We start from the raw sequence: 72,089 nt of genomic DNA on the forward strand, positions 1-72,089 counted from the left end.
ATTTCAGTCCCTGGTCACTTGCCCCCTATTGCTCTGTGCCTGAAGAAACACAGTGCACCACACCAGCATGTGTGGAGTTCTGTTGTCTCCGAGTGTATGGGCAGTACAGCAGGAGCAGAAGGCAGGCGCATGCATGCCCTCAATGGCCTAACTTCCTTCCACTAGCCCCACCTCCTTCAGTGTTGTTTTGGATATTTGACATGCCGGAGAGGAAATCCAGGGCCCTGTGCATGTTAGGCAGGTGCTCCACCACTGAGTTATCACCCATAATAAACTCCCTAACGCTTTCACCATCTCCCATCAGCACCATAAAGCTGACAACCAAACCTCTAGTCTATGGGCCTCTGGGAGCACATTCTAGAACCAGCCTGGCAATCCAAGGTTTCTCTGATGCTCAGATTTGGACTGTTGAGAACTTGAGTCTGTGTGTATTATGAGAACATGCTCAAACACAACATAATCCCTGTTGTTTTGAAAAGACTTGCAAAGTGTAGACATTTTCATTTCTTCTCGTTTCATCCTGCCTTAGACTACGCTTCTTCCAATCCAGAGTTTCCATCTCATTGTTGCTCATTGTTGAGCATTGCAAAGTCAAGTCTCATGACTCAAAATGCAAGCCATGCTTGCACGCACATGGCACATGTGCGCATGCACACACACACACACACACACATCTACATAAGTGACTGAACTGGTTAAGGCATCTCACTCTGCCAGACTGCACTGTTTTCTCTCTCGCTTGTCAAGCACTGTGGTGTGTGACCCAATAGTATTCATCTGAGGCATTGAACAGGACAGACCAAGGATGCTTTTTGTCTAACTCTCACTGTTTTCCAGTTTCCACACAGGGAGACAAGGTGGCTGTTAGGGTCTTTGCTGGCCTCAACTGTCCCTAGCTCCTCTCAGCCTTATAACATGAAAATAATGCAGATACTGACTGAAGACAAAGAGAAAGCCCACCCTGCACATGTAGCATCGTCTCACTTGTTATAAAATATATACATAGAAAACTCCTGGGAGGAAGTGTGCAAGGGTGTTTCTGTCAGTTATCACTGGGATCTGAGATTTCGGGGACACTTTTGTTTCTTTCTCGCTCACTCAGCTTGCTGCTCCTTCTTTTTCACTGGGTTTGGCTTCCAAGTGACCTTTGCTGTTTCTCAAGCTACATTCATTCTCAGAAAACAAAGAATTGCTACTTCTGTAGCAATATTTTGCGAATGTACCTAGGCATGTTAAGAGTTTTAAATTGGGCAGGATTCCATATACCTTTAATCTCAGTATATAGGAAGTTGGGACAGGAGGATTGCCACAGTTCACAGCTACCCTGGGAGATATATATATATATATATATATATATATATATATATATATATATATATATATATATATATATCCGGTACCAGGTCAACTGTGGCTACAGAGAAAGATGTTTTTAGAAATGATTTATTTCCTTTGTTGGGGCTGGAATCCTACCTTCTGTAACAGCAGTAAGTGCGCGTAACCACTGATACATCTCTCTAGTCCCATAGAAAGATCTTGCATTGAAAAACAAAACCAAAACAAAGGCATAAAAAATAACTTATCTACTGTACCAGCAGTTCCTTGGAATAAATGGATATATGCCTTGGTGGATAGCAGTTGCGTTCTGGCACACAGATTCCAGTAACTCAGAAAATTAAGTGGGCGATTTGATGTTTTGTCCATAAATAGAGGCAGGGCTGGCTTAGTCTATTGTTCTTTTTCTTTTTAAAGTCCAGGTCAGTGTACCATGTGGATGTAGTGATTTGACCAGTCATCTGGAAAGTTCCCGTATATGAAAAGTAAGTGTGTCTTTAAAAAAAAACATAGTTCATTGAGTTCTTTAATATAAAACAGCTTTTCAGCTAACAAAAATAAAATGAGGAACTGTACTGCATCTGAAACCAGACTGGGAGGAAAAAGCAATGTGATTCTGAAGAATCCTCTTCAGGTGTAAATATAGCCTAGGAAAATCAAAGGTAATTGGCAGTCATACACAAAGATGTGTTTTATTAATAAAAATAAAGAGCACAAAACTATCAAACTGGGAGTGAACGTTTGTGTACACAAGGCTTTTTCTCATAGGCCTTTCAAATCGATGCACTGTCTACTGCTTACTTATCATATTGATATAGTTAGTGTAGGAAAAAGAAAAAATAACTTGGCTTTTCGAGACAGGGTTTCTCTGTGGAACAGTCCTGGCTGTCTTGGAACTCACTTTGTAGACCAGGCTGACCTCAAACTCTCAGAGATCCGCCTGCCTCTGCCTCCCGAGTGCTGGGATTAAAGGTGTGCGCCGCCACCGCCGCCGCCGCCACCACCACCACCACACAGAAAAATTTTTATATTAACTATCTAATGGAATGGATAGTTTAACATTATCTTAATAAAAAAGACATAAAGCATGAAGTTGAATATAACAAATATTACACGAGAGGCGAAAATCAGTAACATTTGCCTTTGGTGTATTTGTGAGAGTGAAGGCTACTCATGCCACTGCATACATGTGGTGGGGGAGGCCAACTCAGGCGGTGATGTTCATGGCGATGCTCATCTCACAAACCTCTGTGGGTTTTCCTCTCTCTACCTATCTCTCTGCAGGGGGATGCGGGGATTACAGATGTGTATGATATCCCGTTTACGTTTTACCTGGCTTCTGGGGATCCAATCCCCGGCTATCAAGTTTACAGGCAAATGCTTTACACACTGAGCCATCTGTCTCCCCAGCCCTGGAAATTTGCCTTCCTAGTGGATATTCCCCACTTACTGCATCTTATGCATGCAGTGAGCTTGTGCTTGTGGGGTACAGTGACTGTGTCCACCTAAGTGCTGGAGGATATATTCTGACAAAGATAGGGAAACAATATTTGTAATTCTTGCTCATTCTGAACTTGTATGGTCCTTGTTCTCAGTGGCTTTAAGTTTTCTTGGTAAGGTTTTGAATGTGTGAGCATTTAATAGATCAAGCTGAGTTCTATAAAGCATCATATTAAATATGAACAGGTGCTAAAATGCAGAATGCAGCAAAGAAGGGTTTGGGTGGTCCATTTATGAAGGGCCTCAGGGAAGGAAGGAAGCTTTCATGCAAGAATCTCAAGGGGTATAAGACCTGCTATTGATCTGACTACCGCCTGGATTGGGCCGTATTTTGGCATTAGTCATCCATTCCTCCAATAATGTTGTATAACCAAAACCTCCTCAACCCCAGTGGCTTACATCACAACCATTTATTTTACTTATTTGTAAGGACTGGCTGGGATTCAGCTACTCTTGGCTCAGCTGCTCCGGGCATGGCTCCCAACTCCAGGTCTACTTGCTTCATAGATTTCCCCCAGGAATTGGCACCACCTGGGGCATGTCTTCTTGCGGTGATGGCAGAAACACAAGAGGTTAAGTCTCACATTTAAAACTTCTGTTACATTTTTCTCACATCTGTCTTTCAAGTGAGTGCTAGGGGCAAGCCAAACATTGGCGGGATGGAGGAAAACGTGGACTCACTGAGAGCTGTTGCAAAGCCCGGCGGTGAGAGCCATGGATGGATCATTTTGAGAGGTAAAGGAGAGGAAATAATCCAGGGGAGCGCAGTTACATGATTGGTATTGAGGGTGGTGGAAAGGGTTCGTGGGTGTAGTCTAGTTGAGAGAGCGCTTGTCGAGTGTGCACAGCAGTTATGTGATTGGTATTGAGGGTGGTGGAAAGGGTTCGTGGGTGTAGTCTAGTTGAGAGAGCACTTGTCGAGTGTGCACAAAGCACTAAGTTTGCTCCCCAGCATCAAATAAACTGGGTATGGCAGTGCACACTGGCAACCCTAGCATTGGGGAGGTGGAGGCAGGAAGAGGAGAGGGTTATGTTATATTCATCTGCAAGTGAATTGCAGGTCAGCAGAGGTTATAAGGGACCCTGTATGTTATGACAATAATGGTGATGATGGTGCAGCAGGAAAATTGCAAGCAGTATAACTCAGAAACACTCCCAGGACGTGAGTCAAGGTGGGAGAATGCAGGTGCGGTAGCTGGGTTGTTTGTTTGTTTGTTTTTGTTTTGGCTGAAGCTAAATGATTAACAGTCATGTGATTTTCTCTAAGAGAAAGTTCGAGAGGACTAGCACTAGTTGACCTGTATGAAAGCAATGCTGATAGACTGTTGCTAAGTGAGATATGGCATTGAATAAAGTTTTATTTGGAAGGCACAGCCTTGACCAACACCAGGTAAGGAGGGGGTGGACCAGTCTCTGGGTCAGTAGTGAGACCCGGGAGGACAAAGCAGGTTCCCAATCCTCTAAGGTGCCTGGTCAAGAGGAACACCCCAAGGCTTTCTCACTTCTATGTTTCTATGACGTCAGGGCAACTTCCTTCCCCAAAACCCCCTCAGTGGCTAAGCATCACAGTGCTGCATGTGATGACCCGTGACGGCCTTGGAAAGTTCTTTTGGTCCCACTGGCAGGTGGTTGATGAGGAGAGGGAGGGGTTGGGGTTGTCGTCACTAAGCCATGGAAGTCTGGTCCGTAACACCTGGCAGCATGCCTGGGCTGCAGAGTGCTACGTTAGGCAACACCAGATACTCCGTGTGTGGTGTTATAGGCCTTTAATTGTAACACAGTGGTAGGCAGAGCTTCAGGTGTTTGAGGCCAGCCTGGTCTATGCGGTGAGTTCCAGGTCAGCTAGTACTTCATACATTGTGAGGCCCTGTCTCTAAAATAAACAAACACATTAGCACACAGATCACAGCACCTTCAGAAGTTACCTGGGTGGGAGTCATGCATCACCTAAACCCAGTGTCTTCGACACACAGCGAGAAGGACACCAGATAATCACTGTACAAATAGATTGAGTAAGAAAACATAAATCGGGTGGGCAGTACAACCCTGTAATCCTAGCACTTGGGAGGCCGAGGCAGGAAACTCATATGTTAGAAGCCAACTTTGGCTGCATAGACCTTGCCTCAAAAAACAAAACAAAAACTACTGACCACCAACCCCAAGGTTGTGAGCTGTCACCACTGCTCATCTGTCTTGTGGGGCATGGGGGCGGGGAACAGATGCCCCTCCCCCATCAACAGCTGAGACAGGTGGGAGAGCCGGCCCTGAGGTCATAAGAGTGGGAGAGCAGGCCCTGCCCCTCACCATTGGCAGCACTCAGGAGAGCTGTTCCTGCCCTCACCATTGGCAGCACTCAGGAGAGCAGGCCCTGCCCCTCACTTGGGCTACACAGCAGAGCTGGCCCTGAAGCTGTAGGTGTGGGAGAGCTGCCCCTGAGGATGTGAAAGCCTGAGGACTGGCCATGTCCCTTGCTCACTGCTGCAAAGGGTGAACTCGCCAGGGCAACGCTGGAGAGCCCACCCACACCGGTGGGAAAGACACAGGAGAGCTGGCAGGCTGACCAACCCTGCACCTACCCAGTCCCAGAACCAGGGTTACGAGATGGCCCACCCCAACATCCACCCCATCTGTGATCAGCTGGAGCAAGGGGATGTGGGGGTGAGGGGTGTGTGTGAGTGTGGGGGTGTGTGGGGTGGGGGTGTAGGAGTGTGGGGTGTGTGTAGGGGGTGAGGGGTGTGTGCGTGTGTGTGTGTGTGCGTGGGAGTGTGTGTGGGGTGCCAGTCCTGTGGACCCAGAGCTTCAGCATCTCCAAGAGACAAGGCAGCAACAGGATGTCCAGGAAGAATCTCAGTGAGGGTCCATTGTCAATGGTGCAGCAGAGACCGGGGACCTTGAAGCAGACCAGTGATTCTTTTCAATAAATGCCTGCATGTTAAAATCTATGGATAGAGGGCTTTACTATGCGACTCACTCACTGTGTCACACCGCAGCTTCCATGGTGAGATTTTGCCCTCCCCCTCTTTCCATTAAATTTTATTTATTTTATTTTGGGGTGCGGGGGGAGATGACTGGGATCAGGAGACTCAGTGTGGAAGATACAAAGAATAAATGAATAAATAAATAAGTAAAAGGAACTGAGTGTAATGACAAGCATCAGATTGTATTTTCATTCCACTAACACTCAGACTTCACTATTTGGCCAAAGTAAATGGTATTCTTCCTCAAATTTATTTTTCCTTCTATGTTCTATTTTGTAATAATAAAATAACTAAAAAAGAACAAAACAAAACAAACAAAAAAAATTACCCACCCACCAAACCATGACTACCATCAATACCCAGCAGGCAGCATTCAGCAAGTGATAGCTTGAAGAAAACAAACACATTACACATCATAAGCATTCTAGCACATTTACTTTGTGTGTGTATGTGTGTGTGTGTGTGTGTTGTATGCAGGTGCACATGTGTGCAGGTTCATGTGCATAGTACATAGTTATGCGGATACCATGGCTCAACCTTGGTGCCATTTTTCTTAGTAGTCATTCACCTAATTTTTTGAGAAAGGGTCTCTCACTGGGATGGGGGCTTTCTGGAATTACAAGTATAGCCCACCATACCTTTTTATACCTTTTGTTTTACAACATGGCTTCTGGGGACCAAATTCAGTCCCTTATGCTTATGTACCAAGCACTGTACTGACTGTGTTGTCTCCTCAGCTCTGTGGGTTGTTTTTCCTTTTTAAAAATTCAGTTTCACATTCTACAGACACTGCTCAATTCAGGCAGTGCTGCCAAGAAAAACTGGGGCCTAATGGAAAATACAAATATCCCTTGGATGCTCCCAGCCCAGGAAGTCTGGTTACAAAATCCTAATAACAATGTTTCATGGTAAGCACGTCCACCTCCCTGCCCAAGGTGGCAGCTGGGTCCATAGGTATTCCTACCTCCATCACTAGCCCAGCCCCCACCATAGGCCCACCCCAGACCCATCTGGCCAGAGACTTGCTCCAGGGAGAAGGCAGAGTTTAGTCATTGCGTGGATCCCACAGTGTTCAGCATAATGGGCTGTAAGCTGTCTATCCTCAATAAACGAAGGCTTGTGGAATAAATGAATGCATCTAAAGTCAACCTATGTCCTCGGAGCACATCCGCTGTCCACACTGGCTCAGGCATCCACTCACTGACTTCCCGGTCACAGGCAGAGAGTGACTGTGAGGAGTCTGACTGTAAGTTATGGCACAGGGGGCGGTGTGCTTCATAAGACCTATACACTGGCTGAGTGTGGAAACAAGGACTTGGTGTGGGATGGGTGTGTGACACTGAATGATCCAGGTGTGCGTGTCTGTGTGTGCTTTCACGTGTGCTCGTGTGTCTGTGCATGTGTGTGATTTGCTTGTGCTTGATAGCCTTTATGCTAGATTCACCAAGAACTTGTGTTTCCTTTGTTCAAGGGAACTTCCCCACAGTATTTTAAGACAAAAGCCTGGCCCCTTGTGGGTTCTACATGGAAATTCACCAGGGCATCACCAACCTTTGTGAAGGTCTGCTTCCTTTCCTGCCAGTCTGGGCAGCACCTGGAAGCTCAGCCTTGACCCTGAACTTGGGCCTAAACCATCAGTGTCAGTAGTTCTCCCACAATGCCCAGCGTGCAGCGGTGGCGGGGGGGGGGGGGGGGGTGTGTGGAGGAGTGGGGGAGTGGGGAAGTGGGGGGGGATTTTTGTCTCTTCAATTGTCTCTTTCTCTCCCTTAGCTCCTGCCACCCACATGCTTTATTCTTATGGAGAAGGCCACCCTTGGTTTTCATTTCCGTCCACAGAACGCTTTTCTGGCCCTGGTGTGCATTTCCTCTTTCTAATCTATGAGCTCATATAGGATTTCTGTTTACAGATGTGTCAACAGACCCAAAGGCTCCAGAGGGCCATCTGCTCCGAGTGAGACTGAAACCAGCATGAGAAGCAAAAGTCATAATCACCCTGGTAAGAGTGAAGTCATTCCAAGGTGGGCGTGCCAGTACACACCTTTAGTATCGGGGCCAGGCAGATCTCTGTGAGTTCATAGCAGGTCTAGTCTACATAGTGAGTTCCAGACCAACTAGAGCTACATAGTGAGACCCTGTCCACCCCCACCCCCAGAATAAATAAAGAAAATCCAACCAAACTCTACTTATTTCCTCGTTCCACTGAATAAATCCCCTGCCTCTGCTTCTCATTTTTACGTCTCTGTATTGGCGTACTATGGAGAGGTGACCGAGCCTACCTTGCTTTTGACCCTAACAATGCCAGTAGTAGGGACAGGTATGACAGGACATTCACAAGCCACCTGCTTTGGAAGGCACAAGGATGCACATCTAGGACATGGTACATGTGAGATGCCATTGGCCACTGGGACCCGTGGCTAGGTTTCAACTGTGCTGCTGGGGACAGCAGACTATGGGAAGCTACATGGAAAATTAGCCAGCTACACTTGGACAAAGCAGGCAGAGGTGTCACAGGAGGCAGCCTGGTGTTTTTCAATTTCCTTTTAAAACAGAAGTCTGGATCTCTCTGTGCACCATTCCAAAGGTGAATACAATCTAACAAAACCCTGAGGTGATCAGTTAGAACAGCCCAGTTGTGGATCCAGGCCAATGGTCTGCTCTGGTTGGAAGACCCTGGCTCAAGGAGGACTTTCCCAGGAGTCACAGCCTGGGAGTCAGGATTATGCTGGTGTTTGGGACTCCTTGGGTCTTGCTCCTGTGTGAGTGACTTCTGTCAACTAAAACCACAGCTCGCCTGGAAGGAAAAGGAGTTTACTCAAGAGCTGAATGTGAGTGACATTGGCCTGGGGAACATGGATTTAGTTTACCCCAAATTCTATGTTCTAAGGTGACAGCAGCTTCATGAGTTTATTACAGTAACAGACAAAGAAAATTCAAGGCACTTGAGTTCAATGGTGGGCTACAGTATTGGGGGAGTCTCTAGGCTTCAGGTACTATCTTATGACATTCTTTTGCCAAATTCTTATTTTTAGATTTACTTATTTTATGTATGAGCGATCTTGCCTACCTGCATGTGTGGACACCATGTGTGTGCCTGGTGTTTGCAGAAGTCTGAAGAGGCCTTGAAGCCCCGGAACTGAAGTTATGGATCCGTGCGAGCCGCCATGAGGGTCCTGTGGAAGAACAGCTGGTGGGTGCTGTTAGCCACTGAGCTGGATCTCCATCCCCTAACAACATCCTTAACCTTTGTGTTGGTAGAAGGCAGAGGTCTGTTTGTATAATTCAGAAAGGATTTTTACCTGATAGTCACAAGGATTCTGAGTCGCACACAGAAGTGAGCAATGAATGGCTATTTAAGGGACTGAGACAGCCCAAGATCATTTTGTTCTGGACTTGCAACATCCCAACTCTCCACAAACACTGAAGTTCTAACCAGCGTTATAGAAAGTTTAACGTGGGTGTGGCTTTTTAAAAAGATGGTCATTTCATTTCATGTTTCCCAGTTCTTATGTTTTCCCAGTCAGCATCTCTAAGTTGATGCTGGGTGTTATTGTCTGAATCTGCAATGTCCTCCAGCAGTTAATATTTGAATGCATGTTCACAGCTGGTAGTCCTGTTTGCGAAGGCTCTATCATGGGTGGTGGTGGGGCATGGCTGGCAGCTGTAGGTCACTGAGGGTAGGCCCTTCAGGTCAGAGCCCAGCCGCAGCTCTCCCTGATTCCTGGTCTAACTAATCTGCTGCACACTACTGCTTCCATGGACCATGGGGTCTACTCCATGAAAGTCTACTGTATACTAGCCAGTAACCATGGGGTCTACTCCATGAAAGTCTACTGTATACTAGCCAGTAACCATGTAGTCTACTCCATGAAAGTCTACTGTATATTAACCAGTAACCACGGGGTCTACTCCATGAAAGTCTACTGTATACTAGTCAGTAACCATGGGGTCTACTCCATGAAAGTCTACTGTATACTAGCCAGTAACCATGTAGTCTACTCCATGAAAGTCTACTGTATATTAACCAGTAACCACGGGGTCTACTCCATGAAAGTCTACTGTATACTAGTCAGTAACCATGGGGTCTACTCCATGAAAGTCTACTGTATACTAGCCAGTAACCATGGGGTCTACTCCATGAAAGTCTACTGTATACTAGCCAGTAACCATGGGGTCTACTCCATGAAAGTCTACTGTATACTAGCCAGTAACCATGGGGTCTACTCCATGAAAGTCTACTGTATACTAGCCAGTAACTATGGGGTCTACTCCATGAAAGTCTACTGTATACTAGCCAGTAACCACGGGGTCTACTCCATGAAAGTCTACTGTATACTAGCCAGTAACCACGGGGTCTACTCCATGAAAGTCTACTGTATACTAGCCAGTAACCACGGGGTCTACTCCATGAAAGTCTACTGTATACTAGCCAGTAACCATGTAGTCTACTCCATGAAAGTCTACTGTATACTAGCCAGTAACCATGGGGTCTACTCTATGAAAGTCTACTGTATACTAGCCAGTAACCATGGGGTCTACTCCATGAAAGTCTACTGTATACTAGCCAGTAACCATGGGGTCTACTCCATGAAAGTCTACTGTATACTAGCCAGTAACCATGGGGTCTACTCCATGAAAGTCTACTGTATACTAGCCAGTAACCATGGGGTCTACTCCATGAAAGTCTACTGTATACTAGCCAGTAACCATGGGGTCTACTCCATGAAAGTCTACTGTATACTAGCCAGTAACTATGGGGTCTACTCCATGAAAGTCTACTGTATACTAGCCAGTAACCATGGGGTCTACTCCATGAAAGTCTACTGTATATTAACCAGTAATCATGGGGTCTACTATGTGAAAGGCTGACAGAAGCCTCTCTGGCACCAGATGAATGGCAGTTGGCTGAATGAGTGACTCCAATGAGGCTTATGTTCTCAGCTGAATCCAACCTCACCAGGGCACGGTGGACAGGAAGGGATAAAACTCACCCCGAGGAAAATAAGACAGTTCTCAAAGAAATGAAGCACCTGAAAGTTGGAACAATGGATGGACTTATGATTGGGCCCAGTGTGCGGTGACAGGCGACCTTTGTGGAGGGAGCATCAAGTCTTTGTTAAGAAGTGGAGATTATGACGGGGCACAGTGATGTGTCTATAACTCCAGAAATATAAAGGGGAGCAGGGGGACCGTGACTCCAAAGCCAGCCTGAGTCACATAGCAAGGCCCTGTCTCAGAAAGCAGTTAATAATTAATTAAAGATTGTAGTCTTTGGTCAGTTAAGCTAATAAGTCACAGCAGAACTGTAATTTGGAAGGTAACATCCATCCTTTCAAGGCACATCAGCCATTCTCACTGACTAATGAGGAGAACAGGGAAGCCCTCTGTGGTTCCAAATTATGTCCCAAGAGACCATCCTGTGAAGGAGGAGGAGCAGGGTCCCAGCAGCTTCCCCTCTCAGAGGACACACAGGCCTACAGGGTTAGGACTGGAGTCGGCGGCAGAGGAGAGATAGGAACCGTTTTTCACATACACACACACCTGCATATACACACATACACATATGCACACACACACATCCCTGCAAACACATGTATACATATACACACACCTGCATACACACACATCCCTGAAAACACATGTATACATACACACACACCTGCACACACACACACATACACACACACACACACACACACACACACACCAGCTTTGTTACCATACAAAGGAAGAGGGTCAGACTCTGAGGCAGACATCTACTGGGGAAAGATCTGTGGGGCAGTGATGGCATGTCTCACCTTGCCCTAGCTGAGTGCCATCCTGCTGTGGTTCATGGGGGACTATGGCATTCCAGAGGCATTCCCATCCCACTGAGAGTTATGTCTGTAAATGATGACAACAGGTAATTTGTGCTGTTTAGGATTCTCATGAGTGCTACATTTCAAAGACGGAAAATGTTAATGATTCATTTCCTAATCCTTAAGTGTCTCGATGAAGCCGTGATGGAGATGGCCATGGGCCAAGAGCTGTGGAAATCTCTTTGGCATGCATTTACTACAGCCCATTTCCTCTAGTTCTCACTTTCAAATGAAATTCTTCATTGCAAGGCCCCACATGAGGCCTTGGGTCACCCTATGCTGTCCTGAGCCACCGAGGAAACTTTCCTTTACATCCCACAGAAGCCATGTGTCACCCTGTTTTACACATTGTGATATGAAGAAAAGGTTGCTCACTGACAGGCCTGGGTGTTTGTCTAGCACAGTGTTTAAGGTATTCCATAGAAACATCTATGTTTTCAGCTGCTCCTAACAAACATTTGGAAGATTTGGCAACTGTTGGGTTTCTAAGACCCCAGGGACAAATGGCTAACTGAGGTACCTACTAACATATCAAAGCAGGAGCTGGTCAGCTCTCCTAACATAGCTCAGTACCTGTGGCTCCTCCCAGTCAGTGCTTCTCACCCTGCTCCCTACCCCAAACCTCTGCGACCCAAGGCTGGGTTTCCCTTTCTCCAGCTTTGGATCCCTGCACAACTCAGCCATTTTGGCTGCACACCCTCTTGGTCTATCTGCTTACTCTCGGCCCCTTGATGCAGAGTTTCCTCTCTTGGTCTGCTTGTCCCCTCATCTCTTCATCTCTCACTCTCCCTCACCTCCTCCTCTCTCCCCTCTCAGTATGCCTCTGGCTGTACTCACCCTCAAACCTACAACAAAACCTTCTCCTCCACCATACCTAAGAGCAGTCATGTCCTCATTTTTAATTCAGGTGACACTAAGGAAGATGCTACCTGCTCTTAGCTAGAGCTCAGTTCCTTTCAGGTGGCTCTTACATAGGCTGCATTTACTGTCAGCTGAATTTCATTATTTACTCATTATATTCCTGGCCTCGTAGGCACATTTCCACTGCAGTAAACTGAGGCCAGCTAAGGGGGGGGGGAGATTTACTGAAACCCACAATTTTGTAGGCCAAGGAAGTCTAAGATTAGGGAAGTCCCCCTTGATTTTGGTCTGGACTCACTTGACTGGATCACCACAGACGTCCTGACAGAAGCACTTGTGAAAGCGAGAAACCATGGAGCAAGCTAGGAGATTGATCCAGAGGCCTGTGCACTTTCTTTGCTATTGCCTTTGTTGTCTGGTTTTGTTTACTTTGTTTGGAAACAAGATCTTACCCAGAACCCAGAATGGCCTGCAACTCACTCTGTAGCCCAGCTTGGCCTTGAGCTCCTTCTGCCTCGGTATCCTAAGTATTGGGATTTACAGGCGTGAGCTAGCATGCCCTGCTCTAGGCATGCACCTTTTCAACTCTCCTGAGAATTGCTCAGGGTCCTGGGAGCATCACATTAGTTTCTTCTTGGGAAAGTGTCTTTAGTGTGCCAATCATTTCCTACAAGACCCCACCATGGCATCACCATACTGGGGACCAAGCTGTGAACACACACTCCAAGCCAAGCCCATGTCTAAACCATAGTACCCACTTGCAACCAAACCTTGTCAATTTGTGTTCATTTGTTCATTTCTTAAAGCTCTTCTCTTAAGGATGACAGAAAGTACAAACCCACAGAAGAATATCTCTGATGTGCAAGAGGTTAGGTTGCTACCTTTATCAGTTAATTATCCTTATAGTGATGCAACTTAGCAACCATCCACAGACCTTAGCACTCTACAGAAGGCATATAGTTAACTCAGGCCTTCATGGCTGAAGGTCAGTTACTTGCTTGGAGTGGGGCTGACTATCTTCCCAGGCTTCTCTTGTTCTTGCTGGACAGGTAAGATAGACGAGGAATATACTTCCCATAGTGATGACAGTGGTCCTAGAGAGAAAGTGGAATCAGAACATTGATTTCTGCCTTCTTCTATGACCAACATGGCATATGGCCAAAACCCAAGGTCAGGCACTGGGAGAACATTTCTTCCTATAAGTGTTGGGCACTAAGGAATTAGAAGGCATGTGTAGAATGAAGAGAGGCTCGCCTTGGCCTTTGTCTACCTGTGATGATTAGTGGATTCTTGGAATCTCATGGCCTGGTAGAATGTCTGTCTGGGAATTCGGTCACTGGACAGAGTAATAATTTGTTTTGATGAAAGAGTTTGGTGGAATGGTAGTATCAGATTTTCTAAGAGACTCAAAATCAAGGTCAATTATGTATGCAGGATGTGATTTCAACCCCCATCAAAATATGGAATTCCAAGGCTTGAGTGTTTCCCTGGTTGGTGGTATTCTAGACATATTGTCACACTTCATGGCTAGGAAGGGCAATGCCACTCATGGCTTCTCATGTAGAGGACACTTGGAGTTCCATGTTCTCCCTTCCTCTGGAGTTTGTATTATGCAATCTTCCTTCCATGTGCCCTTTGATCTGTAGCCCTTCACCCCGAGAAACCGGAATCATAAACTCAGTCTTTGGTGCCTTCTGGGAGTCCTTTCAGTGGGTTAGCAAGCACGTGGCTGGGTTTGAGGGACCTTCTCAATGTGATTGTGTCAACTGCTCCTGAACTTTTCAGGTGACATTAACAGTGTCCACACGGAAAGGTGGACACCGAGCTGTAGATCGCTACGGCAGCACCCAAAGGACGTCTTTGCTTGCCTTCTGTCCATCATTGGGCGTTCTCAGTGGGTGGGACTGGTGCTGTTCTGGGGTCTGAACCTGGGCCAAGTGAGGAGGACACAGCTGTGAATTCTAGTGGAGACGGAGCACACAGAAGAAGACTAAGGACTGAGAGACGAGAACAGAAGGATCAAATGCAGGAAAGGGAGACAGCCGAGATCTCACTTCTGGGCTTGGAGAGATGGCTCAGTGGTAAAGAGTTCTTCCTGCTTCCAGGAGACCCACATCACCGGGTGCACAACTGTCTGTAACTCCAAATCCAGGGGGTCAATCTGCCCCACCTTCTGAAACCTCTGAAGGTACCCTGCACACCCCCCTCACATTCACATACACACTAAATCTTTTCTTCTAAAGACACTTCTGGGAAAGTGACATTTGAACAGACTTGAGTGAAAGAGGAAGCTGGGGCTGTGATTCAGGCCCACACAATTCTAGAGAGAGGGACAAGCAAACCCAATGAATATGTGAGCAGGGGGAGCCCCAGCACAGGGTCAGTGTTCACAAATACCCAGTGAAGGGTTTCTTTCCCTGATCCCTAAAGGGCTGTGTGAGCCTGTGGAGAAGCCGGACAGGGCAAAGCCTTCCCTCCCTCAGGCCTGGGACGGGATTCTCTGCCTTGAGTTTGTGTGACATTTGAACAGACCGGATGGAATCATGAGGATGACCACACAGTCAACCTTAGAATTATCCTAGGACTACTCTCCTGCTCACACAATGGCCAGCAGTGTTTCCAAACGGTGTTAGTTTCTCAGGAAAAGAGAAGTAAAGATGCTGGAACTAAACGTTATTTCTATTCATTTATTTGGCCCAATCAGTTAATAAATAAGTCCCTTGTTGGAAAGTACAGGATGACTAAGAATTAGCCCTGAGGGAAAAACCTAGTGGGGAAATTTGGCTAAAAACCATGGCTTACATGACCACACTCCGGCTTTGCTTGTTCTCGAGGCCTGTGGACATCTGTGGACATCCGGGTGTTAGTGCTACTGGAGAAGTGTGAGCAGTGGAGCGTATTTGTGGAGATTTGTTGGTTGGGCTGACTTAAGTGTTCTTCCTAAGTCGGAGGAGCAGCTTCAGGTGGCAAACTTGGGGCAAAAGGGAACCTCCCTTTTGTAAGACTTCCTCATCCTTGAGGCTAAGGAGAAGAGGGTCAAGAGCTCGGGGGGATTAACCCTCGGGGTTCCCCCTCAGTGGGCCGGCAGCAGCCCTGGGAGAAGCTACTGTCTGGCAGCCTCACGCATGTTTCTGAGGAGCTCAGCATCTCTTCTGATGGTCACCCACGCTTGCCCCTCCCACTGGAGTTTTGCTTGAAGGGCAAACCTTACTCTCATTTCCTTTTTCTCTTGATCCTTTCCCCCTACGCCACCAAGCCATGGCTTACTTATTTTCTTTCTTTGTAGGGCTGTGCACCAGCTCACTTCTTCAACCCTCAAGAGGGAAACTGCAAACTTGGGAACAACACTAGAGAGCTTCTACTGTGCCCCAGGGCTCCTTCCGTGATATGGAGCAAACCCTTCACAGCGAATTAAAGGTTCTCTCCACACCCAGACCCTCAGCACCATGGGAAGGCTGAGAAGGGAAAGTGAGAATTTCCATCGTTCTAGAACTTTCTCTCCTGACCTCCAAACTGACCAGATCCTGAAATGGCAGCATTAAACACGTTATGATTTAAAACACGCCTCCTTGGTGTGCTTTTTTTGAGAGAAAAACAAAACAAGCAAACAAAACCCCACGGCTTCCAGCCTAGGCAGGGAAGGGAACAGGCTACCTTGGGGGTTTTCCCAGGGTTAATGAACAACTGCTTGAGGCAGTGGCTGTGGAACCACGATGCTTGCTGATGATTTTTTTCCTTCACAACAAAGTAGGAAGACGTGAAGAAGGCAGCTAGTGGTGTCCAAGGGCAACCACTGTGTTTACTTTTCCTCTGCCTTCCTGGTGAAATCAAGGGCCACCCATGAACTCTTCTCTGGCGCGTGGAACAGTGACTTCCCCACTCCAGAAACATCCCGGGAAACGATCTCTAGATTTCACAGGAATGTGGCCCCAAGTTACCCTAAAAGCGCTTCACATCTTCCTTAGAAACAGAGTCATACACCGATGAGGGGATATTTATAGTCAAAGGAAGAAAAAGATTAGTGTAAACGCATGCCTTAGTGCATCTGTGCGGCGGGAGGGGATTATCCGCAATGAAGTTACACAGAGCAGCAACTTCTCCTGTCAACAGTGTGAATTGTGACTAATGTGTTTTGGAAATTTCTAGAAATGCTGAATACAGCGTTTCTCACACACAGTTGTTCCAGCAAGAACGTGATGTGTGGGGGCCGAAAATGAGCTAAGAACTAGACACTAGTCTGAGCTGACTTTGGGCTGGAGTGAGATGGGTGAGGGCAGTAAGGTTACCCCGGCTGGGGACTGGGAAGCCCTAGCTTTGACAACCAGCAGGGACACAAGAGGAGTCCTGGGTGTCTGGAGGAGGAACGGCCGGCCATTGCAGGCACACAGTGCGGGAGATGGGCAGAGAGCAGGCACTCAGCGGGAGCATAGACCGGGATGGCAGAAGCGTTGGCTTTGGAATTTATGAAAGCAGTCCTGCTTATTAAAACAAGTGAGGGAGGCAATCGCTTAAAAGAAATAGCCTTGGACTGAAATGCACTCCTGTAATCTTGGTTCCCAAGGGAGGTGGAAGCAGGGGGAGCAGCCTTGCAAGGTTCTTCTCAGATGCGGTGTGAGTTTGAGGTTAACCTGGGGATATGTGATGCCTTTGTGCAAGCGCTTATATGAGTGTGTGTGTGTGTGTGTGTGTGTGAGAGAGAGAGAGAGAGAGAGAGAATGTGTGTGTGTGAGAGAGAGTGTGTGTGTGCTTGTGCGTGTATGTGTGGGTATGAGTGTATGTGTGTATGTGTGTGTATATAATCCCAGCACTTAGGAGGTAGAGGCAGGTTTTGTAACTATGTAAGTTACAAAATTGTATGAAGCAAAATATGGACAGAATTTCAAAGGTCAATGGATAATTCCATAGTTACAGAGCAAGAATTTGACACATCTCTTTCCGTAATTTGAGAGTTCTAATAACAAAAAGGACATAAAAGTCTGATCATCACAGTAACCAAACATGATTAAAAAACAAACAAAAACCCTCTGACCTCTGTAAAGAATATGCTTCAGGGCTCAGTGGTTAAGCGCTTGCCTGCACTTCGAGGACCAGAGATCTGATCCCCAGGAACCACATAAATGCCAAGTGGGTGTGGTAACTGTAATTCTAGCCTTGGAAGGCGGAGGCACTGGCTCTCCAGAGCATGCTGGCTCTCACCAACAAATCGCACAGTGGCCAACAAAACAATTCTTGAGATGTTGCAAAAATTGTAGTTCTGCACTGTTAGACACCTGTAGTGACCGTGAAACCTACTTGGAAGAAATGAAATCTTTAAAACAACTGATGAGTCAAGAAATGCCATAATGGGAATTAAATGGCATTCTGAGAATACACTGTTAACAAGCATGTAAAGTTCTATTCACTGGTTAAGAACTCTTGGAAAAATATAGTTTAGGAAACACATATTAAAATAGTCACCAAAAAATGTGAAAGTGCCTTGGAATACGTTTATCTGAAGATGTGAGAAATGCCTCTATGTGAAACTTAAAACATTCCTGAAGACCTCAATAAATGGAGAGATACATGGTTTTGGTGGATTTGTGGATCTGAGTTCTAAATTTCTTAATTATACAGTGTATGGTTTGGATGGTTTTGTATTTAAATGTCAGCTACATTGTTTTAATATTTTAAGTTGATTCTAGTCTGCATATAGTTCAAGGAACCAGTAACCCTGGAACAGCTTTGGAGAGGAAGTTTTATGCCTGAGGCTTAACTCCTGCACTGTGTGAAGGCCAAGATAATTTCCAGTCCAGAGCATGTATGATGCTAGTGCAGGGAGAAACAGAGAAGACTCCAGAAGCAGGCTTACTCTTTTATAAAAGTATGTGTGGAGCAGACACATCATTTCAGATCAGCAGAGGGAAGAGTTGAGCAGCCTTGGCTCTCCTTGGTTTGGGCTATGCTCCCTCTTCTACTAATGCACCTGGCAGCCTGACATCCTTACCCACACCGCTGTGTGCACCTCCCCTCCCCCAAACAACCTTTTGGCTGCCGAGGACCCTGCATCAGGCTGCACACACATCAGACTCAGAGCTCTGCAGTGAGGTTATCTTCCCTTAAGGTCCATCAAACTTAGATTTCGTTCAGTTACGCTCTAGTTATAGCCAGTAGGACAGCAGGGAGGCTGATCCTGCCTGAAATGGTTTGGGGTGCATGTCCAGTATGGCAAACTGTGCCTTGGAAGCAAACTTTTAGGGAAAATCCCCTTTGTGCTACCTTATACATGTGTATAAGTGGGCATGCCTATAGTTTTCTTCAGAAGTGGGGGCCCTGGTAGGTTGCCATGCCACAGTGCACAGCCCTAGAAATTGAGAGGGAGAGACAGTGAGGAGAGGGTGAAAGAGAACTTGAAGTTGGCAGGGGAATGGAGGGAGGAGCTGGGAGGACTGGAGTTGGGGAGTACAAGGTGGACGTGACAAAAACAGAATGCATTCACATATGAAGGAAAAAATAATACAATAACAGTGCTGCCCAAGTACTCAATACTGTCTAATGGGTTCTGAATTGTGGACCAACGCAACATGGCACAGCCACTAAGCAGTTGCTGAAATTAATTTTAGTATTGGGAAGCTGCTCATAAACTGTTAAACTGAGCTGACGCAAGACAGAAAGATAGTAGGAAGGGTGAGAAGGGTAAGCCATTAAAACATGTACATAGGTGTGGAAGTCAATACACCAAGGGGTTAAGGGGATTGCTTCTGGATGTGTTAGAGGCGACTTCTTTTGTTTTCTAAATAACCTAATTTGTGGTGTCCATACACTTGTGGATGTGGGTATCCCCTGGAGAGTGGTTGACCTGCAGGGAGAAGGTGGCTACCTTAAGGAAAACAGATTCTCCCTTCCCCAGATGCCTCATTTAGGGGTGGGAACTTGTGATTCCCGGCCCCCTCCAGGTTGAAAGGTTGAATGCATTGGTCTTGTGCAGATCATCATTATAGCTGTGAATTCAAGAGTGGCGTGTCCTGAAGACACTGGGTCACTCTGATCCTTCCAGACCTCTGGCTCCTAAAATCTTTCTAGCCCCCCCTCCTCCAAGCGCCCCTCTTCCCCATGGTCTCTGAGCTTTGGAGAACGGATGCTACACAGATGGACTCAATCTTCTTTTAGACATTGTTTTCTAAAATACTTACGAGCATGCATGTAATTAATGTGTTAGTGTAAAAAGATCTCCTTTGTTCAAACAATGTAAACAAGGCCGGATGATAACCCGGAGAGAAGGCAGGGAGCCAAGGATTGCAGGCATATGCCACTTCTCTGAAAGTCTAGTGTGTCTGTCCCTATCACAAAATCTGGAGAGCAGCAACGTCGCCAACAGTCCTGGGCTTCAGAGGAAGCTGCCCATTGTCTCTGAACCTACATGCGCGGCCCTATGGCCTGGTTCCCTGCTTGGGTTTGAGGGTCATCGAGCCGGTGTTGCGCGTGCCATCGCTGCTTCCGAAGCCGCAGGGCGCGGGGCCGTTCCGCGGAGCTGCTTGTCCCCGCTGGCCAGCCGCAGCAGCGACGCGGACTTGGGGACGCGTGCGCGGGGCGGGGACCTGGTCACCCGCCTCCTCCGGCTGGGGAGTCCCCGGGGCCAGCGCGCGGGGAAGTCCCGAGCGCGGGTACAAGAACGCGGCGCGCGCCCAGGAGGGCGGCCTGGACGGTGGCGCAGCGCTCCAGCCATGTCGCAAGGTCTCCAGCTCCTTCTCCTCGGCTGCGGTACGGCCCCCAGTCCGTCGCCCCCACGCTGCCTGCGACTCCGGCTCGGTGGCCTGGCTTACGCTGCTCTATCTCTCCCTCTCTCTTACAGCTTGCAGCCTGGCTCCCGCGATGGCGATGCGGGAGGTGACGGTGGCTTGCTCCGAGACCGCGGACCTGCCATGCACAGCGCCCTGGGACCCACAGCTCTCCTACAGGGTGTCCTGGGCCAAGGTAAGCGCGGGGGTCTGAGCGGGTTTCTTGTGGGGACTACGGAAGCAGACAGCCAAGGGCCTCTCCTGAGGCCCCGGGTTGGGGACTCCAGCTATTCTGATACTCCACCTTCTTCCACCGGGCTGCATTTGCATCCGCATCCAGAACTCAAGCCCCTTTATGTTAATTCCTGACCGATCACGATCAAAGGCAGCTTGGCGTGAATGATCCCACAGAGGTTTGCAAGGGATTGGATCCATGCCGCAGGGCACCTGTGGGCGCAGCCAGGAGGCTGCAGAGAAAGCAACGTGGGCCTAGATTTAGACATGGTACAGAAAGCACGACCCCAGACTCCCGATGTCTTGTGCCTTGTGACCATGACACTTACAAAATACACAGAGAGAGGAGCATTTGAGAGGAAGGTCTCAAAAAGGGTCTCAAGTGATCTTGGCGTGGCCACAGGAGGTAGTTAGGAGTGGGTTTTTTTTTTTCTCTTTGTAGCTAAGGCTTGCCATTGGCTCGCCCCCACCTTGCTTCTGCTCTCTCTGGCAGTCTCTGAGGGGGTCCGGTCATGAATGAGGATTTCCATAGGAACTTATGGCAGCTGGGGGCCCAAACAGGAGTGAATGCTTCTCTGCCCCCTTGGTGGGAAATTAAGTTGTACAAGGAAGGATACTTGAAAAGGCTTCCTTTCAGCTAGATCTCAAGACTCCAAAATTGTAATGCCTGTGGTATTTTAAAGCCCTGCTGCTGTAACTTAATAGAGCTGGCCTTTGCATCCCTTCTTTAAGTGAGGTTCTGAGGCAGGCCACCTCCATTTTAAGGCAAACGAATTAAATCCCGGGGGGTTTGCTGACTTACCTCTGAGGAAACCTCTGTCTTGTTCTCGGTTTCCACAAAGCACAGGGCTTCCCACTGTGAAAGATGCTACAAAAGCTTTCAGCATGGATGGGTGTTTAAACATGCAAGGCAGCATAGGAGGGATAAGTGTGTGTGTGTGCGTGTGTGTGTGTGTGCGTGTGTGTGTGTGTGCGCGTGTGTGTGTGTGTGGTGTTTAACCACTTTAACCAATTGTCTGGACTAAGGGGTGGTAGCTCAGTGGTACAGTGCTTGCTTAGCATGCAAAAGGTCTTGGGTTCGAAACCCCAAGCATTAAAGAAAAACAAAACTAGTTAGCCAAATGGAAATTGCCAAGTCTCCAAGGACAAGGACTGTACCAGTGTTTCCTGCATTCTGCCCAGTGTCTACCCTGTTACTGAATCTAAGCTGGCACCATGAGGGAGGTGGCACTATGGAGACCTCAGGACACAGTCGTGTAGAACATTACAGGACAGTGAGTGTGGGTGTATGTTGGGTGAGGTAGAGTGGGTGAGCGAGTCAGGGGTTCCTATTGCTTCTTTCTTTCTCCTTTCTTCCCTTTGAGCTCAGAGAACAGGAGTCCAAAATTGTTTGAGTAGTCAAAACAATAGCACTTTAAAAAATGTTGTAAAAGCAATATTTGAGGGCTCACCATATGCCAGACGGTGGGAATAAATATTTACATATATTATCTACCTCTGTCTACTGGAACAGTGTGAGCTTAAGAGACTAGAACTATGCCTGTTCCTACTTCCTGATGAAGAGACAGAGCCTGGGGGAGCAAAATAAGTGGGCTTTGACCCAAGCTGTCAGATTCCAGATCTTGGGTTGTTAGACTGTCTTGATACCTGACTTTTTACCTTAGTTACTTTGGGTAAAGAAAAGCAAAGTGTCCCCGAGCCAGCCAGACAGTGGACTTAGCCATCTCAAGGAGGAAGCAAACATGAAGCCACGATCCCTCCCAGACTGTAATTAAAAAAGAAAGCATCATTAATATCCCCGGGGGAGTAATTAAAAAGTACTCATGAAACAAGTAGATGAAATTTCAGACTGTGAAGTTCAAACAGTTGTCAAGTTAAATCTTCTCGCCCAGGGTCGTTTGGAATGGTTCAGTAAATCATAGCAATTAGCCTTTGACCTCTCGTTGGATGTCGGCAGATGATGTAACTCTGTAATGTATGTGCTTGTTTATTGGACATAGTTCTTGCAAGGTCTGGCCTGGAGGTCTCTTAAAAATTCTTTCTAGAAAAAAAAAGTGTGTGTGTGTGTGTGTGTGTGTTACAGTGCTTGCTTAATATGAATGAAGCTCTGGTGATAAAAGGAAAAGGTATCTCTGTTCTCATCTGGGTTTGGTGGTTAGAGGAGAGGTACAGTGCTGACCCACTAACCAAGTACCTTGAAATCAGTATGAACTATTTCTTCCAGGACTTTTGTTATTTTCCAAGCCCCAAATTAACAGATTTGCATTGTTGCTGCTTGTATGACAAAAATGGGTAGAAAGTTCTAGAAAGAAGACCACTGGTGAGATACTAAAAGGTATTTTATGGATGAAGCATCCTATGTGTGGGATCAGTGTATGGAGAGCAGAGTCCCCTTGAAGTTTCACTGTCTGCCACACTGAAACACACTCTTCAGGCCTTCTGCCTATCACAACAGTGGTTACAAGGACACATGGCATAAAATTCCATTGGGTCCCATAGAACATCCCGCAGCTAGCCAGTTGGCACCGATGCCTTGTGCTTAAAAAAGGACTCCTGCAAGCCATACCTTAAAAATACCATTTGCCTTTTACCAAAAACTCCAAGCAGATGGAGTTCAGTTAGTGTCTGTATAAACACTGATGGATTGGGCCGTGTCAGACTTTGTTCTTTGTTTCTAAGATGTGGTGATGGGGAGGCCGGAGGGACCCAACAGAGACAAGCATAGAAGATCAAAGGCCAAAAGCAGACGGTACCAACCCAGTGTCCTGTAGCACAGCTCTCCCTTCTGTGGCCCGTGCCCTCCTAACTGGAACCCCTGAAGATGCCTTCTTCCCTTCCCTTTTAAAGTAGAATGGAAGATGGAGAAGAAATAGGAAAATTAATAGGTTATATCCACTGGGACTGTAACTCAAGTTAGCTTTTTGAAGTTCTGATAGATTGCAGCTTGGGTGGGAGGAGGTAGTTTGAGAACACAGGGAAATATGCTTTGATCCCATTCTTATGCTGTTGGCCATGACATTTATTTGCATTGTGGTTTCGGAGGATGGACCTGGATATAAGGGTCTGTATGAGGGGCTGTGCCTGTACTTGATGGAGTGTCTCTGTTGTCTGTGCTCGTTTCCACGAAGCTCAGAAGGTTTGAAGAGAGAACACAACTCCAGATAGACAGCTTTGGCCATGGTCGGTGTCCTTCTCTGCTAACAAGGAGAGGCTTACTGTGCAGATACAGCGCCATCCTTGATCATGCTAGGAGGCCGGACGACCTACAGTGAGGCAAACTGAAAGGGGATATCTGATGTGGCCTCTGGGTGATACTGTGGGGGTGGGGACAGCCATGTGTCACAAGACATGCTCTATTTAGATGATTGTCAAAGGAAGGGAGAAAGGAGAAGTAAGACAGTGATTTCAGAGAATGGGCCACACTTGACTTTAGGGGTTAGAAAAGCTTTGAGTAGGGCAGATCGTGGGTGGTCTGGCCCAATGCTGCCTTCTGTTTCTGACACTCATGCCGGGGGCACTGCTGGAAAACAGGTCATCTGACAGTGCGAGGCTAGGCCACACCAGTGTATTGGCCTCAGCTGTATTGCAGTCTCCCTTGGATGCTGGCCACTAAGGTATTTCCTCTCTACCAGTGTGTGATGCTGAGCTCCAAGGGCAAAGCCTCTGGAAAGAGCAGAGGGGTCAGGGTTGAAACCATCCCTGGGGGCTACCCGTGAGTTAATAGGTACTACTTGTTGAGTTTCCCTGATTCTCAGAGGCAATCTAAGATCATGATTTCTGGAGAAAAAGAAACATTTCCATATTAAATTTGGAAGTACTGAAAATCTGAAATGTGAGAACTGTATGTGCACTAGACTCAAAGAGAAACACCACTGTCCCCATAGGCATGTGTCCTCCTTGCTTTGGAAAAATCAATTTTAGCTCAAACTGTGAAAGACATAAAGTTGGTTTTTTTTTCCGTGTCCTTCATATTTAAACCATTATTGTAATACAAGTATGTGTCAAGTCCTGGGCCTGGTGATAGTTATCCCAAAATCAACATGGAGAAGATGACTCAGCCAGTAAAGTGCTTTAGAGCCCCAGCACCCATGTGAAAAAAGTAGCTTCAATGGCTAGGGTCTGTAACACCAGTGCAGATGGCCAGGGATAGGGGGAATCCCCAAAGCTCATTAGCCAGGGAATCTAGTCAAATCCGTGAGTTGTTTGAGAGACCCTGTCTTGACAGACTAGGTGGAGGGTGATAGAGGAAGACATCAGATATCCACATACATGAACATACACGTATACACACCTATACCCACACTCAGAGACAAAGCAAACATTTCCAGAGTAGCATCTTAAGTAAGGGCATAGAAGTATACCACATAGCAGCCTTGGTCCAAGTGAGGTAACTAGTGATCCAGAAAGGAAAATTACACAGCAGGTAAACCCAGAGATGATGCTGGGGCACCCAGGATGGAGACAAAATGTGCAGTACTCTAATGTCAAATGATAGTGAATCCACGACATGCTATCTCAGCGGTGGTGAGCCACTGAAGGATTTTCAGAGAATGATGACATACAAATCTAAGGAAGAGCACATTTCTCAAGGTGATGGGAAGAACGGAACTCATCCATGAAGACACATCTTTGGAAGCCTGTGATCTTTTACTGCACTGAAACTCCCATCAGGCTAGCTCTTTGGAGGTTACAGCACGTCTTTGTTTCTTTGGATTTTCTCCATCACCATTTCTGTGTGGTCAAGGAAGGTTGAGGCCACCTCTGAGAGGACGGAGGAAGTCTCAGCCAGACTAGAATGGTGGCTCATTGAGGGCTTGGACATGGCCGAATATGGCTGAACATGGCTGAACATGGTCTTCTGGAAGGTAGAAAGAGGGCAGCCATGAATTGAAGAGAAACACCACCAACAACAAGAAAAAACCCCAAACAAACCAATACATGTTTTCCATGAATACGAGGGGGAACCCGAATCACATGAGGACTGGGTTTCCTGGTTTTATTCTTAGTGTGTCACTGCATGGAAAAAGGAGAAGTTTGCAGGAGGTCTCCATGACGCAGTCAGGACTAAAATCAAATTCAGTATCTTAAAAAGAGTAACAGGACTAAAAATGGTAGACAGGACTAACGTAAAATTCATTACCTTAAAAAAGGGTAAAACTGCTTCCATAACCTTGGCGACTTCAGCAATGATTCTAAAGGTGTGTGTGTGTGTGTGTGTGTGTGTGTGTGTGTGTGTTTGTTGTTTCATGGAGATGCTCTGGGTAAAATTCCTGTGTGTGCCAGGTGGAGCCAGTACTGATTCGGAAGACCAGGGTGTAGAAACATCACAAGACAGTTACTTGTGGCACCAGAGTCACCTGCATATTTCAATCTGAGCTGGTGGCTGGAGAGGATTACAGATCCAGATGGAGAAGAACTTCCCGAAAGGAAAGATGATGGTGGCCACAAGCTGTGTCAGTCACTTTGGACCAGACTTTCTGGGTCAGTCTAGAGTGCCATTCTTTGAAAAAAGGAGGCACAAACGTAGGTAGGGCTGTCCCGGAAGTTGGGGCTACATGGGCAAAGTTCCCTGCATGCCACCCCTTATGTAGAGGTCTGTGTATGTGTGGCCTCGTCAGTTGAGACTTTCTGTTACAGGAATTGCTATTCTATCTTGAAGAAAAGAAACTATGTTGACTTACCCATGATGTATTAGGTTTTTTATTTTACTTTTAACATTCCCATCACATATAAGCCAACATAGTTCCTTTTCTTTAAGAAAAGTTGGACTTAGAGGTTTGTGAATATTCTCCAGGCTTGGCGGCATTTCATCTCTCCTCTTTCCCAGTCTTTATTTTGATTTTATTGCTGGCTTCTTCCTGGCAGGGAAATAGTAGATGATAAACACACTTGCATATTTTCCCCTAACAACATTTTTCTGATTAGATTTTTCTTCTAATAGGACAAGTATCTGACTATTCTTAAGTGTCTATGATTGCACTGGCTGCCAATCACAACTAGTCTCTGAGGTCATGGGATGTCAGGCCAGAGTCAATTAGACTTCCTCCAGACTCAAGGGGTTCTTGTGGCTCTGTGAAGGACAAGAACTCAGAGTCCAGTAGGTACCACAAGATGTCAACCTTGGGATGGCTGATGAGAATAACAAGGGGTTCGTTGCCATCCATGCCCCAGCTTCTGAAGACTTTTCCACTTTATTAGATGATATTTGGAAGAATCAGAATGCTATGGTGTTTAGGAGACACGCTGGTCAGCTAACAAATTTCTTTGTAGAGGGCTGGAGAGGTGCTTTAGTCGGTGAAATGTTTGCTGTGGAAGTATGAAGACCTGGATCTGATCTCCAGGACAGTGAAAAAAAGTAGGGTGTGATGGTATAGATACCTGGAGCTGACTGCCCAGCTGGCCTAACCAATCAAAAAAGTCTCAGGAGAGTCTGTCATGAAAAGCAAACCAACAATCGGAAAACAAGATTGGATGGTGCCAAAAGAGGAAGGGCTACTGAGGCTGTCTTCACAGGCACAGGCACAGGAACACCACACCACACACACACACCACACCACACACACACTCACACACACATACATGTGCGTGTACACACATGCCACACACATGCACACACACACTACATACACATACCACACACACATACCACACCACACCATACCACAAACACATCACACACACACCACACACACCACACCACACACAACACACACATGCACACACCACACCACACCCACACACCACACACCCCCACACACCACACCACACACACACCACACATCACACAAACACCACACATCACACACACACACCACACCACACACAAACACACCACACACACACCATACACCACACACACACCACACACCACACACAAACACACCACACCACACATACACCATATACCACACACACACCACACACACACACCACACACACACACCACACATCACACACACACATCACACACAAACACCACACACCACACACACACAACACACCACACACAACACACCACACACACACACCACACACCATACATCACACACACACACCACACACACACCACACACCACACACATACACCCACCACACCACACACACACCACACAGCACACACACACACACCACACAAACACCACAGCCCCACACACATCACCCCCACACACAACACACCACACATACACCATACACCACACACACACCGCGCACACACCACACACCACATACACACCACACACATACACACAATATGAGAACATGAGATTTCTTCCTAAAGCAATGGATTGAGATTTGTAGGATAATTTTACCAGAAAGAAGCCAAGGAGGATGAACTGGGAGGAAGGAGAGACTGGATGGAGAGGGAAACCATCAACTATAGCGACATCTTCCACCTTCAGGTCTCCCGACTCCACAGTGCTGCTAAGCGCTTGTCACTTGACTTTGTAATGTATTCCTTCTACAAGGGAATGGACGGCATGAAGTGACCGACTGGAAATGACCCGATTAGCTAATGCAGAGGTTTTCTGATTTGGAAGTTAACAAGCTTGCCAGATTCTCACTATTTCTCAAATTCATTCATTTATTCAAAATGTGTATTCTGAATCCTTCCTGTGTGCAGTGAACAATTTAGCATGCTGAATGAAGCCTTGGATATGAATTTAAAAATTAACATCGTTAGGGCTTTCCATGTGATTGGTACCATACTTAAGGTATGTGTGCAACACCATAAATATCTTCACACCATTTCTGTAAGGCATGGTAACTTACTCCTGGGCTCAATGGGTACAAACTAACCTGAAGCTGCTCAGCTAGTCACCAAAAGCAGTAGTAGGGCTGGGAATGGTTCCCACTCCACCCCACTCCGAAGTCAACGCTCTTAATTAGGCCACCTCTGCCATACTCATTACTCTTGGTAACAGTCATAAATCCGACTCTGTCTGCTAGACTCAGTACATTTCAAAGTAGAAAATCATTTTTCTAATAAAGCTACACTCAGAAAAAATCCGACATTAATGCTCATACATTTTATCCTCATTATGACATCAACCTCAGAGCCAAACTATTTTGCACACTATAAAGAGCTGTTTTTATGATGAATGGAGATTATATTAGCACTTTAATTGAGTTAAAACCAAAGTACATGAATGTTAGTGCACAAGAAATACAATTAACAAAAAGCTGTTTCAGTATGTTTGGGACATATCAGATTAATGTAATGACACCTTTAAACACTTGAAGTCTCTCTCTTTCAATGTGCTTTATCCAGTTGGTAAGTGAAATGCTTAAATCCCGTGTCACTTTTCCTTTCAAAAGAAACCTTTCTTTTCATCAAGTTTTGGTCACATTTTTAATATATCTAATATCTGATGAATTCAAACCTCAAGTTTGTGGTCAAAACTCCTTGTTTGCTATAGGAATAGTAATGTTGCCTTAACAATCAAATTTGGCCATTTGTAGAAAGTCCACATGGAGTGTGTGTGTGTTGTGTGTGTGTGTGTGTGTGTGACACGTGTGTGTTGTGTGTGTATGTGATGTGAATGTGTGTTTTGTGGATATGTGCGTTGCGTCCATGTGTATTGTGTATGTATATTCATGCATCTGTGCCTGTGTTTGTGGAGGCTGGAACCTGGGGTTAAGATGCCTTTCTTGGTTACCCCCCCGCCTTACTTTCTTGTGACAAGGTGTCTTTACTGAATCTGGAGTTCACTATTTCATCTAGACCTGTTGGCCAATGAGTCCCTGGGGCTCACTCACCTGTCTCTACACTCTTAGTACTGGGGCTCCAGGCGTGGCTGGGTTTTACATGGGGATTGAGGATCTGAACTCATAGCCTCACACTTACACAGCAGGCACTTTGACCTATGTGCTATTCCTCAAGCCTCCGAGATCTCTGCATATTTTTTATTTTGAGACAAGGTCTCTCTGAGTTGGCTAAGCTCATTTTGAACTTCCAGTCCTCCTGTCTCAGCCTTCTGAGGAACTGGGGTTACAGGCTGTCCTACCAGGTCTGATTAATTGTCACATATTTTAACAAAACTACACAAATTTGTTTAAAAAAACCATTTGACTTGGTAGTTCTTAGTAGAAATATGGAATCTATCCTAATATTATTTACTTAGTTTGTACTCATTCAAATTTGTCTATCATTTATTTTAAAAAATCTATTTGATTCACATGTTCTTAAAATTAGTACTTGTGTTTGCTTGATGTTGTGCTCAACAAATTAAAGAGAAAGCTCAGTTTAATTTAGGTCTCTGGCTTCCTTAAGGTCAACTCTCTATCTTAGAGAAAGAATGCGATATTTCGATCATTTATTCAAATTGGAAACCTTAAGAAAAATCAAAGTCCTTGGGTTTTCTGTAAATGGATGTCACATTTTTTTCTAATTCAATAAAAAAAGTTCAGTTGTCAGCATAAAAGTTAAACCACAGAGTGTGGATATTTAAGACAGCATTGGATTGAGCATTTTGAGAAATTAATTTGCCCAAATTATGTTGTGCTTTCACACGCTGTATGGCAATATTAGTATCACGGAGTGTGCATTAAACAGTTCCCGTCAATTATGTTTGCCTATGAATGAATCGGAGGGTTCCTTTTGTTATAAATTACTATTTCCTAAAATGTTTTTGCAGAGAAGCAATGAAACGCTTTTAGACTTGGAATGTTTAAAAAGCTGCTCTTGCCAGTGGCTGATTTTGAGCCAGCTCCAATGCTCATAAGAACTGAGGAAGCAAAGAGGGGCTGGTCCAAACATGATTCTACCTTTCTCCTCCCTCTGGAACATCTCCTTCAGCCCCCGGTGCTGCTTCGACCACAGTGCATTCATTTGACACGGCATGATAACATATGCCTGGCCACGGGTCTTTTGAGAATCATTTGAAGTATTACATAAGGGGTTTCCTGGGCAACCATAGTGCCATAGTCTGGGTTTTGAGCATGGAATACAAACAAAAGTGGTTGACACTTTTACAGTAGTGGGAGAGTCTGTGTTTCTCAGGTAAAGTCACATGAAAAGAAAGGTCTGCCCCCACCCAATTTGGATAGTTATATCTTAAAACAACAAAAGAAAGGGCAACATTGCATACACCTCAAGCATAAAAGTAGGAGGGAGCTGTGGAATATTTCCAGGTGCACTGTATGACTTTGACCACTGTGTCCATCTTTTCCATGGCTTCAACGTTTTCCGTCTCAATGACCTGTGGCCAACTATAGTATAAAATTTTAAATGAAGCATTGCATAAACAAACAATTCCCACGTTTTACATCATTTGTTGTTCAGAGTGGCATGGTAAAACCCTTACACCTTGTCCTGTCTGGGATGTGAATCACCTTTTGTTCAGCTCAGCCACACAGTATAGCTGCTTTCCACTGGCAACTAAGTAGTCTTCGTGACCATCAGACACAATTAGTATCAGGTTGCTTGCATTCAAATCTTCCAATTTAGTTAACAGTGGGCCCAAGATACAACAATAGTGATGCTAGCAGTTTGGATATGCCAAAGAAAAACCATAAAGTGTTTCCTATAAGGAAACAGATGAGTTACTAAGAAAAGATGAAAACCCAAGTTTCATGCTGAGATTGCTGAGGCCTGTGGTAACAATGCATCCTTTATCCTGATATTTTGAAGAAGGGAAAAGAAATGCTTGCTCGTTCAGTTGTCTGCAAAAGCCATGATCATGGTGTGTCGCAAATGCTTCATTGAGATAGAAAAGGAATTAATTTTGTGGGCAGAAAATGTGCACAGAAAACCCACGCCTGCTTTAGAAACTAAACTGCCCTGAGTGGGTATGTATAGGAGAAAACCATTGTGCGTTTCTATAAACAGGCTCAGTTCTACCTGTGATTTCACATATCCCCTAAAGGCCTTGGACAGATTCCCATGGATAAGACGCGACATCATTGTGGTTATTTATCAAGCGGAGTGCTGTCATTCATTTGGCAAGAGTTCTTGGTTTGGCTAGCTCCCTGGCACTGGTCCTCTGTGGCGCTGGGAAGAAAGGGTCTTTGGAGAAGACCTGTGAGAGTGGAGGTATTTGGCTGTAATTCCACTGATGGTCGTGATGGTTCAGCAAGGCAGAATTTGGCAGGCTATTGCGTCGACAACCTTTTCCCGCATCTCCCTTCATTTCTTCCTTCTGTCCTTATTATCCCACCTGGCTTTTGTTTTCCTACTAGCAACTGGAATGGGATAACTAGAATTGTTCCTGAATCCCATAAAAATCTGACCACAAAGTGTACTCCTTGCTGTTGGAGCTGCCTTGTTGCAAAACTAATTCCTTTGCAGATTGCTACCGCCAAGCAGCTGTGATCTCCTCCATCAGCCTGCTTCTCAAGTCTCAACAGTTAGCTTTGCATCGTCGACTATACAGCAGCTCCTGGGACGGACGGCTGTTGGTTTTGATCTTGACTTTGTCATGGGCTTTTCTGAACTGAGAGGGGGCCCTCTTGATGGAAAAGAGCTCCCGGGGAGGAAAGCAGAGGCAGGTCATCGCTCAGCGCCTGCTGCAGCCGTATTTGCCACTGAGAGTTGATTTAGGAAAAAAGAGATGGATGGGGCAGTGACCAGGGCTGCACAGAGACTGGGGTGGGTTAATCAGCTCAGGTTGATCTAATGTGACGGCGACATAGGTGGACACTGCTGGACAGTCAGGGGTGGAGAATGTCATAAGCCATGAGGAGCTGGCTCTCCCTGCCTTTGAGTCTGTCGGATGCTCTGTTTCTCTGATGGCTCTTCATCCGCCTCCTTTCATTGCTTTGTGTTTAAGCATGCTCCTGTGAATGTGTGTGCATGTGTATACATGAGTGTGGAGACCAGGTGTCATTGTTAGGTGTCACTCAACCACTGCCTGCCTTATTTTTTGAGACAGGGTCTTCCATTGAGCCCAGAGCTCCCCAGGTTGACTAGACTGACTGGCTCTCAAGCCCCAGGAACACTTCTGTCTCTACTGGTCCAGCGTGGGGATTATGGGTGTGCTCCCATCACACCAAGTTGTTTTATGTCAGGGCTGAGGATTGAACTCAGGTCCTCACGCTTGGACAGCAAGCACTTTCCTGGCTGAACCAAGTCCTTTGCCCTGTATTTCTGTTGTGCTGCTGTATTTATGGACCTCCAAAGGCCCCTGATTTTAGTTTTCACCTCGAGATTCTTGATCATTTAGTAAGGAACTTTTGAAAATGGGAAGGACTGCCAAGAGACGTTGTTTATGTTCACAGACAGCCTGACAAGAGCCGTTCTTTTCTGCTTGCTTCTGACAGTGAGCATAAATCTGCCAGCAGATGGCTCTGTAGCCCGCTCCACAGGAATGTCAGCACACTGAAAGCCTGGACTGAAGCCACGTGACCTTGCAGTGCAGAGCTGGGCTTCCGCTGAACGCCAAGTGTGTGCGTTTGTGTCCATGCACACACACATAAGGGAGCACGTGCACTTTTATCTCACAGACTGACCCCATGGTTATCTAGTTTCCTCCAGAGTCCCCTCTGAATGCTGAGGAGTGGCAGCATCTCCTCATTCACTATTTGCAGCTGTTGGCATAGAGAAGTCTGGTAATGTGACCCTTTTTCTGAGGTGACTCTTGGGTGCTCTTATGATAGCAGGGATGTCACTTGTCCCAGGGCTACCTATTTTACTTAAAATATTATGAGGCATTTTGGTGTTTTTTAAAAAAATTAATTGCGCATTTCTCTGAGTGTGAACCTTGTGAACAGTGTGCTGTGGTGTCCAAAGGTTGAATGCGCCTAAAGCCATTTGGGTGGAGGTGAGTGTAGATTAGAAATACGTTTAGGCCTTGCAAGCATGAGGACCTGAGTTCGATTCACAGAGCCCACAGTAAAAAGCCAGATGTAGAGGGGCATATTTGTAGTCTCAGTGCTGTAGTCAGGTCTGGTACTCACTGGCAAGCCAGGCTAGCCTGCATGGAAAGTTTCAGGCTGTGAGAGACCCTGTCTCAAAACACAAAGTGGATCTCACCTGAGAAGTGCAGCAGAGGTTGTCTACAGGCTTCTACACACACACACACCTGCACACATGAAAACATAAACACACACACACCTGCACACATGAGCATGTGCATGTGTGCATGCACAAATACATACACACTAAGAGATGTATGGGAAAGAGAGAAGATATTGAATGTGGTGTATGTTACACTTCTAAGCAGAAGAACATGCTGAAAACAGCCCGTAACTGAATCTCCAAGATAGCTCAAGAGAAATTAAAAATATATAATTTAATAATACATTTAGAAAAATTAAATTGCTTGGCTAGCCTGGGCATCTAGCCCATCAGGATGGCTTGCTGCTGTCTTTCCCTATGTAGTTTGATATGACTCATCAAACCTCCTCATACAAAACAAACAAAAACAAAAACCCAAAATCAAAACAACCAAACCAAAACAAAACAAAAAACCTCCTCATGTCATTCTCCTCAGTATCTTGCTGCCTCAGAAGAGAGATAAGGAAGTTACTACATCCTTCGTGACCTTAAACATCGAAGGTGCTTGCCAACAGGGGCTGTTGCTCATCTGTGCCTTCGGTTCAGTTGAGTTGTCTAGCAGTGGGTTTTTTTGTTTTGTTTTGTTTTGTTTTGTTTTAACAGATTTAGGAAGCTTTCCAAGAAGCAGACTGGCATCCAAGATTAAGAACCAGATAGTGGATAAGCTAGCATCTGAAACAAGCAAAATACAATACAAAACAAAACACAAAAGAACACGTAAGAGAACACTTAAGAGAGAACAAGAGCAAAATCCAACCCAGAGTGATGCACACGGTGCTCTCGCTCACCCCAGCAGGGTAGAGGTTGGGTTACTGGTGCTCCAATCACAAAACACATTCTGGTCTTATTTCAAAGCAAACATAGCCTTAGAGAGTTTTCTGTAGATTCTCTTCTCCTCTGAATTCACAGGTATAAAAAACAAACAACAACAAAAAACAAAAACAAAAAACAGAAAGTCACCACATCTTGCTTGACAAACAGGCACTTTTGATGGTTTTATGATAACGAGTTGTGAGCCCTTCCTATCAGTCTGGTGGTTAAGTCTGACTCTGGTTGCTTCCTCACAGCTCTCAGAGGGTGGCAATGAGAGGATGGAGCTCCCCCAGAGCAGGCAAAACAACTCCTCTGAGGCACCCGGGACAAAGTCTTATTCCCTGACGATCCAAAACACCACCATTTGCAGCTCTGGTACCTACAGGTGTGCCCTGCAGGAGCTTGGAGGGCAGCGCAACTTCAGTGGCACTGTGATTTTGAAAGTGACAGGTGAGCTCACCTTGCTTCCTCTTACAGACTGGGGCGTGCTTTCTGTGGGCCCCGAAGAAGTCTCTCCTCTTCCAGAATCTGACCCTGCAGTTTAGGAAAACATCTGTGGCTGGAAGTGAATTCCTCTGAAGAACATGAGTGTTTTTTTTCTATGTGGCTTAACCTATGCATTGACTTTTGCCCGACATTTGCGGGGACTAAGGCCAGAAATGACAAACACATTGCCTGTAAGGCCTTGGGTTTGCACAACAGTTACACTCTCGTGTCACGTGTGTGAAAGCTATTAGGACTAAGATAATACTCTCCAGATCACAAGACCATGACTGCTTTTGAAAGGGCCAGCCAGTGTCTTCACTTTGCTGCCTGCTGCCTCTGTGTGCTCATTCGCATACACAACCTCACACTCTTTTCAATAGCCAGCCTTCTGCCCTGGTTTGCTTGTCTTTGTGATACATTGTACACTTGCCATGCAATGCGTGGATTAACTAAATATACATCTTTCCCAGGGACAAGCAATTCTCTGTTCTGTAACTTTTTTCCTCAGCACACAGTAGGCCCTCAACAAATATCCAAATGGGTAAGGAATGGGAATAGCCTAACAGGGGAGAGTTAGGAGGGACAGGAAGGAACTGAAGAGCATAGCTGGTTGCCTTCCATCCTCTCTTCCAACACAGTATTACCTCCGAGTTAAGGGTCAGACTGGAATGAATTGTTTAGATCTGGCTCAAACGTTAATAGTGACACGAGTGTGTAGCTTGTTTTGTCACTGTTCTAATCTAAGCCTCATCTCTCAAATGGGGCCAGTGACATCTGCATGCTGAGTTTGTTGTTAAATTTAATGAAATATGACACTAGGATGCTATGTATGGTGCCTGAGGTAGATAGAATACTCAGTCATAATTGTTAGGGATCCCTAAGATAATGTCTCCCAACCTTTTCCATTGAATTATAGACCCTCATGAGAATCTATTCCTAGACAACTGCATTGCAATTTTCAATCTAATCTCAATTCTGTAAGACTCAAGGGAACAATTTCTTGGAATCATCTGCCTGCTGCCTGCCCCTGCCCAGGCAGTGAGCCAAGCCCATTGGCAACCTCACTGTAGCACAAGCCAAATATCAGCCAGTGTCTGAATGGGACACAGCCCTTCTCCCAGACTGTTCCTGGCTGGGTCTTGCCTGCTGCTCTACTCTAGTGCCATAGCCACAGCCTCAGGGAGATGGTCCTCCACCCTATGCTGCTGGCCTTTCTAAGAACGCAGTTGAGTGTCTGGGAATGGTAGAATGCTCAGCTAGTATGCAGGCAACCCTAGGTTCAGTTTGTAGAACCTATAAAGACTAGGGGTGGTAGCACATGCCTATAATCTGAGCACTTAGAAGGTGGAGGCAGGAGGATCAAGGAGTTCTGAGTCATCTCTGTTACATGATGAGTTCAAGGCCAACTTAGACCTCATGATACCCCATCTCAAGAAGACAGACAAAACAAAGCTTTTGAAAAAGAACAGGCAGATCCCCAGCCTCATTTTCTAGTCTGAGTCCCTTAAATTGAGGTTCCTTACCTAAGACTTCACCTAGTCACAAAAAGTTATGGTAGTTTATGGTCCTGGAAGCTCAACAAACATACTACCCATTCTGTGGCAAACAGCCAGAGCGATATGACAGCAGTCACTTAAGACTGTTGTCACTGCCACCATGACTGGTCTTTCCTGAGGGTGGGGATGGGGATACTAGGACCAGAGGAAGCAGGAATGGGGCAGGGTAGAACAGGCCTTCAGTGTCTTCATAGATTCCCTTTCTTTCTTAAGGATGCCCTAAGGAAGCTGCCGAGTCACCTTTCAGGAAGTACAGGGCTGAAGCCGTGCTGCTCTTCTCTCTGGTCATTTTCTACCTGACACTCATCATTTTCACTTGCGTAAGTATCTGTTCAAAACATCTGTTGCTGTGACATGGTCCCCAGGGCCCCACTGACTCCTGTAGGTTTTGTAGACAGCATGGATCATTGAAAGCTTACCCTCTGAAGGCTGGAAGTTTGAGGCCTCCACACTGGGAAGTGCACTGGGATTCCTCCAGCTTGCTTTTGGTTTAGTGAGTCACTTGGAGCATTGTGTAAAGCCTGTGAGGTGATGCAGGTAACACGGGTGGGGTTGTGTAGGAAAGTCTGAAGAATCCATGAAGACCTGAAGGACTTGTGGTCACGATGTGGCCACCCATCCACCACCTCAGGGCAGAGGCCTTACTCTTGCAATGTCGTGGCATCCCTGTTGATCACACTGCCCTGAGCCCGTTTTCTCTTAGTGGATCCACTCACAGGTTTGCACTTCCCATCCTTTTTAAGATTTAATCCTAAGAAGTCAGAATGCTAGGGCACCCAAAAGGTCCTCTGCAGGGACGGTTGACTGAAAGTACTTGGGCCTTCTCGACATGCCCTTTAGCATATCGGTTATAGCCTCCGGATGGAAGCCCTTAAGCCCGTTTTTTTTTGCCTGGCTATTCACCTGGACTGACCATGGGCCTCTGGGAACAGGGCCATTTAAGATTCTGACAAACTGGGAAGCAGTCATCCCCATAAGTCTCCAGGTTACAGAAGGGCTGGCTACATGGGAACCAGAATAGACTCATCCTGGAGCCATCCCAAGGCTGGTTCTTGTCACCTACTATGTCCTTGTATTCAGTTGTTCCTCCCTCTTACCATGTAAATCATGTTTCTGATTTCTGTCTTAAAAAGCAATCAACAACCACCACATCCCACTCCATAACTTTATAAAATTATTTATATTATATAAAATTCAAGTCACCAGTTTATTTTTTAAAAAACAGAACAAAATGAAATACTAGTGTTTCATAGTCGGGCAAAGGTGAAAAAAGTGTATTTTTGCAATACTCATGACTTTGAAATTAATTGTTGAGTAACATACTAAGATCTTTCTGAATGTTATCAATTTCTTAAAGAATGATTACATCAATTAATCTGAAAAAGTTTCTTAAGGCAAGTGTATTTTTGGTGCTACTATTCATTAAATTTAGAGTCTTTCATAAATCTGCTTCAAATAAAATAGGGACTTCATTTGAAATAATTTTTAAATAAAAAGCAAATATATACAAATAAAGCAAAAGACTTCCATGAGACTCTCCTGCATACAGAGCATTCTGCCAACCACTACATGGGATAGAAGTGGGTGCTATGTCTCTGGCCTCCTAGAGCTGGCAATTTGGTCAGTAGGGTTGTTTGTTCATAAGAAGGTAAGTATGGTGGTCAGTACATTTAAGATGATTGCCTTTGGTTTCTTGTTGGCAGCTGTCCACTTCCATAGGTACTGGCTTTCCATATTGTGTTGAAAGTAGGGGCTAGAGGGCATGGCAGTTGGGAGTCAGTGAGTCTCCTGATGAGATTTGGAAACATCAGGGAAGTGGTACTTACAGTTTGTAAAGAATGAGGGTGGTGCTTCCAAAATGAGGTGTTCAGACACCTCTTGGGGCATAGTGTGACAGTCACCAAGTTTTCTCATTAACTGGTTCCTCAAATCTTTTCATTTTGCCTTTTACAGAAGTTTGCACGACTACAGAGTATTTTTCCAGATATTTCTAAACCTGGTACGGAACAAGCTTTTCTTCCAGTCACCTCCCCAAGCAAGCATTCGGGGCTAGTGACCCTTCCCAAGACAGAAACAGTATGAGTAGGGTCTCTTCTGGGTTTTACAAAGCCAAGGGCACATCAAATCAGTGTACCTGAATGCTGCCTGGACAAGAGAAGAATGAGCCCCACCCTCTGACGGCAACCTTCCTTTGAAGTCCTTCACCTGCCAGTGGGTTCCACACTACTCCCTGCCATGGGGTCTTGAGCACCATCACATGATCATGAAGCATGGGGCCATCACTGCTTCTCTATGGCTGTCAGCTCAGCGTTTCATATGGCTATCTGGTCAACCTCTTGAATGCTTTTCAGTCATGTAAAAGCTATGGTGAGATGCAGGTGGAGCAGGGTCATGGGAAATTTGAACACTCCGAGCTGGCCCTGTGACAGACTCCCGAGGACAGCTGTCCTCTTCTACATCTGGGATACATCTCTTTGAATTTGTCCTGTTTTGTTGCACCACCAGTCCAGATGTCTCACATCTGGCAGAAATTGACAGGCCAAGCTGTGAGCCAGTGGGAAATATTTAGCAAATAATTTCCCAGTGTGAAGGTCCTGCTATCAGTAAGGAGTATTGTGTGTACCTAGAAATGAGAGGTCAATGACCTGTTCCTCAGCAGGACCTTTTCATCTGGAAAAGACATCCATAAACCGGCAATACAGAGGGATGCCACATTTATTTTTTTAATCTACAAGTACTTGTCAAAGAAGAATTTTATGTTTTTCAAAGAAGAATGTTTGTTTTCTTTTTTAAAAAATGGTTGTCTAGTTAGAGAGCATTGCTAGCTGACGAGCAGCCTGAGTGAATATGGAGTGTCCCTCAGAATAGGGACAAGCTAGAAGCACTGTACAATGTCCTGCTGGGAAGGGCAGACCACAGACTGTGTTACTTGAAGTCTGGCCACAGTTGTCCAAGCCTGTCTGTAGGATCCTGAATGAGTCCCTTGTGGTTTTCACTTTCTGGATTGTAAACCAGAAGGTTTTGTCTGGGTTGACTAAAAAGGATGTGAAAACGCTTTGGGAAAGCTGAAGGTACTGTACACAGTGGCCACCCCACTGGGTTGTTTATTTTGTTGATATCCTAGCATTCTGGAGCTGAGGGAATGCCTATCATGTCTCACCCTTCCAATCTACCAAACAAAGAAGGATATGAAGAGACGTCACTACAAAGAGGACGGTACCATGTCTGCTGTGAGAACTCTTCCTGAGACATGTGGAGACTGGACCTTGTGTCTTGTTCTTGAAGATACTGAGCCACAGCAGGAGGGAGTTCTCAGATGTTGCATTTCTCTAATGAACTTGGCCCCTTCCTCATTTGCTTCCCAAAGATATCTTGTCCCTTTAATGGTGTATACATCATCCGCACTGACATGAGAGTGAAAGCAGTGTTGAGCTGACCCAGTGTTTACCTCTTACCTCTTTCATGCTATTAAAGGTGTGCATGTGAAGAGCAGTGTTCGTCTCTTCTTTATTTTTATTTTTTGTTTGTTTGGTTTTTTTGGAGACAGGGTTTCTTTGTATTGTTTTGGAAGCTGTCCTGGAACTCGCTCTGTAGACCAGGCTGGTCTCGAACTCACAGAGATCCACTTGCCTCTGCCTCCCGAGTGCTGGGATTAAAGGTGTGCGCTACCAATGCCTGGCATGTGTTCATCTCTTCTATCTTTAAAATGATTCAGATTTTGAGATGGATGCTTGAATGCTGATTCGGGAATAAGAATGCAGAAATGGTCCTGGTAAAGGACTGGATGCTTTCCTGTGTCTGGGTGGAGGGCAGGGACATATGGCTGTCAGACCTCTGTGACATGGCATTCCTTCTTCTAAGTCTACCAGATCCATCCTGGAGCTGCATCCCTACCAGCTAGTACATGGTCAGCTTGGCCACCTATGTTACCAAGTGGGAGAATCCAAAGAGAGGCTCTACTTCTAAATGTGTGAAGTCAGAAGCACTGATCTTGGGATTCTTGAGATTTTATTCAAGGTTTTCAAATAGACACCTAAGCCCTAAGCTGCCAGGAAAGATCTATACAAAGTGCTTGTGGTGGCTGTAAAAGCATCGTGGATGAGAGGCTTTGTGAAGATGAACACATGTGAAGTGTCTGTCAAAGCTGAAGAATCTCTTTGAATGGATTCAAGCCCATTGTCCAGTGCTTTACAAACGTGCTGACAACTTAGTATCACGTCGAGGAACTCAGACCTCTTATCTGACGTTGTGTCACCTCAGCCAGGATTCAGAGTAAGAATAGTGATTTGCTTGCTAGATATGCTTGGAAGATTAGGTGAGGGAGTCCACGGAAGGGCTAGGTGTCTAGTGGTGTTCAGACAGGAGGGCAGGAAAGGAGGAAAGGGGAGCAGAAGAAATGGCAGTGCCCACACATTTTCGACCAGCTTGTTTTATTAAGAGGAATAAAATGACTTGTTGGGTGCTGCATGTTGCCTTCTGAGGATTAATACGCATTGAAATAAACACTCCGTGGGCATGAGAACTATTGTGTGAGACCAGGGAGGAGGGTTCCCCTGTTGCTTTAGATAATCTTAACTAGAAATATGATTAAAGTTTGACGGCAGGTTGACCTCATGTTTCACACCTAATCTTTAGTGTTGAAAAATGTGTGTGTGTGTGTGTGTGTGTGTGTGTAAGAGAGACAGACACACACAGAGAGAGACAGTCACAGAGAGACAGAGACAGAGAGAGACATGCACACGGAGATAAAGACAGAGGGAGGGGAGGGGGAGAGGGAAGAGAGTGAAGGGGCAATAATGTAGAAAGGGAGAGAGGGAGAGAAAAAGAGAGAGGGATGAAAAATGAGAGAAGAAAGAGGAGAGGAAGAAGGGAAAGGGAGAGAGGGGGCAGAAGAGAGAGAAGATGGAAATGGCAAAAAGGAAGGGAACAAGAAAGAGGAGGGGGAGAGGGGAAGGGGGCCAGGAGAAGCAGAGAGACAGGGAGGGAGGGAGAAGAGGAGGGGGAGAAAGGGAGAGGGGGAGGGGAGGGGAGAGACGGAGACATAGAGAGAGACAGAGAGAGAAGAGAATGGAGAACTTACTGGCTTTTTGCGCCCTAGTTGAATCCTACCCACTATTTCAAAGGACCCTGGACTGCATTTACTTTGTCATCACCATTGGGGAGAGCCTTGCTCTCACACTTTTCCTTGTCGTGGAATTAGATCTACAGTTGTACAGTTGATTTTGCCTTGGGGTGTCCCAGGACATGAATACAAACATATCAGCTGCATGCTATAAATATAGTCTGTCAGGGTTGTGGCCTCTCAGACACAGGCAGCAGAGTGAGGCCATATTTATCCCAGATCACAGTCCATAGTCACAGAACCCTGAGCTGTCCTTTCATTGGTAGCTTTGTTTGGTGGCATTGATTGGGCAATAATAATACTGTGTATTTCCTTTGTAAAAGTGGCACACAAGGAGGAGTTGGAGAAGTTACTCGGTGGTTGAGAGCGCTTGTTCTTTCAGAGGACCCAAGTTCTGCTCCCAGACTCCACCCTAGTTCCAGGGAATCAGCCTTCTGTCCTCCATGGGCACTGCATGCATGTGGTGTGCACATGTACATGCAGACAATCCCGTGCAAATAAAATACATCTTCAAAAAAATAACACAGAGTGCCAGAACAGGAGCTGTGCACCTCATTTCCTCACTTTCCCTGGTAGTGTTGTATTTGCAGAGTCAGTCTAGATTCTGATTGGTTGGTGAGATGCAGCTGTCAGTCCTGTGTCCAGAGTCTGTCACTGATGTCTATTGTCCCCTTTCTGGATTTGCTTGGTTTTGAATTTTCATGTTTGAACTATATAAGAAATTAAAAGTCTCGTTTTGCCTTTCTGTACTGGTGTGTGTGTGTGTGTGTGTGTGTTTGAGTGTGTGTATGTGTGTCTCTGTGTGTGTGTGAGCATGTGCATGCGTGTGTCCGTATGTGTAATGACAGTAAAGTTAAACATAAGTATATATATATATTTTTTTGGTTTTTCGAGACAGGGTTTCTCTGTATTGTTTTGGAGGCTGTCAGTCCAGCCTGGCCTCAAACTCACAGAGATCCACCTGCCTCTGCCTCCCGAGTGCTGGGATTAATGGTGTGCGCCCCCACCGCCCGGCAACATAAGTATATTAACTGAGTGTTAGCCCTAGACAGGCACTTTGAAAGACTTAAAAAAAAGCCAAACTCAATCCTTTCTTTGAAAGAGCATCCATTCTGGCGGAAGGAGACGTGATCCAGGTGCAGTACACTTAGTTACTTGGTGAACTTAGCATTGTGGAGAAATATGAACAGTAACAGGGAATAGTGGAACTGTCTGATTTCTTCTGGGAAAGACCCGGGAAGGTGTACTAGTTACTTTTCTTACTGCTGTTACCCAGCAGAAGCAACTTAGAGAAGAAGGATTCATTTAGGCTCTCAATAAGAGGAGACACAGACCATCATGGGGTGGTTGGAAAGGGAGCAATGGGGCAGGGGCTGCTTGCTCAATCTGTGTGGATGTGGAAACAGAGAATGCTGGCTTTCCTTCTCCTTTTCTGTCAGAGAAGAAGCTCAGCCCATGGGATGGCGCAGCCTTCCTTCAGGGAGGGTCTTCCTTCTCCACAGTTAGACTTCCCTAGTAAAGCCACAGAGGGAAAGAAGAACATATTCACAGTGATGATGGACCATCCCAGAAGGCCATGCAGACCAACTCCATTTAAACTTGGACTTCAAAGCTAAGCATGATTTCAGATAATAGTGGGAAAGGACAGGGGGAAGAGAATGGAACCTGTCTTTAAGAAAGTAAGCTTGGACTGAGGGTGGCTTGAGAATTATGGAGGCAAAGGGCCCCTCCATTCCAGATGGAGTGTGGAGAAAGCAGAGGTGACTGACAAACATATAGTCTCAGATGGTTAGAGCTATGGCACAACACTGATGGATCCAGAGCTGTGGGGCCACGTCGTCAGATCGTTTGGGGACAATAGTTAGGAAAACAAGGTGAAGGAGCAAACAGTGGAGCTGGAGACAGATGGCATCAAAGCCACCTGGCAGGCTGGAAGCCCAGAGCAGCAGAGCCACAGTAGAAGAAACAGCAAAGATGGAGACCCGTTCTTTAAATTATGTATTCATTGTGTATATATGTTTGCGTGCACATGCCTTGGCATGCATGTGGAGAATGGAGGTCAGAGATCAGTTGCAGGAGTTGGTTCTTGCCTTCTACCAAATGAATCCTGGGGTTTGAACCCATGTTATAAGGCTTGGTGACAAGTTCCTTTATCCACTGAGCCATCTCACGGGCCTGGGTTTTGAGTGTTAGTATAAGAACTAGGTGTTGCAACTCTGTGTGTGTGTGTGTGTGTGGTGTCTGTCTGTCTCTCTGTGTTTTTAAATTAAAGTCTCCTTTCCCTTTAAAAACATGGCAGACTGGGAAAGTAGTCAGTCCCTCCCATCTTACCTGTGCACAGCTGAATCATCTGCGGGCACAGAACATCTTTCCCAGCCGTACTTAGAGCTAATAAATCAGCCATTGATGACAGGCTTCAAGCTGGCCCTAGTCCTCTTCATTCCCACTTCGATTTATTTTTCTGTCCTAAAAGAATATACCTATTGTCTATTCTCCTTATATAGCATAGTATTTATTATGCTTGACCAGCCATCATATAGAACACAGTGTGTATCATCTGAGTTCTTTTGGTTCTTTTTGTTTGGTTTGTTGCTTGTGTTTTTTGTTTGTTTGTTTGTTTTGTTTTGGTGTGTTTTCAACTGTGTAGCTGATACCAAATTCCTTCCTTGGTTCTCTGCCTTTTCACTTCTGCTCAACTGATTGTGCGTTATGCAAATACTCCTTAATTTTTAAAAGAAGCTAAATTAGAGTAAGCACACCAGCAAAGTATGATGATAAACCCAGTGGCATCTTCTGGGCTGTGTGACGGGTCGTGCCCGGGTACGAGTATGAACGTGTGGTAGAGAAAGGAAAACAGTGCTGCATGGCATAACCTCAGACCGTGGTGACTCACACAAGCCCTCTGTCCTTCAGATCCAAGGCATGTCACTTGAACACCTCTCCACTCCTTCATCCTCCCCATGAGATTGCAGGCAGAACTCAGTTAGATTCCAGGGGACTGGCTACCAGGAAAACATCACCTAGGCTGGGTGTATCTGTATCCATGGTTCCTGAGAAGTTAGGGTAAAGGAAGGGGATGGAACTCGGGTACTAAAGCAAGTCTCCCACTCTCTTCTCCTTTCAATGGGTAAACACGTATAGCATCCCTCTGGGCAGAGGAACCGGACCTCGCTTAGTGGCTCGCTTAGATTCCACATGAGAAAGCCATATTGTTTTTGTTTCATTGTAAGAGTGACTACTTCTTCAAATTGACCATTTTCCCCCTTAAGCTTTGCCAAAGTGGCCTGCTTACAATCTACTCTTGTAGATTATAGTGTTTACCAGAGGCAAGTAGGAAGAAATTCACACACTCAAGAGCTTTGAGATACCCCACAGAGTTGGAATGCCTTTTTTCAAAGGGGGGAAAACAGTCTGTAAATGCGTATGTACTTGTCCCCAATGCCAGCTGGACAGCCCATCAAAGACTCATTCAGGAACAACAAAGGTCTGTGTCAGAAGTCAAGGGACAGGAGGCTGAGAACTAATAATAATTTGCACTTACACAGCAGTTTTTATCTGAAGACCTCAGAGTGCTTTTATAAACATTAATTAAATTTCCTGGCAGCCCTGTGCAATGGCCGTGTAGCACTATTTCCAATTGGCAGGGGTGATGGGAGGAGAAGGGTAGGCATGGAGTGGAGCTGGAAACAGGCCATGTTACATGCCTGTGGACTGTGGACTCAGAAAAAGTGGGAACATTTCCTTGTGAGCCCAAGACTGTGGTCAGGTGTACAGTCCCCACTGGGTCAAGGGAATATTCTGGTGACTTCCCAGCAGGAGCCAGCTTATGTATAAGTGAGGGAGTTACCAACACCAGGACATGAAGGATGCTGGCTGGCATGGTCTCTGCAGAGGGTCATAACCACAAACCAAGGTGACTGTCATTACAAACTGCTTTTTGTGGTGACATAATGGCAAACACAGTGACTGTCTTGTGGCATTTTCTAGGAAGATGTGACAGCTGTCTATTCAACTGAGTCAGGTGCCTACCACACATAGCCCAAAGTCCTGATCCCATGCAAGTCTAGCTTGTCCACCCAATGAGTTTGTTTTGGTTGCTGATGGACTGACTCACAGGCACCTCCATTACATAGAAGTCCACTACATTGTGCGTGATGACTTACAATCTGCAGTCACCCTCACTGGAGAGTCCTTCCTCCCAGCAACTGTTTTCTGCTATTATAATTTGGGGGAGGAGATTAAGAATTTTATAATGTTCATGGATTTCCAGAATCTTGTCAATTTGCTTCCTGAGTCTTATGAGCCCTCCATCCCCAATCCCAGGGAACAATGCTCAAATTCAGAGGGAACAGCTGTACAACAGTGACTTCAATTGCTCATAGATGTGTCCATAACTGCCATGTGGAACACTGGTATTCAGACTTGTATGTTGTTGCGTCTATGTCCTCCAAAATGATCTCTTGAAGTTTAATCTCTGGTACTTATGACTACAACCTGCTCTGGAAGTGAAGTCTTTGAAAATGTGGTTACCATGAGGTGCTGGGGCTTAGGGTGCTGTCCCTGTAAGGAGAGGCACAAATAGATACACAGATAAAAGAAGGCCTGGTGAAGTCAGAGGTAGCATCAGAAGTGACACACCCACAGAGCCAGGGAATGCCGCGGATGCTGGCAACACCAGAAGCAGGAGGGAAGCCTAGAGGTGGTCCCTTCCCTTGTGACTCCAGAGGGACCATGGCCCTGCGACCCCTTGTATCAGACTTCCAACCCCAGACCTCTGATCTTCTTTTGTTGCTGTAGCTGTTATAAGCTGGCCAGCATGTGGTACTTTGCTACGGCAGCTCCAGAAAGGGGTGCAGTGACTTAAACAGGGAGACAGACTTTCAAGTCCATGGTGATTAAACATCAAGCATGTGAAAACATACCCCACTATCCAACAGCCAGGGATAGTTTCCTGGAGGGACTGGGCTGGAATGTGTCTTTAAATGGATGGTTGTTTTAATCATGATGTCCCCGATGATGATGAGGACAAGTGGGCAGGAGTGCACTACAATGTAGTAATGCACAATGGTGACAGTGACATCACAGTGGTTCTCTGGCATGGCGGTTACTGGTTCTTACATAGATGTTTTACCACTCTTTTTAAAAGATCTGTTTTTATTTATGTGTGTGTATGTCTGTGTGTATATGTGTACGTATGTAGATGTCTGTGGAGGCCAGAAGAAGGTATTGGATCCCTGGCGCTGGAATTATAGATTGTGATTCATCAGAAGTGGGTTTTAGGAACGGAACTAAAATCCACTGAAAGAACAGCAAGTATTCTTAACCACTGAGACATCTCTCCAGCCCCCCCCTTTTTTTTGCTTGTTTTGTCTTATTTTGGTATGTTGACTTGCAGTTGTATAAATGCCTTCAATACATCCCATTTCCTCATTCCTAAAGTTGACATTGTTTAAAGAAAAAATCAAAATACTTACCCAGAAGTCATTGCTGCTGGTTCAAGGGTAGCAAAGGAAAAAACAATAATCTGTTGCAAGTAAGACCCAAACTCTGGAAATGTCATTATTCTATCATGGGTGAGGTTGTAGACATTCAGGACAGGAAGTCATCTGCTGTATTCATCTTTCATCTTTCTCTCTTCAGACTCTTTTTTTTTTTTAAGTACAAGTGATCCCAGCAGGGGTAACACATAAATCAATACAACATGGGCAGGATACATTAGGGTCTGAAAAAAGAAATTGCACTGGAGTCAGACGGACGTGAACGGGAATGTGGGCTCCGCCATTCACCACTTCAATCATATTAAACAGATAGTTATCCTCTTGGTGTCTCAGCTGACTCATTTGATGGATGGGTGTTAGTAACAACTCCTGAATTTTAAGTAAAAGGATGGTATAAAGAGCACGTTAAATTATCAGTCTTTACTTTCTTCCATACATGGTTCCTTCTCTTAGAGGCTGGAAGACGCTCAGGTGGCAGCAGAGGATGGCCAGAGGCTGTCCAATGGAAGAGGATTCAGGATGGGGCTATCATACTACAGACTATGGAGAAGCTGCTTCCTGCTCCACACGGCTTCAGTGAGCCCCACTCCTGGGAGCTTGCTTCTGTTCCTCCCTGGGTCCCCAGAGCTACTGGAACTCAGAGCAGTGGGCAATGGAGCCAAGTCTTTCTCTACCATTCCTTTCTGAAGTGGGGAGGTCACATCATAGGGAAACAGGAATCTGCTGTGTGGAGTTGCCCAAGTTGCCAGCAGAGCCCTCTGGGCAGGCTGTGAGCCCATTAGTGCATAGGAAGACATTGCTCCCAGGCATCAAACTAGGCAGCTTATCTTTCTAATCATCACAGGTTGGTTTTATTTGTTTGTTTGCATTTGAATAGAGGATCTCACACTGAGATATATACATCTGTCCTAGGCCTAAACTGAACCAGAGGGAGGACAATCCAGTGATCTCTCCTTCCAACACGGTCACAAAACCCCAGTTAAATCCATCAACTCTGGTTTACCTAAATTTAAACAATCTTTATGAACCATCTGGTCAACTTTTCAGAACCTGGACAGGTACCAACAAGTCTTTAGAGTGACTTTATTTCTCCAGGCTCTCCATGGCCAAGGTGTATGGGCAGAAACCTTGATTAAAAACACCCTTTATGGGACATTACTCCTCACCCACAAATAAAGCTGGGACCCCAAACATCTGCCCAATGCTTACTGGGTTCTCTCCCACCGCGCATCTTCCTCGTCTTAGCTTTAGAAGAACTGAAGTCACTCCCAAGACTCTGCCTGGACCACCGGGGCTGACTGCCACTGTTCTGAGGGTCTTGCCAACAGAAACTCATGGTAATAAGCTAATTTCTGGAGAATTCTGAGAACGGAACCACTTTCTGCCACCCCAATGCTGCTTTCAGAAATCCCTTGCTCCCCAACAACGAGCTAAAATCCATGGTGGTATCCAGCCATGTTCGCTCCGGGAAACTGACAGGCTCATGTGGACTTCATAGGCAGAAGGACTTTTCTTTTTTCTAGAGCAGCCATTCTCAACCTGTGGGTCATGACCCCTTTGGGGGTAGATTGACCCTTTCACAGGGGCAACTGTCAGATGTCCTGCATATCAGCTATTTACATTAAGATTCATAACAGTAGCAAGATTACAGTTATGAAGTAGAAACAAAGTAATTTTATGTTTTGGGCGGAGTCACCACAACATGAGGAACCGTGTTAAAGGTTGTAACATTAGGAAGGTTTAGAAGCTCTGGTCTAGCATCTTTAGGAGTGTTTTTGTTTGTTTGGGGGCCCTCACATGTGCTGGGTGGGCACTCTCTCCCTGAGCCACACACCCAGCCCTCTCCTACGTTTTACTTTGAGACAGGATCTCATTAAAGGCTCAGACTGGCCTTGAACTCATTTTCTAGCCCAGACTGCCCTGCTTAAACCTCCCGCCTCAGCCTCCTGAATAGCTTGACTCAGAAACCAAGGCTACCAGACTGTTAGTTCCAGGAAGGGCTCAGCTCTAGACTCAGTCACTCAGTGATGTCTCCTAGGAAGTGTGGAGGCTGAACAGCAAGGTGGTATTCTTGTCAGACTAAGTCACACAAAGAGCCAGGAAGTGCTGAAGGGGGAGGGGCTCCTGCTTTCCTGTCAGAGTCAAGGAAAGTCCTGGGTGTTCTTGAGGCACTTAGGAAATCCCCCTCGTGCTACAAACACCCTGTGTATCACACACCACACACATATGCACAGAGCTTGGCAGCAAAGCTTATTTTTAGTACTCATTAAGACTACAATTCAGACAAGTCTCTCCTGACAGAAGGCGTGCCCAAGCAGGACAGTGCCAGCAGCTGCTAATTCCCGCCTGTGTCTGCACGGCCACTGAACTTTGTAGTCAAACAGCTTAGATAAGTATCTCCCCTCTATGCCTTTAAATTTTCCTTTCTTCTCAGTTAAAAACGAACACAAAACAAAAAACACCACACCGTGGCTTCTCTATTCCCGTTGCAGCGTTCATCTTGTCCCAAATCCATATCATTGCTTTGAAGAGTGTCTCTCTGATTACTATTTAGGTTGGCGAAATGCTGCAGAGATTGGCAGCCATATCTTACACTCTCTACACTTTTTTTCCTAGTGCCAGTAAATGAGTCCTGGGCTTTGCTCAAACAAAAAGCAGAAACCAGTCAACTGACCAACAACATCAAACAAAATGCTGCCATAGTTTTGCTCAGGCATGCTAGATGTCCCGATGAGCTCAGCTCAGAGCCCTGTGCACACTCCCTCAGGCTCCTGCCAAGGCTCTTGAGAGGTCATGGGACCAGCTGTGCTGAGCTTCCTTCAGCCTAGGCACTCACTTCCTTAGTGGGGTTTGGGGCTGTGGTTGACTGACAGGTATGGCTGGTTTTGAGGTCAGCTATGGGTCTAGTTGTGGGTCCACAAGGATGGAGGAGAGAGAGAGAGAGAGAGAGAGAGAGAGAGAGAGAGAGAGAGAGAGAGAGAGAGAGAGAGAGAGAGAGAGAGAGAGAAAGAGAATCTCGTTGGTCAACTTCCTTTCCCTGCTGAATGTGATCCTGGCTGGGACATAAAGCTATCATCCCACTTCTTTATTCTTATGGGAATCCTGCTGTCTTTACATTCCCTCTCCAAATCTCGCCCCTCAGAAAGCCCAGGAAATGGTGGTTCCTCCCCCAGAGATGCTCAATACCAGGTCTACAGGGTATTTAAACTGCCCCTTAGGAAAGGCCATATAGATTTCAGGTTCCTTCTCCCTGTCTCTTCTCTGGGGATCGGAAGACCATCCTGGAGTATTTTATTCATTAAACCTGGACTTTTTAATTCTTAATTTGGCTTCGTTTGATTTGCCGATGCATGCTACAAAGAAAGGCTTGAGAATCCCCTAGTGTGGTAACAGGAAGCCCAAGCAGCCCAGAATTCTGGGGACAAAACCTAATGGATCCACTAAGAGAAGATGAGAGAAAGGCCCTACCATGCAACAGGTCCCTGTGTGGGCAGGTGAGCCCTGTGAGGGCTGCAGGCTTTGTGCCGGGTACTTTGCATCTGTTCAATGTCCCCGTATTTTATAGCTTAGGTAACTGTACGTCAGAGAGATTAAGGAGCCTGCCGAGGTCCATAACCAAAATGTAGAGCCAGGATCCAGACTCCGGTCTGCAGCTCCATGTGACTTCTGGGTCCTGGCATTTCCTTCAGGACCCTGTTCTGTGAGTGTTCATGCAAGGAAGAAACTCACACATCTACAATAGAACAGACCTAACCTGTCCTCCAAACCTTATTTCTTGTTCCCATCCACGTAGCTTCCAGTCAATATTTCCGGTCAACATTCCAGTCAATTGTTGACAATGAATCCCAAGGTGACAGAAACGGCACTAGTCCTCCTAGGTCCAGAGAGGAGGCAGGGCTGCAGTGCCTACCAGCAGGAGCCCCAGGCTCAGCGAGCACCTGCCGCAGACCACAGATGGCCTGAACTGAATGCCTTTGGCAAGGAAGGACATAAACAAAATGGCCGCCAGGTCCAGGAGCTTCTCACGAGGGTGCCCGAATTATGTCTCCTTGGTAAATCTGATCTGTGCAGCAAGCCCTTGGGGAGGACTAACCTGTTCTGACAAACGACCTTGAGGGAATTACAATAGTGGCATTTCAGCTGGTTGGAGTCGGTCTCGGCCGATTTCTCCAGAGTGCTAGGCGCAAACACAAGTCGGCGGCTCTGCAGTGCACTAGTACGTGTTTGCCTTGGTCCCTGGGCGGTTTAGTGTGACTGTCCTCGGGCTGGTACAAATCACATCTCTGTCTTCCCTGGTGGGAGCGAGCTTGTCTCCGCACTTCCCCTCCCTTCTCTGGAAGTGCAGTGAAGCAGTGCCGACAAGGATCTTGTTCCAAGGCCATTGAGCAAGTGCTCACATTTAGTGACCTTCTGCACCAGTAATTCCGTCCCCTGGGGATTGAAATGGATTTTTCTCCTCTCTATATGTAAGTACAACTGGAGCGCACAGCCCTGTCACAAATGCCCATCTCAGGTGTGTATTTAAAGGTGAACAGGGTGGCTCTTGGAACAATAAATGAGAAAAGTTGTTTTACAGATGCCCTCGATAACCTCTACAAATGGACAAGAAGCTTGCTTTGGTCTCTAGAGTAGGTTTTAATTTTTCCTTGCCATTTTTGTGTAAGTGTGAGTGTATGTGTGTGTATAGCATGTGTGTATTGGGGTGCGGTGGGGTGTCTCAAGTTTCCAGTGAATATATGATAAGCTTTCCAAATTCTTCCCTATGACCCTTGGGAAATCCAAGATTTAAAGGGGTGTCCCAAGAGTCACCACTTAAGGGGGGAAGTTTTAATACTATATTTTAAATTAAATTTACTCATTTGCATGTTTGCATATGCGTGCAGGAGCGTGTGGCAAGGTCTGTATCAGAAGGCAACCTTGGGAGTTGGTTCTCTTCTTCCATCATATGGGCCCTGGGATTGAACTCATGTCTTCAAGCTTGTCAGCAAATGCTACTACCCACTGAGACATCTCACTATCCATACTGTCATAGCTTCAAAAAATAAAAATAAATGTCAAAATTTCACAATGAATCAAATACCAAGGATTATAAGTTAATAAGCAACTAGCATTGTTATTATTGTTTTGTTTGCTTTTCTTTTTTTGCTTCAGGTTCCAGCACAAGCTGTACTTTTTTGTGTGAATTCTTAAGTTTTGTTTAGCATGGATTTCTAATACACATTTTGCTGTTTGGGATGTTGTGGAAAGGTGGCATTGATCACCACAGCTGAGTTTATGGGGCTTCCCACACTTTGCCTTTCGGGCAGATAACTTCTCAGTCCCAGCCCCTTCTAGATATTGCATGAGTTGGGCACAGGGCTGTTTGGATGGTCTAAGACATTAGTTAGTATTTATTTCCAGTCACTAAGCAGAAAAGGACCTGGTTCTTCTGGTTCCTAATCTCTAAAACCCTGGACCAGATTCATATTTGTTCATTACTCTGGTAGAACTATAGTCACTTTGAATGCTTTGTTCATCAAGGTTGCTGTAGCAAACCATTGTTGACTGACTGGGCACTTTATAAAGAAAGGATTTTGTTAGTCCAAAGTCCTGAGGTCCAAGAACCCAGTCACAGCCTCAGGTTCCAGGGAGGACATATGGAAGACTGTGCCACTTGTTAGGAACACACGTGAGAGAGGTCACACTGTGAGAGAAGTGAGAAATAGCCTAGAAAATCAAGCTCACTTTCATGGTAACTATGCTTTAGCTGTCCACCCAGGTGACAAAAGTCCTGAGATAAGCAACTTTCAAAGAAGAAAGAGTTATTTTGTCTCACAGTTTCAGAGATTTCAGTCCACTAGAGGGTGTTGCGTTTGGACTGTGTAGCAATGGTGGATCAATGCCACTCACCTCATGGTAATGGGACACAGAGGGGAAGAGATGGGAGTCCCAATATTTCTCTTAGGCACCTACTGGCAATGGCCCCATTCTACCAGGTCCCTACTCATGATATCCCACCACTGTCCAACAGCATCACAGGCTGGTGACCACACCTCTAATATTTGGGCCATTTGGTGATATTTGAGATCCAAACTCTGACACTAAACCATTCCTAAAAGATGCATTGCTTCTTTCTGAGCAGGGTGCTCCAATCATCCCCTGCCTGGGTCTTATCCTTTAAAGGTTTCTACTATCTCTCAGCACCATTGTGCCAACATCATGCCAATAGCCCATGAACCTTTAGGAGATAAATTGTATTCAAGCCATAGTAAGTAGCAAATTGAAGGAAGTGGAATTAGTTTTCTTGGGGTTGGTGGCATTCTGTCCATACTATAGATGGTCCAAGGACTGTCCGTGTCATGGGAGGATCCACTGAGGACCATTGCGGATGCACTGGCTTCTGGTTGCCTAGTCTTCTGTGTTGATGGGTTGGGAGAAGCATTTTCCCTTTCTCTCCCACTTGTCTAGGGATATTGCACAACCGAATTCAGATCCCCAGAGCACCTCCCATACACATATCACAGCCACCCACGTGGTCCCCTGTGACAGGAGAGGGCAGGCATCACTTTAATTCTAGCTGCTCTTTGAGCATATGGTTGACAGTTTCTGGTTCTTCCAAAAATCTAGCTGTTTTATAATTGTGAAGTTGACCTCTGTTCTTCGGCTCCACCATATATCAGAGCATTTCCTGGAAACCTCATCTAATTCAAAGTGAAGTGGCATTTCCTGGTGAGAGATGGCCCAAGGGTTGAAAACATCATAGTCAGCACTCTGCTCCACTTGTGCTGTGCCTTTGTGGTCAGTCATTTAGGTCTTTCTGGGCCTCCTAACTGCAAAGTCACAGGGTGACCTGAAGTCTGATGTGGAAAAAGAAGTCAGTGCAAGACTGCTGGGCTGCATGCACTGGCTGTAACTTCCCCTGCATATCCTTTCTCAGCTAACACCTGCTCTTCCTCCAAGAAGTCATCTCATGTCTATACGACCAACTAAACTGTCCCAGGCATGCATCCTCAATCACGTAGAGCCCCTTCTGCCATTAAGGTGACTGTTTCCAAATGCTGATGTGACTATGCAATGTGCTTTTCTAGAGTCCTGCTTGACTCCTAGCACAGAAGGCAGGGACACTTCTTTTTGCCTCTGTCAACCTATTTGTGTTCATAGCTTAGTGCTCTCTCCACTTGGTACTATCTCAAACTTTGGACTTTGGTATATATAATTTCTCTGTTATGGCACGATTTTCTGCCTGAGGATAACTGCCAAGCTACCAGCTTCCTTATAGCTGGATGGGGACAAAGTTTTAAGGACCAACATAAGGACTCTTAATCATTGTCCTGGGTGCCATGTTCTAGCCTCTAATGTAACTGGCAGAGCTACTCCTATTCATATTTCACTTCAGTGAGATCCCTACATCTCTTGGTGACTGGGCATGGGGACAGTTGCCTGGCTAGACAAGCCGATGGGGGAGACCTTCCTGCTTTCCATGGCATCTGCTCAACTATTTTACACTAACTGCCTGAACTTCCCTGCAATGACACTGGGGGCTTCCTATTTTGGAGTCTTTATTGGGTTTTAGGGAGCAGGTGAGTTTGATCCTCACTGCATCCCCTTTTGGAGTCACTTAAGATACATGCTCTCAGTTTTCCTTGATGCTTGTTCTGACTTTGTTTTCCAATTCATCTAAGAGGTAGAATAAGCTAGTAGTCTTTTGGATGGCATCTAGGCTCTGGAATTCCTTATAATTAGCCAAGCAATTGGTGGATGTCACCTAAATACCGTAGAGAATAATTTCCAAATATTCTTTGCTAACTCATCAGGAAATAGCCGAGCATTGCAGTGGGTGTGTGTGACCCAGCAACCACATGTGATCATGGAGGCGGATACAAGGGGAAGGTTTTGATAAGCAAATGAAGAGGATGACAGGCGATGCTCAGATCAATAATTCTTGGCGACAGGATCAATAGCAAGAGTGACACCAGTCCAAGATTAATCAGACAGCTGCTGGACAGATGCCCTTGCAAGAGTAACTTTACACAAGGCGGCAGTGGCTATCACACTAGGTTCTGGGTCTGGCAGATTGCTTTGAGAATAGCTTTTTCCATCAGACATACATTCACAACTTCCTGTCCGCCATAATCTCCTGGCTTTAAGTAATTAGTTTATTTATCAGTCAGTGGGCATTTTATTTTTATTTTTAAATTTTATGTATGTGTGTGTCGTGTGTCATGTGTATATTGGTGCCCACCAAGGCCAAAAGGGGTCACTGGGTACCTCGGAACTGTAGTTACAGGCAGTTACCAGCCACCTGACATGAGTCCTAGAGCATAAACTCAGCTCTTCGGTAGAGCAGCAAGCACCTTAACCACTGAACCATCCATCCTGTCCTGGTTCATGGACCGTGGGGATGGGATTTGATTATAAAGCCCAGGCTGATCTCAAACTCACAGTCCTACATCAGCCTCTCAAGTGGTAAGATTTCAGGCATACGCCACCACCCAGATCCCTCAGCAGTACTTTCTATTGTTTCTTGTCAGGGTTTGACAAAAGTTGGCTTCATCTGATTCTGATGATGACATTCACAGGGGAATGTTACTCCATTTCTCTCTTCCACTTGGCTGTGAGTGGTTGGTGGGGGCGGTGGTCAGGATTCGGTGGCCTGGGACAGTTGGCAAATTAGTTGACATTTGCTTTTAGGGTAAAGCCAAATGTTCATTGTACATATGAAGTTTTTTTAAAGTGATTCTCCATGTCCATAGCCATTTTGATGAGTTGACTCCTGAGGTTGGTGTTGTGTAAGAGGCTTTGTGCAGGGATTGGAGCTAGGACAGACCTGCAGGGTCTTCTTAGAGAGGTGTGAGACATGTTACCTTCCTGCAGAGGCAGGAGTCACATAGCCTGTGGTCCCTCTGTGACTTGGTGGGTAATGGCTCAAGGTTCAGGACACGTGTTATTGGACCAATTAAACAGTTAAGAGTCCAGAAACAAATCCTACATTTTCATTTGGAACTTCCAAGAGGAGGCTGCACTTTTTAGTTAAGCACACACAAACCTCAGAAGTCTGACCACCATTTCTGTCAATGCATGGAACTGTTCTTTGTGTGTGAGAGGTCATCCTTAGTTGCTCCCTGGGGAGCCATGTATGGGCCCCTGCTGGCAACGACCAGTCACCAGGGCAGTGCTTTCTTGGCAGGCGTGGTGTACGCTGGGGTGGCTGGGGGTGGTAATCACAGTGCCGTGGTGGTTTTAGAGAGGAAAACCAGTAGATGTGCCCCGTGCCGGGACTCATTTGCTCATTCTGTGGGGCTCTGACACTGGAAAGCGCATAGTTGTTATTACTGCATGTAAGAACTCCCCAGGTAAAGAGCCAAGACTTTCACATGGCCCCCAAAAGGGGGACAAAATCTTTGAGTTTAGTTGGGCATCCTCTGGGTCATTAGCCTGGATGTGTACACGTGGCCTTGCTAGGAGGTTTCTAGAAAAGCATCAGCTATCAGCTGATAGGGTCTCCCTAAGAACAGTCCTCTGTGTCACAGAATCTATCAAGAACTGAGTTGGCTGGGTCTCTGCTAGGGACCAGATGCCCCTGTGCTGTGTCTTCGCCAGGGGAAGGACTGGATCACTAGTGGGCATCACATTTACAGGAATTTGGCTCTGCAAGTCACACTCTGTTCTTTTTGTGGCTCTGCCAGCTCCCTCCTCCTCCCCCAACCCCTACTGCAACTCTCCCTCCCCCTGTGCCATCCACACCAGAAAAGAACTAATGGCCACCGCTGCGGCTTCCTCTTCCATGACAGTCCCCTTCTTCACAAGCTTGTGTTCTCAAAGGGTTTCGCCTGACCCGTGGACACTTCTCACCTCCGCAGTTAGCACAGCTTCCGCCACGGCTAGCTTTGCATCCCATGTGGACAGAAGCACACCGATTTCTAGACTCCCGCAGCTGGCCTTGGGGGCCCTGGAAGATCACTTACAGTGTGTAAGCTTGTTGGATTACATGCAAGCTTGCCTGTGACCAGCGGGGGTCACAGGCCTTGTGCTTTCCAAACAGTAACCGAAGCTGTCTGCATTTGTCTCCCAGTGTTCTTTGATCAGGGCCATCAAGTCAAGATGAAGGTTGGTGTCAAAGTGCAAACAGAATATGAGCTGATCAGTATGGAGTTCACTCTGGAGGAGGAAGGGGGTGTGGGGATGCTAAGGTCCCGGGGCCAAGGGGCATGAAGCTAACAAATGAAAAGGGAGGATTTCAAGACAACAAAGTATTTCCTCTTGTCTCCTTTTTGTACTTTGTTTCAGGCCTTGTTGTTTTCCTTGTTTCTTTTCTCTCTCAGTGGGAGGTGGAGGTCTGTCATCCTTTTTAACAGCTGACTAGTATTTCCTTGTCTGTGCCTTCTTTTCAGGGCCATGTTGACAGTCCCCAATCTTTCACTCTTACGTGTTGCAATAAGCAATATGCACACACATCATTTTGCAAATGTGGGGGGCACCCGTAGGACACAGACTGAGAAATGAAACCGCTGGGCCAAAGGGTAGGTGCATTTGTAATTTTAATGGATGTGACTATACCGACCTTTGAAGGCCTCCAATCCATTCCCCCAGGGTGATAAATAGTTCTCTTTACTCCATACTTCACTGAATATCTTATTGGACTTCTGGATCACTGCTAATCTGAGAAGAAAAAGAGAAACTGGATTGGTGCAGGTTTAACTTGTATTTTGTAAATGAGTGATGTATTTTGTTCTTATCTTAAGGAGAAATTTATATTTACTTTTCTACGAACTGTTTATATCCTTTGCCCGTTTTTGAAATGAATCAATTGTCTTTAAAAATATATGTGTTAGAGAAATTAGGTTTTTATGATGGGAGTTTTGCTTTTTCTGACTTTTCAATTGCCTTTCTTTGCCTGTGGTATTCTTTCCTGTTTTATCTTCTTCCATGACCTTGTACCACAGTTGGAAGTCTTTCCACAGTTGTTCTACTGTATAAATGAGTGTCTGATGCTATAATTTCCTGTTGCAGAACCCTTAACAGGCCAGTATGGGGAGATCCCAGAAACTGTAATGTCAAGGAAATGACAGAAAGACAGACACACGTACAGAAAAGCTGAGATCAGGTGGGATGTTTGTACTCTGATGGAGCACAACAACCCCAAACCTCAGCAAATCTGTTCTGCACAACACAGGCCGTAAGCATCGAGCGGGAGGAAGCTGCAGTTGCTGACTCTATAAACGCTCTTGTTTGCACACACTGCCTACATTCATACTCAGACCAGAGGAAGGTTTTACCATTTCTCTGAACATGCCAAGGTGTGCGTGTGTGTGTGTGTGTGTGTGTGTGTGTGTGTGTGTGAGAGAGAGAGAGAGAGAGAGAGAGAGAGAGAGAGAGACAGTGGAGCTTCACCATTCCCAATGGGTCTCAGGCACTGGGTCCTTGGCATGGCTGTACCTATGTCAACAACACACATTCATCCAGAACTTCACTGCTTCCCTGCAGGCCAGCAACATAGACTTGTCAGGTCCTGGCACTGCGTCCCTCCCTTTCGGCAGCAACTCTCTGGCTCTCTGGGGAACCAGGCCTCTTCTATGTCAGAGGCTCACAGTTCCCTTTGTCTTTTGTGATTACTAAGGGGTACATTTTATTAAGACAGGAGAGCCCAGGACTCTGCTATATTTGAGCAACAGAGCAAAAGAGCTCGTGAGATTACTAGGCTGGAAGAAGATGGCAAAGCGGGCTTTTTAATGCCTCTGTCAATCGTAATCAAGTGTGAGTCTCATGTTCTACCAACTGGTCCTGCCAACATGCCTAAGTGTGAGTATCTTAGTCAGGGTTTCCATTGCTGTGATGAAACACCATGACCAAGGGAGTTGTGGAAGAAAGGGTTTATTTGGCTTACACTTCCACATCATAGTTCCATTATTGAAGGAAGTCAGACCAGGAACTCAAGCAGGACTGGAACCTGGAGGCGGGAGCTGCTGCAGAGGCCGTTGAGGAGTGCTGCTTACTGACTAGCTCAGCCTGCTTTTTTATAGAACCCAGGATCACCAGCCCAGGAATGGCACCACCCACAATGGGCTGGTCCCACCCCTATCAATCAGCAATTAAGAAAATGCCTACAGACTTACTTACAACCTGATCTTATGGAGGAATTTTCTTTTTTTCTTTTTTTTGTTTTGAGGAATTTTTTTAATTGAGATTTCCTCCTCTCAGATGACTTCAGCTCGTGTCACACTGACATAAAACTACCCAGCACAGTGAGTTTTCCAAATGTATTATTATTATTATTATTATTATTATTATTATTATTGCACTATTGGGACTTGAACTGAGAACCTCTCACAGGCTGGTGAAGTACTCTGCCACCATGATACATCCATAATTCTCTTTTTACTCTTTATTTTGATACAGAGTCTGGCTTTGAACTCACTCTAACCCAGTAAAGACTTGAGTTTGCTATTTTCTTGCCTCAGCCTCTAGAGTGTCTAGGATTAATGGCTTAAGCCACCAGGCCCAGGTAAACACTTTCTTGCAATGAAGACAACACAGAAGAAAGAATGACCAAATCTCATCTGTAATTTCCCGGGGCCACTTGTGCGTCTTGGATTGGCTCATGCCTAAAACTAAATCTTAGACATTGCGGATTCATGAGCCACCAACTCTCAGTTAAACCCAGAAGATGGCATTTGCAGCCTGTTCTTAAAACCTCAAACCCAACTGCACTGTGTTCATTAGTCACATTCTGGGAATTTGAATGTAAGACTGAGGGGCCATCAGCACTGGGACTGTGTCCCTGCTCTTGTCTGTCATCTCAATTTCAGTTCTGTCTCTGAGGCTGAAGCAAGATTGGATCAGGACCCCCTGGAAGGCTACTGCACAGGCCTGGCTGCTCTGGTGGCTAAATTGAACAAAAAGGCTATTACGAAGCAATTTGGGTCCCAATGATGAAGGTGCGGTACATACATCAGTGCCCAGGAAATGAAGACGTGGTCAGAGGGAGAAATGAGTCACTCAGTGCATGGAAGTAGAAGAACAAGCCGGGGGAAATGATGGGCAGGCGAGGTTGAAAAGGGGGTGCAGAGAGCAAGTGAGGGAAACAGCAACTCAATTCTGAGCATCCATGGTTGCCTACTGCGGAGGAAATGTTTGAAGGAATAAGGGAGGCTGTGGAATGTCCCCTTGTATGTTCTTCCTCTGTTCTACATGCATGTGTCACTCAGTGTTGCCCTGAACTCGTTGTCAAGGCTTGTCAAGCACGGCAATCTAGCATTTCTAAGACAAACTCCATCATTTCTCATGAAATCTTCACTTCACCACTGCATGCAATAAAGTTCGGGAGACTGGCTTCAGCTGGTTGGAAGCATTTGCATTCAGTGCTGCTAGACATACAATACTCCCCAGTGGACCATTGGAAGTGTGTTGGGGCATCTTTCTGTTGTCATAGTGATGGGGTGAGGGTGGTCACTACCATTAGGTGGATGGGTAGGCCTGCACTTCTGGCTTAGACAGAAACTCCTTCCCCAAATGAAAACAGTTCCCTCCCCAGACATAAAACCCTGGATATATTGCAGACAGTTAGCTTGTACCATCTATTTCTCTTTTATGTATGTGAGCCCGAGTGAGTGTGCGCTATAGTTTTAAGTTAACTTGACGTAATCTAAAGTCATCTGAGAAGAGAGAAATCCAATTAAGAAGACATCTCTATAAGATTGGGCTTTAAATAAGCCTGTAGGGCATTTTCTTAGTGATTGATGGGGGAGGGCCCAGCCCATTGTGGGTATGGCCATCCTTAGACTGGTGGTCCTGGTTTCTGTAAGAAAGCAGGCTGAAAAAGTCATGAGAACAAGCCAGTCAGCAGCATTCCTCATGGCCCCTGAATCAACTTCTGCCTCCAGGTTCCTCCCCTATTTGAGGTTTTGTCTCAATTTCCATCACTGATGAACAATGATGTGGGAGTGTAAGCAAAATAAACTCTTTCCTCCCCAAGTTGCTTGGCCATGATGTTTCATCGTAGTCATAGAAACTGTAACTCAGACAATGAGTATAGGTATACCATGTGCATGCATTGCCTGCAGAGACCACAAAAGGGGACCAGACCCCCTGAAACTGGAGTTCCAGACACCTGTGAGCTGCCATTGGTCCTCTGAAACAGCAGTAGGCTGTCTCAACCACTGAGCCATCATCTGTTTAGCCCTCCTCTTCCACCCCCTAGTCTTCCCCCGTAAGGCTTCTTTACTTTCAGGGTTGTGCCTTTTAGTAGAAGAATAGTCGAAAACCCTTCTGCTACCCCAAACTTTACTTTTTAATGTGGCTATTATTCATTTAATCTTGAATTGAGTAAGCTTGATGGCTGTCAGAAGTCCAGAGAATGAAATATGTCTGGTGTGTGTGTGTGTGTGTGTTCACCTTCTAGTCACTTTTCCAGGAACAGAAAGATGTTTTAGTTGCCTGTAGATTAGATAGAATATATTGATATCCCAATTTACACCTCCAGAGTTTTTACACACACACACACACACACACACACACACACACACACACAGTCCTACTCACTCCAAAAATAAGGGAATCCTAACACACCAAAGTAATGTTGTAACAAAGTCCAACTTGGCAAACGAATGAATTCTGGACTCAGCAGGACTATTTCCAGATGCTCTGTGGGTCCTTGTCCTGTCTCTTGAGTTTCAGGCTGGGCATGAGCTTTGGCTTTTTGTGGATTTGGCTTGGACCTTTGCTCTACAACCTACTGTGACGCTTGGACTATTTGTGGTGGTTTGTATGATAAATGCCCCTCATAGGCTCATGTATTTGGACACTTGGTTCCCAGTAGGAGGTGATGCTCCAGGGAGAAGTCCCCAAGTGGAAAGTGGCTCGTTACCTTCTCCACCTTAGGAGATGCTTCTGCCAGGGGGACATTTTCCATGCCAACAACCCTCTCACCTTGTGTTCTGAACACTGGCTACAGAAGCTGTGGCTTGTACCCATCATGGCCAGCTTCGGATTCTCTTTGTCTTGGATAGCTTCTTTGTAGAAACATCACATGCCGGGGACACTGCCACTCTTGGCCTAAAAGCAGGACCTTGGCCATTCCAGAACACTGTAAGAATCCTATGTCTAAACACGGATAACATATCCTATTTTATCACTCTGAGGAAGGAAGAAAGGACATATTTTCGGAAGAGGTGTATGTGTTAGAAATAAAAACCAGCATCTCACCAGAACAGAGAAAGCAGACTTCCAGACAGGCTTTTGGAATGATAGGATTTGCCGTAGTTTCCTCACATCTGAAATAACTTGAAAGAAAAGTAAAAATTGCCGCATTAGAGTGAAATTGTGTGTATCTAGAAGTTTTAAAATATGCACGCATTCGCACACAGGAGTGCGAGGCCTCGTGGGTTCTTTCCGCAATTGCTTTCTACTTCGCTCCCACTCAACAGCTGCAAACGGTTTCGACAAACCACGCTGGTACATTTCCATTGACATTAGCAAAATTCATGCCAGCCACACAGACAACAACTGTCAGCCCTGAGAACCCCGATCTTCTCCCACACGGAGAACACATGTCTGTGTTGCACCTACACTTTCCCATCATCGTGGCGCCATGTGTTAATCTCGTTTTGGCTTTGGTCTCCCCTGGACTCAGAAGCATCCTTGCTCAGCCATCAGCTTTAGTGTTGATGAGCTGCAACCCAACAGTGCAGCTTCCCCATCTCCTCCTCCTCTGGCACAGCTGGCTTCTGCACCAGCGGATGGGGTTTTCCTTGCAGAACAGGTACATTGGTGTGCTGCGAAGGTGGACAACAAACTGATTTTGAAACTGCCCCACTCTGCATAACTTCAGGGAGATGTCCATTGTTGGGAGTTGCTTTTTCCTGTTGAAATATATACAAAGGCTTAAGATCTGTCCCCATCAGAAATCATTACCCCAAGTTGGCAGGTTTATTTTTCTGAAAGTCCTGAGACATGGACAGTCTTTAAGCTCAGAACCTGTTTGATAGACTCACTGACCACCTCCATATTTGACCTAGTTAGAAACCAAACAAGTGCTTCTCACACTACTTGTGATTTTTATGTCAGCCATGCCATGAACAGGTACTTCTGTGAAATAGCCAAAGAGCACACAAATATTTTTTAATTGTTTCTCACATGATCTGTATTCATTTAGATTCATGGTACCATTAGTTCATGGAGAATCCCAGGTCTAGACCAAACATACAGATGAGCACCACATAGCCATGGTTCCTCTGAAAGTCATCCTACCAAAACTAGCATGTGATCCAAGATGCTCTCAGCCACAATTCTTACAAAATAGTTGTACACTTACTAGCAAAAGACATAAAAAATGTTATTTAAAAGGTAAAGACTAAGAGCATCTCTCTGTGTGTAACCCAAGGTTCTGTGATTCAGGTACAAAACATGCAAAAACATACAATATTTATGTGGGAAGTGAGCACAAAATAGATCACAATAGAGAAAGTGGATCCACTATGGTGACTCAAACTTATGGAATTGTGACCAAAAACATGACAGGAAAAGTAGGACTAATCTATTTACCAGAGTTCATTCATTCACTCATCAGTAAATGTTTGGGTGTCTCCTCGGAGCTTGTCTGGGTGCTGGCTGAGTGATAAAGAATTAAATGTCAAAGGTGCTGCTGTCAAGGGCCCTGTGGAGGAGGCCTGAGAGGAATCCAGTAGAAGTTCAGGCAGGGTAGAGGACTGTGGAATTTTAAAAGCTAGGGTTTTCTCCATAGGCCTCCTATATCACTGCATGATAGCATGAAAGAACTCATCCCTATGAAAAATGGAAGCCATTGTTTGAGGAATGAAACCAAGAAACCGAGCCTGTCCAAGAAAAATCAACTCTGACAAGGGGAAAAGGGATAAAATCAACAACAGAACCAAAGAAATCAATGACTAGCCATGTTACACAAGAGGGCTGGCAGAGAAAGAGAGACAGAGACACACACAGATAGAGACACAAAAAGAGAGAGACCCACTCGGATGAGTTTTTTTTTGTTCTACTAGCCAGCTCTCATATAATGACATGGAGACTTCTTACTAATTATGAAAGCTCAGCCTATAGCTTAGTATTGTTCCTAACTAGCTCTTATAGCTTAAATTAGCCCATTTGTATTAATCTACATTCTATCACATGGTGTTACCACTCTCCATCTTGTACTTCCTGTTTACTCTCCGTGTCTCCTGACTTCTGCACTACTAGATTCTCCTCTACTTCTTTTCTCTACTCAGAAATCCCACCTAGACCTCCTGCCTAGATACTGGCCATTCATTTTTTTATTACGTCAATCACAGCAATACACCTTCACAAGTGTGCAAATATCCCACAACAACACAGAATGCACTTGGGTTTCCATTAGGAGAAATTTATAATTCTAAGTTGTTTGCTGAAATAAATTGTGAGGAAATATTAGGAAAAATAGTCATAAGATTATAGGCAATTCTAGGATGAGCTTCCTGGGTATGAAAAGAAACAACAATAACACACTAGTTTTCTAAGTCACCTGCCCAAGAGTTCTTATGTGACTGGAGGACAGTACTGCAGGGGTTTGGACCACATGTATGCTATACATGAGTAACCAGCCCCCAGGGACTGGCTGATTAGTATTGAGCCGGCAGATCACAGAGAGACTCCCTGGATGATGCTCAGGAACCATAGAGGAAGGTCCCCCATGGGCACCCATCATGCCAGTGGGGAAGATAATGGAACACTCAGGAAACATCAGCTTTCGGGAGGATACCTAAGCTTGTGGGTACAGGTTATCACAGTATAAAGTTTTAACTGTCTAGGCAAGACTGGGAGGTAGTGTTCTTCATTTCTGGTTTACAAAGCCAGAGTGGATAGGTACCATAGAAGTAGAGGAAAGACTTGGAGGGCAAAAGACCATGAGGACCTTTGGCCTGGGTGTATATAAGCCCTGTAGTACTTGGTTCTGTCTGGAAGTGCATTAGTGGATTCTAAGGTATTGAACTGCCCTGGAGCAGGTGGTGGGTCCGCAGATGAGGCCTGTCTCTACAGAAGATGGTCAAAGGCATTTGTTTCATCTCACACACATGAAAAAGTATCACTTGGGAGCCTAAGCCAAAACATACAGTTTTAGGAGTAAAAAGAAATCTGAAACTATTTTATCCTATAAGCTTTATACCTGATTTTCTATAAGAACCATGAAAGCATAAAGCAAGCATGAGGACCTGAGTTTGAATCCCCAGGTCCCATGTAGTAGCTGTCTTCCTATAGCAAGATGGAAGGCAGATAGAGCATAAGGTCTTGAACCTGTGTCTTAGTTACTTTTCTATTGCTGTGATAAAACACCATGTCCAAACAACTTATAAAAGAAAGTTTTGGACTTATAGTATCAGAGGGCTATAGTCTATGATGGTAGAATAAAGACAGGGCAGCAGGAACAACTGAGGGCTCACATCTTAAACTGCCAGTAGGAGGAAGAAAGAGAACACTAGGAATGGTTGAGTCTTTTGAAACCTCAAAGCCTACTCTCAGTGACATCTCCTCCCCCAAGGCCACACCTCCTAACCCTTTGCAAACAGTTCCACCAATAGGGATCACACAAACCTATGGGGGTTAGTCCCATTGAAACCACCATAACCTGCTAGCCTGGCACACACAGAGGTGAACAATAAGAAATAAGATCCTTTTCCAAACAAGGTAGAAAGCAAGGACCTATACTGCTTCTTCTGTCTTCTGACCTTCCACGTATCCTCTTGTCTGTATCCCATGTGGTGATGTTCACGTTCCCACACTCATACATGCACATGCACCACACACATGTATGTTATATATACACACAAACAAAGAAGGAAAGAAACAATTACTTTATACTCAGCAAAATTCTTGAAACACGGAAGAAGGGGCTGGAGAGACAGCTCTGAGGTTAGGAGCATGTACTATTTTTTTTAGAGGACCTGGGTTCAGTTTCCAGAACATATGTCAGGTATCTCACAGTCACCTATAACTCCAGATTCACAGGGGTCTAACTCCTCTAGCCTCTGTGGACACATAAATTGATGTGCACCTACCTACAGAGAGATAGGATACACACACACACACACACACACACACACACAGAATTTAAAATGACAAAAATAATCTTAAAAACCCACATGGGATAAATGGAACTGTGTTCACATAAATTTGACATAATTTTTTTACTACAGACCACCCTATAAGAAATGCTAAAAAGACATCGTGATCTAAAGTAAAAAGTTGTTGGTTCATCAGTGAAATCTGCATGAGAGAACCTAGAATATCAAATAACTACATAAGAAACTGCAATGCAGAGTTAATGTATCACTTGGTTGTAACTTGATCCCTACCTACACTAATTTTATGAAACAAGTTGCACAAGTTTATACTGATGGGTTGTAAAGATATAACTGTGGTGTCAGCAGCATAGGTAGGAACACAGAGCTGTGTCAACACAGGATTTTTAGGATGTACAACTTTGAAACACACTACTAGTCACGTTAATCGAAGAAGAAATAGAAAGGCTAGAGAGCTTTAAACAAAAAAGGAGACGATAAGAGGGAAAAAATCCACTCACTGAATTTTACCAAAGACTTAAAGAATTAACGTTACTTACTCTAAATGTTTCCAAAACTATGCAAGAAAAACTCCTTAATTTATTATGAGGCTAGTGTTAGCACAACACCAAGCCAAAGACATCGTAAGAGCCCTGCAGACAAATTATCTCTTACTAATAGAGATGGAAAACCCCTCATCAATAGTCATCACAGGAAGGGCACCCTAAGGTGTCCTTCAAACTTCCTATCAAAACTCCAGCAGCCTTGTTGTTGCTTTCTGAAACCAACAAGCTGATACTAAAATCTGTATGAAAATTCAAGGGACTCAGAGAACGGCAAGAACGGTGTTGAGAAGATTAAATTCAGGGTACTTTACAATTTAAAACCTGCGGTAATCAAGATGATGATGTGGTTCTGGTATAAGGACGGGAAAATCAAGTCATGGAATAGATTAATAAATTCTTACACTTGTGGTCAATTGCCTTCTAATAAGAATCCAATGAGGACAGAATAGTCTTTTCAACCAGGCATGCAGGTAACACAGGATAGCCATGTATTCACTATTTTTCTGTTGCTGTGATAAAACAATATAACCAGGGCCACTTATGGGAGGGAGGGTTCATTTGGGCTTTCGGTTTCAGATGAATGAAGATCTGTCACCACGACAGCAGGAAGCACGGCAGTAGGCAGACAAGGCAGCAACACACTTTGAGCTCGCATCTTAAACTGGAAGCAGGAAGCAGAAAAGCACACTGGACATGGAGCATTGCTTGAGCTCTTCAAAGCCCACCCCCATGGTATCTCCAACAGGTCCCACCTCCCAAGCTTCTGCAAACAGTGCCACCAACTGGAGAGCAAGTGTTCCAATGCCCGAGACTTAATGGGGGTGGGGGAGGACAGCCCGTTCAAGCCACTACATTCCACATTTCCACAGCATGTGTGAAAATGAAGCAAAAGCAGGCCACAGGCCTCGATGGACCAGGTATAAAGCTCGCTGAAGGAAATGAAGGTGCAGATATTGGAGAAGTTGCATTAGGTGATCGTTTCCTAAATAAGGCATCAAAGGCAAAATAGTTAAATTGGACTTCATGAAAACTGGAACTTGTTCATCAAAAGACACTCTGAGGAGAGTGAAAAGGCAACCCGTGAGGTACAATAACATATCTGAGGGAGGATTAGTAATTAAATAGTTTTTAAAACGCTCTTGCCACTCAAGCACCTAAAGAAAATTAACCCAATATGAAAAAAAAGCAAAGGACTGCAATAGAAATCTTGCCAAAGAGAACACAAGTGGTCTATAGATGCATTAAAAGATGGTCTGACTCCCCAGTCACTGCAGGAACATTTAAACCACGAGACGACACCTTAGACCCATTAGGATGGCTACAATTTAAAGGAAGGGAAACAGACATGTTGGTAAGGATGCAGAGACAAGGAGAGGCTGTGTTATTACACTGATAGGTGTGCACAACCGCACAACCGCTGATGGACAGGCCTGCAGTTCCTCAGAACGGTCCCCTTGTGATCCAGCAGCCTCATGACCAGGTGTGCAGCCAAGGGGACTGGGAATGTTTGTCAGGAAAACTGTACGTGAATATGCAAACACCTTAGAGGAACAGTCCGAATGTTCTTCAGTTGACTGGGTAAGTGAACTATGATATATCTAAACAATGACTCTTTCTTAAACCATTGATTTTATTTTTAATTTTGTGTCTGTGTGTGCACGCATGCATGGGAGTGCACGCACGCCTGCACACACATGTGTAGGTGTCAACAGAGTAAAGAAGAGGACATCAGATCCCCTAGACTGGGAGTTAAAGGTAGTTGTGAGCCACTGGCAGTGGGTGCTGGGAACTGAATTTGTAGTCCATGGAGGAGCAGAATGTACTCTTAACGGCTGTGCCGTCTCTCTGGCCCTGCAGTGAGTTCTTAATTAGCTATAAAAAGAAGCAAAGCACGGGCATGGCCAAACTTCTGAGATATTCTAAAAGAATGAAAGGTGATACAGGGCTAAAGAAAACCTCAAGAAAAGATAAAGGCATGGCAGACAAAGGAACTGTCTTCCTGTCACTATCAGGCATTTGATGGATTCAGAAGGTAGGACATGTTCCAAAATCACATAGCACTGGTTCATAGACAAGATCTGAAGTATCCTAAAACTCACTAAGCAGTTTTAAATGGCTAATATGGTGACTTTTATGTTACAGGAATTTCATTTTAATCAAAAAGTATGTTTTTAAAAGCATAGTCTTGGTGGGTTATAAGCAAATTTGAATACTTAAGCCCTCTGTGTCTGCAGCTGGATTACCTGCAGCGGCTATGCAGAGATCAAATAACCAGTAATGAGAGGATCCAGGTGTGGGCCAGCAGCAGGAACAGACTCAACTTAGCTGCCAGGCAAACAGGCACAGCGCCCAGCTCCGTAGCATATTCTAATGGCCGTAAAAATGATTTCATTTTTAGTTTATCTTAAAATCATAATTGCAAATGAATATCCAGTCATAAATCCAGTACTAATCTTTATACCAACAGTTATAAAGCACATTTTAAGTGTTTTATTTTAATGATGGAAGAGATCCAGGGAGACAAAAGTGCCTGGGGACCACAGAAGTCAACACGTGGTTCCGGCCACACAGGCAGAGTTAAAGAGACACAGATGGGTTCAAGAGGTTCTTAGAAGATAACAAGGGGTTAGAAGATAACAAGGATGTGGGATTCACACAGCTGGGTGAATGGTGGTGTTGACCACTGAGGTGAGAACCCACAGGAGAAGGCTGGAGGAAGACAGAGTGATGAGCTCATGTCTGGCCTTGGAGCTACCCAAGGAACTGGAGAGAAGTCTGTAAACAGCCTGCAGTCAATCAACAGCTCCATTTCTCAGCTCGGCACAACTGGTTGCACAAACGGCTTCTCACCATTAGAAGCTTCTTTAGATGTGTTTGTTCATCATGCTGGTGTTTTCTTATCTTACATTTACTCCTGGAGACTGGAGAATTTGGAAGATGTCTCATTCTTTTTGTCATGTCAATTTTAAAGAAAAACTTTAAAGAAAATAAAAACACATACAGATAATGAACCAGCTTTCTTTTGCACACCAGGGCAGATAAAGCTACAAGGACTAACACAAAAGCAACGTAATATATCAACCAGCCACGCTATTCGTGTCCACATTGGAAGTGCATGGGGAGGTGACTAGACTAAACTATTAAGATCAGGGTGAAGTAAGTGGCTTTGAGGTGTTCCAAAGCATTAAAAAATCACAGAGATAATATGAATTTGATGATGACCTTAGCAACACCTTGAATACCTTCATACAGTATCAGCAATTCACGTTTTCAAGACAATATGTTGCTAGTGGTAAGGTGACAAGGTGATACACTTTGTAATTTGGAGAGAAACCTGTGTCATTTGCAAACCACACACACTTACACGTGCACATGCACACGTGTGGATAACTTCTAGGTAGACCCTCCTTGTAATGAAATACAACCTGGCCCAACATATAAAAGAGCAGCTGAGTGGAGTGAGAGAATCTGGCCCCGGGAAACCGCACATTATTGCTCTAAGAATTCCTTTTTCTTGAAAGATCAGTGGAAGTGTGTCCTTTGTAAAACATTAATTTTATGCTAAGGCTCTTTCATCTGTAAATTTCTCCATGACAGTTATTAATTTTGTGGCCCAATGAGGGCCACAGAGCCTCACCACATTAAGATCCAGCCAACTTTTTCCTCCTTTTGGCTCTGATACCTGGGGTCACAGTCAGGCCAGAAACAATTAGGCAGAATGTAGGTCAGTTCGCCGGGTGATAGATTTGCCCGTTCAGTCGGATCCTCTGAAGTCTCCGAGGCTAACAGGACAGCAGGTGCTATTTTGAGGGAAGATGAGAGAAGAGAGTCTTCAAAGTCCACAGCCACATGGAGCTCGAGGTTTAGAGCGCCGGATGCAAAGGCCAGCTGCACAGGTTCTCTGCTTCAAGAGAAGCCCGCTGTTCTAGAAGCAGCCGGAAATGAAGAGGCCACCTCAGGCTGCAGGTTCTTTGAAAAAGAGGAAAGAGGAAGAGAGGAGAGGAGAGACTGACTGAAAAGGGTTTGGTTGTTCTGTGAAGAACACAGGACATGGAGTCAAGCTCTGGATTCCTGCCCACTGCAGATTGCTAAGTCAGTGTGCATTGTGCCAAGCATTTTGTCTCTTTGGGCCTCAGTTTCTTCATTTGTAAATGAGGGTTTCAGCGTAGCTTTTAAGTTCACATCTTAGGTGTCATTATGCATTTTTGGTTGCTATAGTGACTTTGGTCCATAGTCTGGAAGCTTGGTTCCCTGTATGGCTAAGTTAAAAGGTACTAGAAGGTAGGATCTTTAAGAGGTGGGGCCTAGAGGAAGGCCGACATTGTGCCCATCCCAACTTCCTGCCTCCCCTTATGCCCCTTCTGCCTCCCACCCACTTCCACCATTGTGATGCCATCTACCACGGAGCAGTCACCAGAGCTGAACTGATACCAGCACCATGCCCTCCACTACCTCCCATTAAACAAACCTCTTTCCTTCAGCAGTTATTCAGTCTCTGGTGGTTTGTTCTAACAGCAAAAGCTATGCAGAAGTGTTTCATTTTTTAATTTCTGTGAAGAGGAGCTACTTGATGGGACAGTCAGGTGCAGCAGGGACAGCAGGAGTCCTGGTGGGACAGCCAGGTGTGGAGGGGACATCAGGAACCTGTTGACTCAGGCAGGACACCTTCTCCCTCCCTCCATCACTGTCAAAACCACGCCTTTCATTTCAGTGACTCCTTAGAGCTCATCAAGCTAACTTGCTAATTGCTAATTAATTGCAAACTAATTGCTAGTTCTTATTTAGTTTAGCGTTGTGGGTATGGAAAGGGAAGTTAGCAGGTAGTTGTCATAGGTGACATTCCATACTTGAGCATGTCTACCCAGAAACAAAAATGTCTGATGCTGAGTGTCACTGTGTGCCAAGTACCATTTCAAGGTCCGCACATGTTCTCACCTTCTCCTTATTGCCTTTCAATAAAGAAGTACAGAAGCCATCATCCCCTTTCATAGATGAAAATTCACCTTTGATGTGGTTGTCCTGGCTCTATGTAAACCCAGCTGTCTGACATAAGATCCGATTCCCTGTCACTGCATTCACGCTAACTCATCCCTCTCAGGCTTCAAAGGACACTTGTGATGAACATCTGACTGGGAGTCTCCCTTGTGCTTTTCAGAGAACGACCTAAGTCCCTTAGTCATAATCTAGGTCCATGGCTGTCTTTTAGGACTGATGGACACATGTCTTCATCTGTTTCTTTCTCTATAATCCTATGATCTGAATTTTGTGCATTTAATATTTATGCAAATTTATCTTAGCTCTATGCATTTCTAAAGAGTGCATTTTAAAAATTTTGTCTAAACTTGAAAAGTACAAAACCATATAAAAAGGAAAAAAAACTGTTGGGGGGATGGGGAAGCTTTCCTAGGAGCCATTCACTTGCAACCTGAACTAAGTGAAGGCCAAAGAGAATCCTGTTTTGTGGCTATAGGTCTGTTATTTTAGGAACTTCCCCAGGGTGACTTTCAAATAAGAG

The 72,089-nt window shown here is 45.4% G+C and overlaps 1 protein-coding gene across 2 annotated transcripts; it reads left to right on the top strand.

Annotated features, from left to right (window-relative positions):
- Positions 1-19,905: 19,905 nt before the first annotated feature.
- On the top strand, positions 19,906-39,853 carry Cd83 (CD83 molecule). Of its 2 annotated transcripts, XM_005066343.4 has the most exons (5): positions 20,019-20,266; positions 20,358-20,479; positions 34,579-34,774; positions 36,580-36,686; positions 38,320-39,853. In XM_005066343.4, the coding sequence occupies exons 1-5, from the start codon at positions 20,230-20,232 to the stop codon at positions 38,446-38,448; spliced, it is 591 nt and encodes a 196-aa protein (XP_005066400.1). In that variant the 5' UTR covers positions 20,019-20,229; the 3' UTR covers positions 38,449-39,853. The 2 variants fall into 2 exon arrangements, with proteins under 2 accessions (XP_012965981.1, XP_005066400.1); XM_013110527.3 differs by lacking the exon at positions 38,320-39,853 and having other exon boundaries at positions 19,906-20,266; positions 34,579-34,767; positions 36,580-36,666.
- Positions 39,854-72,089: the final 32,236 nt, after the last annotated feature.

The sequence above is a fragment of the Mesocricetus auratus genome, unplaced genomic scaffold, assembly GCF_017639785.1.
Source record: "Mesocricetus auratus isolate SY011 unplaced genomic scaffold, BCM_Maur_2.0 Super-Scaffold_100013, whole genome shotgun sequence".
NCBI classification, from domain to species: Eukaryota; Metazoa; Chordata; class Mammalia; order Rodentia; family Cricetidae; genus Mesocricetus; species Mesocricetus auratus.

Bases quoted from the DNA above. Each gene is read 5' to 3' on its own strand.
- Cd83 (XM_005066343.4), top strand. From the start codon at position 20,230: ATGTCGCAAGGTCTCCAGCTCCTTCTCCTCGGCTGCG. The intron at 20,267-20,357 runs GTACGGCCCCCA...TCTCTCTTACAG, and splicing joins GCTCCTTCTCCTCGGCTGCG to CTTGCAGCCTGGCTCCCGCG. The intron at 20,480-34,578 runs GTAAGCGCGGGG...GCTTCCTCACAG, and splicing joins ACAGGGTGTCCTGGGCCAAG to CTCTCAGAGGGTGGCAATGA.